Genomic DNA, 52116 nt, shown 5'->3' on the forward strand with positions numbered 1-52116 from the left:
TTTACTGTTTTCGTAATACAACTTTCGGTCCTGTTTCGAACATCTGTCTCAACTTCATTAACCAAGGTATATCTAACCTTTATCTTAAACCATAAGATTCTTTGCAAATTGAAACTGTTTGCAGTTGATGAAAAACCTTGAAATAAAATCATTTTATTGTGTTATTCTTGTCATTTCTAGTTTCTTAAAATCTATCAAGAAAATCAAATGTTTGTACATAAATTTAAAAGTGATATTTTATCTTATACCTATTCTTGGTGATTTCATTTACACTCTTTACATCATTTGTAGTGTGAAATTATTCTGCTAGTCATCCATTCTCACTTTTTGATTAATACATTTTCTATTAGGTTAACTGATTTGTTTTTGATTAACATTATTTATTGTCTTAGACAGAAATAAGTCCTTAACCAGTATGTGAAATATGTACTAGATGTCATTTTTTAAGATGAATAATAATTTTTAATGTGAAGTTGCCTGAATTTTGATTACAGTTTTTACTATGTAATGTAAAAGAAAAATCATAAGCTGTTGTATGTTCAAACAAGGTAAATTTGTAAACATCGTAGTTTCAAAATTTGGTTAGCTGAATGTAAAACTCCTCACAGAACATAATAAATAAGCACTTTCCCATTGAATAAAACGCATTTTGTGCCTTAAAAATGATCCTACTAGTTTTATTATTATTATATGCTTATTTATTATTATTGTTGGTTCCCACTAATTTATAGATGAATATGTTTTTTAAAGGCTTATTGTCGTATTAGTTTATTTACGCTAGTAATTTAGTAGACAAAGTGAACATAATCCATTTTATTTTATTAGAGGTGGTTCTGAGTATTGATATTTAAACTACTTATTTACTCTTTATAAACTGCAATAAGAACATATATATATCGTTCCTGTGAATGAGTAGATGATGATTATGACTACCCATTGATAATATTCAACCATAAATATGTTAGTTCTTCATTTATTTATTTTTTATGATGTATTTTCCAATTAGTGTTTTTGCAGTGATAATTCATACGTAAAATTAATACAATATACCCATATATTCTCTGTTTTTTTCCCGTCCATAAGCACTGGTCTATTTGTAGCTACCTTGGTGAGATTTGAACAGATCTGGAAATTACGACATCATTATATTGTCTTCAGTACTCTTACTTGTTCAGTTCAGCCATTAAGAATAAACTTATTATTTATAGAAAATTTTGTCAAGACTGTCATCACATACAGTGAGCAACTGTGAGTATATTTAGAGAAAACCTCAACAGTTCAGTGTGTCTGTTTCTTCAGTTAAGTATTAAAGTAAAGGTTTGTTTATTTTAAAAAGTATTTTAATCACGAACGGATGCTAGCTGGAGTACCACCAAAAACAAAGGGACATTATAATAAAACAGCTAATCAGCAAAGGTACTGCATAATCATCACCATACCTCTAATTTATTGAAGTTTGGTACTGTTATTGCGGTTAAATATCTTCGTGATCCTGGAGAGAGACCTAGATCTTCTATGACCATGTATGCGACCGTGAATGTGCACATTTGAGTAGTCACAAACGAAGCCAAAATGGTTACTTATTCCTCTTTGGTTTATAATGATTCTTAAGCTGACGTCAACTGTAGTGATAGATGTCCTCAAATGTATTTCCCTTCAAAAATTGCTGTCTTATAACTATAATCATATTTGTTTTTTCCCTTAAAATGAGTTTTAGTGATTCTTTTTTTTAAATTTATAAAGGAAAAATCTCAATATATCTAGCCTCGTTGTTCGCTAATACTGTTTTACGTACAAATGTACCAAATACTCATAGATTTGCTTTCTGAATACATCTATTTGGTCAGAGAAACTAATATTCGATTTTACACTTTCTAGCGTTTACTTCAATCAGTTCAACAAATTATGAAAACTATCAGTCAGAAAATCAAAAGTTTAGTGATTTCTTTAGTTGGAATAATTTTGGCTGATAATGGATACTAACACTGAGTTCATATTTTTGTCTAACATTTCTAAACTAAACAGCTATTAAAATAGTTCTGAAATTTTTTTATCTGTTTCCATGTCCATTAAGAATATATTTCCATTTTATATTTTCTAATCTCTCACTTAAAATGTTCAGTCATTGTTTTATTTCACTCACTAACATGTTGTCAAACTGCTCAATATTAAACTGGTGAATAATGCCACAAATTGAACTATCGAGATGTTTTAACTTCCAATGTGAGGTAGGTTATTAAGATGAATGTGCAATTTACAGATTAATAACTGATTATTTCCAAACATTTGAAATCTGGGTTGGGTTTGAAACTTTGTCGCGTGTCCCAAACTTTGGGATCACCAATTGTAGCGTGGCGTCGAGTTGAGATTAACTATGAACACCGCTACCAAGAAACACGTGCCAAATAGATCAGAAGGCGTAAGAAGCTCGTTCCAAATGACTCCATAAAATCCCCGAGAAGCCAAATACCAGAAGGCAATTAATGGACCAAGTCGATGTTTATTTGCTGGCGATCTCGTGGCATCGAAAGGATACCGAGATCGTGCCAGGATACAAGCTTGGTTACAGAAGGTAACCGAATTCGCGCGAAGTTACAATCGAAGTGTGTGTAAAAAGAACGGAAGCACAAAATAGCTGTCATTAGCACAGTCAAACAAAAGCACGTTAAAACGAACACTGGTACAGTTGGTTATAATAATAATTGTTTTTATTAAACCAGTCGTGTTCTCGTGATAAACGTGAGTCACTACAGGAGCCCCCGCTAGAAAGGGTTTACACTTTCGATAAATAGCGGTTTGAATCGTGGGACTGATCGGCTGACGAGCGATTGTAGGACGGAAGAATTGGCGAACAGGAAAGCGATCGTTAATCGTCGAGTTGCCAACGAAGGTCGTTTTCGGAGAACGGTACCAGGAGCGATGTGTTGTATTTATTGCTTGAGTTGGCATGCTACACCAGAGTGGTTTGTATCCAGAATCTGAAGAGGGCGTTCGTAGGAGTGCGCACCAGAAACGCTGCAGACGTAGGACGAAACCACGTTGAGCCGATGAACCAGAAGCGACCATAACGGCCAAGTTCGAGACCAAGCGTATGCCAAGCATTCGAAACCAATATATCGACTGAGTGCGTTGACAAGAGCGTGGGTGGCCAATCCAGCTTTCGCCAAAGTTGACTGAAGTCGACGGAACCAAACGGAGATGGTCGAGGGCGTGGGCTCAGGAAACAAAAAGAAAATCAAAAAAGAGAAGAGTGTAGCATGCAAGTAGCATAGGAATATTCCTACACCGTATCGGTTGTCGACTGTGCGACTAGTCGAGGAAGCGTACGGGTAAACGTACTCGGCGACCGGAACGTGAGACGGCAGTCTCGTTCGCGTCGCGTGAGCCTGCAATCTCATCCGAAGTCAAGGGCGGCGTGGTCTGCTGATCTGGACGTGAGACTGTCGTCTCGTCCGTAGACGGTGCAGATGACGCGTGCTGTTGACTGGGACGTGAGAGTGAGGTCTCAGGTGTATCTAGCGTGGGACCTGAAGATGGTTTGAGGATCGCGCTAGTAGGTTTGCTTGGTCTAGCATTGAATCTCAGGTTATCAGATAGGGCACTGTCATCGACGTGTGCTGGTTTGAGACGATCAATGCTGACGATCTCGACGCGGCCGTGTCGATCAACCTTGAAGGTCTTTTCGTGACGAGCGATCACGCGAAAAGGGCCTTCGTAAGGTTGTTGCAAAGGTTTGCGTACCGAATCTACTCGTACAAAGACATGTGAACAGGTAGATAACTCTCGAGAGAGAGCGACCTGTCGATGTTGTATTCGAGTTGACACCGGAGACAGCGTTCGCATAAATGCAGACAGTCGATGGACGTAGTCTGATTTACCGAAATTAGGTCTGCTCCGTGGTGTGAATTCTCCGGGCAGACGCAATGTCGTGCCGTATACCAGTTCAGCGGCGGAACATTGTATATCTGCCTTCAAGCTCGTTCGAATACCTAAGGGGACGAGCGATAAGGTTTCATACCAGTTGTCGTTCTCGTGTGCTCGTAGAGCACTTTTAAGTTGGCAATGAAACCGTTCAACTTAACCATTTGATGCTGGGAGGTAGACGTTAATGCGTATGCGAATGCATTCCGTACCAAGCAGCCGGGTCAGCGAGGAGAATAGTTAATGGGGAAAATTTCTCGAATAAAGCGTGGAATTCATCGTCACGCGAATAAAAAGTAACAAGAGTTCGGTACACATAAATGGGAGTCTATTATATTAATACTATTCTTATCGTTATCCGTCATGTCGAGTATATTATATATTAAATATGAAAATATACGACAGACGTGGATAGATAAATCATAGACTCACCGAATTGGCTTCTTTGGAAGATTTGACCAGAAGCAGAGGCGTGTTCCAAAATACGGGTCACCAATTGTCGCGTGTCCCAAACTTTGGGATCACCAATTGTAGCGTGGCGTCGAGTTGAGATTAACTATGAACACCGCTACCAAGAAACACGTGCCAAATAGATCAGAAGGCGTAAGAAGCTCGTTCCAAATGACTCCATAAAATCCCCGAGAAGCCAAATACCAGAAGGCAATTAATGGACCAAGTCGATGTTTATTTGCTGGCGATCTCGTGGCATCGAAAGGATACCGAGATCGTGCCAGGATACAAGCTTGGTTACAGAAGGTAACCGAATTCGCGCGAAGTTACAATCGAAGTGTGTGTAAAAGAACGGAAGCACAAAATAGCTGTCATTAGCACAGTCAAACAAAAGCACGTTAAAACAAACACTGGTACAGTTGGTTATAATAATAATTGTTTTTATTAAACCAGTCGTGTTCTCGTGATAAACGTGAGTCACTACAGGAGCCCCCGCTAGAAAGGGTTTACACTTTCGATAAATAGCGGTTTGAATCGTGGGACTGATCGGCTGACGAGCGATTGTAGGACGGAAGAATTGGCGAACAGGAAAGCGATCGTTAATCGTCGAGTTGCCAACGAAGGTCGTTTTCGGAGAACGGTACCAGGAGCGATGTGTTGTATTTATTGCTTGAGTTGGCATGCTACACCAGAGTGGTTTGTATCCAGAATCTGAAGAGGGCGTTCGTAGGAGTGCGCACCAGAAACGCTGCAGACGTAGGACGAAACCACGTTGAGCCGATGAACCAGAAGCGACCATAACGGCCAAGTTCGAGACCAAGCGTATGCCAAGCATTCGAAACCAATATATCGACTGAGTGCGTTGACAAGAGCGTGGGTGGCCAATCCAGCTTTCGCCAAAGTTGACTGAAGTCGACGGAACCAAACGGAGATGGTCGAGGGCGTGGGCTCAGGAAACAAAAAGAAAATCAAAAAGAGAAGAGTGTAGCATGCAAGTAGCATAGGAATATTCCTACACCGTATCGGTTGTCGACTGTGCGACTAGTCGAGGAAGCGTACGGGTAAACGTACTCGGCGACCGGAACGTGAGACGGCAGTCTCGTTCGCGTCGCGTGAGCCTGCAATCTCATCCGAAGTCAAGGGCGGCGTGGTCTGCTGATCTGGACGTGAGACTGTCGTCTCGTCCGTAGACGGTGCAGATGACGCGTGCTGTTGACTGGGACGTGAGAGTGAGGTCTCAGGTGTATCTAGCGTGGGACCTGAAGATGGTTTGAGGATCGCGCTAGTAGGTTTGCTTGGTCTAGCATTGAATCTCAGGTTATCAGATAGGGCACTGTCATCGACGTGTGCTGGTTTGAGACGATCAATGCTGACGATCTCGACGCGGCCGTGTCGATCAACCTTGAAGGTCTTTTCGTGACGAGCGATCACGCGAAAAGGGCCTTCGTAAGGTTGTTGCAAAGGTTTGCGTACCGAATCTACTCGTACAAAGACATGTGAACAGGTAGATAACTCTCGAGAGAGAGCGACCTGTCGATGTTGTATTCGAGTTGACACCGGAGACAGCGTTCGCATAAATGCAGACAGTCGATGGACGTAGTCTGATTTACCGAAATTAGGTCTGCTCCGTGGTGTGAATTCTCCGGGCAGACGCAATGTCGTGCCGTATACCAGTTCAGCGGCGGAACATTGTATATCTGCCTTCAAGCTCGTTCGAATACCTAAGGGGACGAGCGATAAGGTTTCATACCAGTTGTCGTTCTCGTGTGCTCGTAGAGCACTTTTAAGTTGGCAATGAAACCGTTCAACTTAACCATTTGATGCTGGGAGGTAGACGTTAATGCGTATGCGAATGCATTCCGTACCAAGCAGCCGGGTCAGCGAGGAGAATAGTTAATGGGGAAAATTTCTCGAATAAAGCGTGGAATTCATCGTCACGCGAATAAAAAGTAACAAGAGTTCGGTACACATAAATGGGAGTCTATTATATTAATACTATTCTTATCGTTATCCGTCATGTCGAGTATATTATATATTAAATATGAAAATATACGACAGACGTGGATAGATAAATCATAGACTCACCGAATTGGCTTCTTTGGAAGATTTGACCAGAAGCAGAGGCGTGTTCCAAAATACGGGTCACCAATTGTCGCGTGTCCCAAACTTTGGGATCACCAATTGTAGCGTGGCGTCGAGTTGAGATTAACTATGAACACCGCTACCAAGAAACACGTGCCAAATAGATCAGAAGGCGTAAGAAGCTCGTTCCAAATGACTCCATAAAATCCCCGAGAAGCCAAATACCAGAAGGCAATTAATGGACCAAGTCGATGTTTATTTGCTGGCGATCTCGTGGCATCGAAAGGATACCGAGATCGTGCCAGGATACAAGCTTGGTTACAGAAGGTAACCGAATTCGCGCGAAGTTACAATCGAAGTGTGTGTAAAAAGAACGGAAGCACAAAATAGCTGTCATTAGCACAGTCAAACAAAAGCACGTTAAAACAAACACTGGTACAGTTGGTTATAATAATAATTGTTTTTATTAAACCAGTCGTGTTCTCGTGATAAACGTGAGTCACTACAGGAGCCCCCGCTAGAAAGGGTTTACACTTTCGATAAATAGCGGTTTGAATCGTGGGACTGATCGGCTGACGAGCGATTGTAGGACGGAAGAATTGGCGAACAGGAAAGCGATCGTTAATCGTCGAGTTGCCAACGAAGGTCGTTTTCGGAGAACGGTACCAGGAGCGATGTGTTGTATTTATTGCTTGAGTTGGCATGCTACACCAGAGTGGTTTGTATCCAGAATCTGAAGAGGGCGTTCGTAGGAGTGCGCACCAGAAACGCTGCAGACGTAGGACGAAACCACGTTGAGCCGATGAACCAGAAGCGACCATAACGACCAAGTTCGAGACCAAGCGTATGCCAAGCATTCGAAACCAATATATCGACTGAGTGCGTTGACAAGAGCGTGGGTGGCCAATCCAGCTTTCGCCAAAGTTGACTGAAGTCGACGGAACCAAACGGAGATGGTCGAGGGCGTGGGCTCAGGAAACAAAAAGAAAATCAAAAAAGAGAAGAGTGTAGCATGCAAGTAGCATAGGAATATTCCTACACCGTATCGGTTGTCGACTGTGCGACTAGTCGAGGAAGCGTACGGGTAAACGTACTCGGCGACCGGAACGTGAGACGGCAGTCTCGTTCGCGTCGCGTGAGCCTGCAATCTCATCCGAAGTCAAGGGCGGCGTGGTCTGCTGATCTGGACGTGAGACTGTCGTCTCGTCCGTAGACGGTGCAGATGACGCGTGCTGTTGACTGGGACGTGAGAGTGAGGTCTCAGGTGTATCTAGCGTGGGACCTGAAGATGGTTTGAGGATCGCGCTAGTAGGTTTGCTTGGTCTAGCATTGAATCTCAGGTTATCAGATAGGGCACTGTCATCGACGTGTGCTGGTTTGAGACGATCAATGCTGACGATCTCGACGCGGCCGTGTCGATCAACCTTGAAGGTCTTTTCGTGACGAGCGATCACGCGAAAAGGGCCTTCGTAAGGTTGTTGCAAAGGTTTGCGTACCGAATCTACTCGTACAAAGACATGTGAACAGGTAGATAACTCTCGAGAGAGAGCGACCTGTCGATGTTGTATTCGAGTTGACACCGGAGACAGCGTTCGCATAAATGCAGACAGTCGATGGACGTAGTCTGATTTACCGAAATTAGGTCTGCTCCGTGGTGTGAATTCTCCGGGCAGACGCAATGTCGTGCCGTATACCAGTTCAGCGGCGGAACATTGTATATCTGCCTTCAAGCTCGTTCGAATACCTAAGGGGACGAGCGATAAGGTTTCATACCAGTTGTCGTTCTCGTGTGCTCGTAGAGCACTTTTAAGTTGGCAATGAAACCGTTCAACTTAACCATTTGATGCTGGGAGGTAGACGTTAATGCGTATGCGAATGCATTCCGTACCAAGCAGCCGGGTCAGCGAGGAGAACAGTTAATGGGGGAAAATTTCTCGAATAAAGCGTGGAATTCATCGTCACGCGAATAAAAAGTAACAAGAGTTCGGTACACATAAATGGGAGTCTATTATATTAATACTATTCTTATCGTTATCCGTCATGTCGAGTATATTATATATTAAATATGAAAATATACGACAGACGTGGATAGATAAATCATAGACTCACCGAATTGGCTTCTTTGGAAGATTTGACCAGAGGCAGAGGCGTGTTCCAAAATACGGGTCACCAATTGTCGCGTGTCCCAAACTTTGGGATCACCAATTGTAGCGTGGCGTCGAGTTGAGATTAACTATGAACACCGCTACCAAGAAACACGTGCCAAATAGATCAGAAGGCGTAAGAAGCTCGTTCCAAATGACTCCATAAAATCCCCGAGAAGCCAAATACCAGAAGGCAATTAATGGACCAAGTCGATGTTTATTTGCTGGCGATCTCGTGGCATCGAAAGGATACCGAGATCGTGCCAGGATACAAGCTTGGTTACAGAAGGTAACCGAATTCGCGCGAAGTTACAATCGAAGTGTGTGTAAAAGAACGGAAGCACAAAATAGCTGTCATTAGCACAGTCAAACAAAAGCACGTTAAAACAAACACTGGTACAGTTGGTTATAATAATAATTGTTTTTATTAAACCAGTCGTGTTCTCGTGATAAACGTGAGTCACTACAGGAGCCCCCGCTAGAAAGGGTTTACACTTTCGATAAATAGCGGTTTGAATCGTGGGACTGATCGGCTGACGAGCGATTGTAGGACGGAAGAATTGGCGAACAGGAAAGCGATCGTTAATCGTCGAGTTGCCAACGAAGGTCGTTTTCGGAGAACGGTACCAGGAGCGATGTGTTGTATTTATTGCTTGAGTTGGCATGCTACACCAGAGTGGTTTGTATCCAGAATCTGAAGAGGGCGTTCGTAGGAGTGCGCACCAGAAACGCTGCAGACGTAGGACGAAACCACGTTGAGCCGATGAACCAGAAGCGACCATAACGGCCAAGTTCGAGACCAAGCGTATGCCAAGCATTCGAAACCAATATATCGACTGAGTGCGTTGACAAGAGCGTGGGTGGCCAATCCAGCTTTCGCCAAAGTTGACTGAAGTCGACGGAACCAAACGGAGATGGTCGAGGGCGTGGGCTCAGGAAACAAAAAGAAAATCAAAAAAGAGAAGAGTGTAGCATGCAAGTAGCATAGGAATATTCCTACACCGTATCGGTTGTCGACTGTGCGACTAGTCGAGGAAGCGTACGGGTAAACGTACTCGGCGACCGGAACGTGAGACGGCAGTCTCGTTCGCGTCGCGTGAGCCTGCAATCTCATCCGAAGTCAAGGGCGGCGTGGTCTGCTGATCTGGACGTGAGACTGTCGTCTCGTCCGTAGACGGTGCAGATGACGCGTGCTGTTGACTGGGACGTGAGTGAGGTCTCAGGTGTATCTAGCGTGGGACCTGAAGATGGTTTGAGGATCGCGCTAGTAGGTTTGCTTGGTCTAGCATTGAATCTCAGGTTATCAGATAGGGCACTGTCATCGACGTGTGCTGGTTTGAGACGATCAATGCTGACGATCTCGACGCGGCCGTGTCGATCAACCTTGAAGGTCTTTTCGTGACGAGCGATCACGCGAAAAGGGCCTTCGTAAGGTTGTTGCAAAGGTTTGCGTACCGAATCTACTCGTACAAAGACATGTGAACAGGTAGATAACTCTCGAGAGAGAGCGACCTGTCGATGTTGTATTCGAGTTGACACCGGAGACAGCGTTCGCATAAATGCAGACAGTCGATGGACGTAGTCTGATTTACCGAAATTAGGTCTGCTCCGTGGTGTGAATTCTCCGGGCAGACGCAATGTCGTGCCGTATACCAGTTCAGCGGCGGAACATTGTATATCTGCCTTCAAGCTCGTTCGAATACCTAAGGGGACGAGCGATAAGGTTTCATACCAGTTGTCGTTCTCGTGTGCTCGTAGAGCACTTTTAAGTTGGCAATGAAACCGTTCAACTTAACCATTTGATGCTGGGAGGTAGACGTTAATGCGTATGCGAATGCATTCCGTACCAAGCAGCCGGGTCAGCGAGGAGAATAGTTAATGGGGAAAATTTCTCGAATAAAGCGTGGAATTCATCGTCACGCGAATAAAAAGTAACAAGAGTTCGGTACACATAAATGGGAGTCTATTATATTAATACTATTCTTATCGTTATCCGTCATGTCGAGTATATTATATATTAAATATGAAAATATACGACAGACGTGGATAGATAAATCATAGACTCACCGAATTGGCTTCTTTGGAAGATTTGACCAGAAGCAGAGGCGTGTTCCAAAATACGGGTCACCAATTGTCGCGTGTCCCAAACTTTGGGATCACCAATTGTAGCGTGGCGTCGAGTTGAGATTAACTATGAACACCGCTACCAAGAAACACGTGCCAAATAGATCAGAAGGCGTAAGAAGCTCGTTCCAAATGACTCCATAAAATCCCCGAGAAGCCAAATACCAGAAGGCAATTAATGGACCAAGTCGATGTTTATTTGCTGGCGATCTCGTGGCATCGAAAGGATACCGAGATCGTGCCAGGATACAAGCTTGGTTACAGAAGGTAACCGAATTCGCGCGAAGTTACAATCGAAGTGTGTGTAAAAAGAACGGAAGCACAAAATAGCTGTCATTAGCACAGTCAAACAAAAGCACGTTAAAACAAACACTGGTACAGTTGGTTATAATAATAATTGTTTTTATTAAACCAGTCGTGTTCTCGTGATAAACGTGAGTCACTACAGGAGCCCCCGCTAGAAAGGGTTTACACTTTCGATAAATAGCGGTTTGAATCGTGGGACTGATCGGCTGACGAGCGATTGTAGGACGGAAGAATTGGCGAACAGGAAAGCGATCGTTAATCGTCGAGTTGCCAACGAAGGTCGTTTTCGGAGAACGGTACCAGGAGCGATGTGTTGTATTTATTGCTTGAGTTGGCATGCTACACCAGAGTGGTTTGTATCCAGAATCTGAAGAGGGCGTTCGTAGGAGTGCGCACCAGAAACGCTGCAGACGTAGGACGAAACCACGTTGAGCCGATGAACCAGAAGCGACCATAACGGCCAAGTTCGAGACCAAGCGTATGCCAAGCATTCGAAACCAATATATCGACTGAGTGCGTTGACAAGAGCGTGGGTGGCCAATCCAGCTTTCGCCAAAGTTGACTGAAGTCGACGGAACCAAACGGAGATGGTCGAGGGCGTGGGCTCAGGAAACAAAAAGAAAATCAAAAAAGAGAAGAGTGTAGCATGCAAGTAGCATAGGAATATTCCTACACCGTATCGGTTGTCGACTGTGCGACTAGTCGAGGAAGCGTACGGGTAAACGTACTCGGCGACCGGAACGTGAGACGGCAGTCTCGTTCGCGTCGCGTGAGCCTGCAATCTCATCCGAAGTCAAGGGCGGCGTGGTCTGCTGATCTGGACGTGAGACTGTCGTCTCGTCCGTAGACGGTGCAGATGACGCGTGCTGTTGACTGGGACGTGAGAGTGAGGTCTCAGGTGTATCTAGCGTGGGACCTGAAGATGGTTTGAGGATCGCGCTAGTAGGTTTGCTTGGTCTAGCATTGAATCTCAGGTTATCAGATAGGGCACTGTCATCGACGTGTGCTGGTTTGAGACGATCAATGCTGACGATCTCGACGCGGCCGTGTCGATCAACCTTGAAGGTCTTTTCGTGACGAGCGATCACGCGAAAAGGGCCTTCGTAAGGTTGTTGCAAAGGTTTGCGTACCGAATCTACTCGTACAAAGACATGTGAACAGGTAGATAACTCTCGAGAGAGAGCGACCTGTCGATGTTGTATTCGAGTTGACACCGGAGACAGCGTTCGCATAAATGCAGACAGTCGATGGACGTAGTCTGATTTACCGAAATTAGGTCTGCTCCGTGGTGTGAATTCTCCGGGCAGACGCAATGTCGTGCCGTATACCAGTTCAGCGGCGGAACATTGTATATCTGCCTTCAAGCTCGTTCGAATACCTAAGGGGACGAGCGATAAGGTTTCATACCAGTTGTCGTTCTCGTGTGCTCGTAGAGCACTTTTAAGTTGGCAATGAAACCGTTCAACTTAACCATTTGATGCTGGGAGGTAGACGTTAATGCGTATGCGAATGCATTCCGTACCAAGCAGCCGGGTCAGCGAGGAGAATAGTTAATGGGGAAAATTTCTCGAATAAAGCGTGGAATTCATCGTCACGCGAATAAAAAGTAACAAGAGTTCGGTACACATAAATGGGAGTCTATTATATTAATACTATTCTTATCGTTATCCGTCATGTCGAGTATATTATATATTAAATATGAAAATATACGACAGACGTGGATAGATAAATCATAGACTCACCGAATTGGCTTCTTTGGAAGATTTGACCAGAAGCAGAGGCGTGTTCCAAAATACGGGTCACCAATTGTCGCGTGTCCCAAACTTTGGGATCACCAATTGTAGCGTGGCGTCGAGTTGAGATTAACTATGAACACCGCTACCAAGAAACACGTGCCAAATAGATCAGAAGGCGTAAGAAGCTCGTTCCAAATGACTCCATAAAATCCCCGAGAAGCCAAATACCAGAAGGCAATTAATGGACCAAGTCGATGTTTATTTGCTGGCGATCTCGTGGCATCGAAAGGATACCGAGATCGTGCCAGGATACAAGCTTGGTTACAGAAGGTAACCGAATTCGCGCGAAGTTACAATCGAAGTGTGTGTAAAAAGAACGGAAGCACAAAATAGCTGTCATTAGCACAGTCAAACAAAAGCACGTTAAAACAAACACTGGTACAGTTGGTTATAATAATAATTGTTTTTATTAAACCAGTCGTGTTCTCGTGATAAACGTGAGTCACTACAGGAGCCCCCGCTAGAAAGGGTTTACACTTTCGATAAATAGCGGTTTGAATCGTGGGACTGATCGGCTGACGAGCGATTGTAGGACGGAAGAATTGGCGAACAGGAAAGCGATCGTTAATCGTCGAGTTGCCAACGAAGGTCGTTTTCGGAGAACGGTACCAGGAGCGATGTGTTGTATTTATTGCTTGAGTTGGCATGCTACACCAGAGTGGTTTGTATCCAGAATCTGAAGAGGGCGTTCGTAGGAGTGCGCACCAGAAACGCTGCAGACGTAGGACGAAACCACGTTGAGCCGATGAACCAGAAGCGACCATGACGGCCAAGTTCGAGACCAAGCGTATGCCAAGCATTCGAAACCAATATATCGACTGAGTGCGTTGACAAGAGCGTGGGTGGCCAATTCAGCTTTCGCCAAAGTTGACTGAAGTCGACGGAACCAAACGGAGATGGTCGAGGGCGTGGGCTCAGGAAACAAAAAGAAAATCAAAAAAGAGAAGAGTGTAGCATGCAAGTAGCATAGGAATATTCCTACACCGTATCGGTTGTCGACTGTGCGACTAGTCGAGGAAGCGTACGGGTAAACGTACTCGGCGACCGGAACGTGAGACGGCAGTCTCGTTCGCGTCGCGTGAGCCTGCAATCTCATCCGAAGTCAAGGGCGGCGTGGTCTGCTGATCTGGACGTGAGACTGTCGTCTCGTCCGTAGACGGTGCAGATGACGCGTGCTGTTGACTGGGACGTGAGAGTGAGGTCTCAGGTGTATCTAGCGTGGGACCTGAAGATGGTTTGAGGATCGCGCTAGTAGGTTTGCTTGGTCTAGCATTGAATCTCAGGTTATCAGATAGGGCACTGTCATCGACGTGTGCTGGTTTGAGACGATCAATGCTGACGATCTCGACGCGGCCGTGTCGATCAACCTTGAAGGTCTTTTCGTGACGAGCGATCACGCGAAAAGGGCCTTCGTAAGGTTGTTGCAAAGGTTTGCGTACCGAATCTACTCGTACAAAGACATGTGAACAGGTAGATAACTCTCGAGAGAGAGCGACCTGTCGATGTTGTATTCGAGTTGACACCGGAGACAGCGTTCGCATAAATGCAGACAGTCGACGGACGTAGTCTGATTTACCGAAATTAGGTCTGCTCCGTGGTGTGAATTCTCCGGGCAGACGCAATGTCGTGCCGTATACCAGTTCAGCGGCGGAACATTGTATATCTGCCTTCAAGCTCGTTCGAATACCTAAGGGGACGAGCGATAAGGTTTCATACCAGTTGTCGTTCTCGTGTGCTCGTAGAGCACTTTTAAGTTGGCAATGAAACCGTTCAACTTAACCATTTGATGCTGGGAGGTAGACGTTAATGCGTATGCGAATGCATTCCGTACCAAGCAGCCGGGTCAGCGAGGAGAATAGTTAATAGGGGAAAATTTCTCGAATAAAGCGTGGAATTCATCGTCACGCGAATAAAAAGTAACAAGAGTTCGGTACACATAAATGGGAGTCTATTATATTAATACTATTCTTATCGTTATCCGTCATGTCGAGTATATTATATATTAAATATGAAAATATACGACAGACGTGGATAGATAAATCATAGACTCACCGAATTGGCTTCTTTGGAAGATTTGACCAGAAGCAGAGGCGTGTTCCAAAATACGGGTCACCAATTGTCGCGTGTCCCAAACTTTGGGATCACCAATTGTAGCGTGGCGTCGAGTTGAGATTAACTATGAACACCGCTACCAAGAAACACGTGCCAAATAGATCAGAAGGCGTAAGAAGCTCGTTCCAAATGACTCCATAAAATCCCCGAGAAGCCAAATACCAGAAGGCAATTAATGGACCAAGTCGATGTTTATTTGCTGGCGATCTCGTGGCATCGAAAGGATACCGAGATCGTGCCAGGATACAAGCTTGGTTACAGAAGGTAACCGAATTCGCGCGAAGTTACAATCGAAGTGTGTAAAAGAACGGAAGCACAAAATAGCTGTCATTAGCACAGTCAAACAAAAGCACGTTAAAACAAACACTGGTACAGTTGGTTATAATAATAATTGTTTTTATTAAACCAGTCGTGTTCTCGTGATAAACGTGAGTCACTACAGGAGCCCCCGCTAGAAAGGGTTTACACTTTCGATAAATAGCGGTTTGAATCGTGGGACTGATCGGCTGACGAGCGATTGTAGGACGGAAGAATTGGCGAACAGGAAAGCGATCGTTAATCGTCGAGTTGCCAACGAAGGTCGTTTTCGGAGAACGGTACCAGGAGCGATGTGTTGTATTTATTGCTTGAGTTGGCATGCTACACCAGAGTGGTTTGTATCCAGAATCTGAAGAGGGCGTTCGTAGGAGTGCGCACCAGAAACGCTGCAGACGTAGGACGAAACCACGTTGAGCCGATGAACCAGAAGCGACCATAACGACCAAGTTCGAGACCAAGCGTATGCCAAGCATTCGAAACCAATATATCGACTGAGTGCGTTGACAAGAGCGTGGGTGGCCAATCCAGCTTTCGCCAAAGTTGACTGAAGTCGACGGAACCAAACGGAGATGGTCGAGGGCGTGGGCTCAGGAAACAAAAAGAAAATCAAAAAGAGAAGAGTGTAGCATGCAAGTAGCATAGGAATATTCCTACACCGTATCGGTTGTCGACTGTGCGACTAGTCGAGGAAGCGTACGGGTAAACGTACTCGGCGACCGGAACGTGAGACGGCAGTCTCGTTCGCGTCGCGTGAGCCTGCAATCTCATCCGAAGTCAAGGGCGGCGTGGTCTGCTGATCTGGACGTGAGACTGTCGTCTCGTCCGTAGACGGTGCAGATGACGCGTGCTGTTGACTGGGACGTGAGAGTGAGGTCTCAGGTGTATCTAGCGTGGGACCTGAAGATGGTTTGAGGATCCCGCTAGTAGGTTTGCTTGGTCTAGCATTGAATCTCAGGTTATCAGATAGGGCACTGTCATCGACGTGTGCTGGTTTGAGACGATCAATGCTGACGATCTCGACGCGGCCGTGTCGATCAACCTTGAAGGTCTTTTCGTGACGAGCGATCACGCGAAAAGGGCCTTCGTAAGGTTGTTGCAAAGGTTTGCGTACCGAATCTACTCGTACAAAGACATGTGAACAGGTAGATAACTCTCGAGAGAGAGCGACCTGTCGATGTTGTATTCGAGTTGACACCGGAGACAGCGTTCGCATAAATGCAGACAGTCGATGGACGTAGTCTGATTTACCGAAATTAGGTCTGCTCCGTGGTGTGAATTCTCCGGGCAGACGCAATGTCGTGCCGTATACCAGTTCAGCGGCGGAACATTGTATATCTGCCTTCAAGCTCGTTCGAATACCTAAGGGGACGAGCGATAAGGTTTCATACCAGTTGTCGTTCTCGTGTGCTCGTAGAGCACTTTTAAGTTGGCAATGAAACCGTTCAACTTAACCATTTGATGCTGGGAGGTAGACGTTAATGCGTATGCGAATGCATTCCGTACCAAGCAGCCGGGTCAGCGAGGAGAATAGTTAATGGGGAAAATTTCTCGAATAAAGCGTGGAATTCATCGTCACGCGAATAAAAAGTAACAAGAGTTCGGTACACATAAATGGGAGTCTATTATATTAATACTATTCTTATCGTTATCCGTCATGTCGAGTATATTATATATTAAATATGAAAATATACGACAGACGTGGATAGATAAATCATAGACTCACCGAATTGGCTTCTTTGGAAGATTTGACCAGAAGCAGAGGCGTGTTCCAAAATACGGGTCACCAATTGTCGCGTGTCCCAAACTTTGGGATCACCAATTGTAGCGTGGCGTCGAGTTGAGATTAACTATGAACACCGCTACCAAGAAACACGTGCCAAATAGATCAGAAGGCGTAAGAAGCTCGTTCCAAATGACTCCATAAAATCCCCGAGAAGCCAAATACCAGAAGGCAATTAATGGACCAAGTCGATGTTTATTTGCTGGCGATCTCGTGGCATCGAAAGGATACCGAGATCGTGCCAGGATACAAGCTTGGTTACAGAAGGTAACCGAATTCGCGCGAAGTTACAATCGAAGTGTGTGTAAAAGAACGGAAGCACAAAATAGCTGTCATTAGCACAGTCAAACAAAAGCACGTTAAAACAAACACTGGTACAGTTGGTTATAATAATAATTGTTTTTATTAAACCAGTCGTGTTCTCGTGATAAACGTGAGTCACTACAGGAGCCCCCGCTAGAAAGGGTTTACACTTTCGATAAATAGCGGTTTGAATCGTGGGACTGATCGGCTGACGAGCGATTGTAGGACGGAAGAATTGGCGAACAGGAAAGCGATCGTTAATCGTCGAGTTGCCAACGAAGGTCGTTTTCGGAGAACGGTACCAGGAGCGATGTGTTGTATTTATTGCTTGAGTTGGCATGCTACACCAGAGTGGTTTGTATCCAGAATCTGAAGAGGGCGTTCGTAGGAGTGCGCACCAGAAACGCTGCAGACGTAGGACGAAACCACGTTGAGCCGATGAACCAGAAGCGACCATAACGACCAAGTTCGAGACCAAGCGTATGCCAAGCATTCGAAACCAATATATCGACTGAGTGCGTTGACAAGAGCGTGGGTGGCCAATCCAGCTTTCGCCAAAGTTGACTGAAGTCGACGGAACCAAACGGAGATGGTCGAGGGCGTGGGCTCAGGAAACAAAAAGAAAATCAAAAAAGAGAAGAGTGTAGCATGCAAGTAGCATAGGAATATTCCTACACCGTATCGGTTGTCGACTGTGCGACTAGTCGAGGAAGCGTACGGGTAAACGTACTCGGCGACCGGAACGTGAGACGGCAGTCTCGTTCGCGTCGCGTGAGCCTGCAATCTCATCCGAAGTCAAGGGCGGCGTGGTCTGCTGATCTGGACGTGAGACTGTCGTCTCGTCCGTAGACGGTGCAGATGACGCGTGCTGTTGACTGGGACGTGAGAGTGAGGTCTCAGGTGTATCTAGCGTGGGACCTGAAGATGGTTTGAGGATCGCGCTAGTAGGTTTGCTTGGTCTAGCATTGAATCTCAGGTTATCAGATAGGGCACTGTCATCGACGTGTGCTGGTTTGAGACGATCAATGCTGACGATCTCGACGCGGCCGTGTCGATCAACCTTGAAGGTCTTTTCGTGACGAGCGATCACGCGAAAAGGGCCTTCGTAAGGTTGTTGCAAAGGTTTGCGTACCGAATCTACTCGTACAAAGACATGTGAACAGGTAGATAACTCTCGAGAGAGAGCGACCTGTCGATGTTGTATTCGAGTTGACACCGGAGACAGCGTTCGCATAAATGCAGACAGTCGATGGACGTAGTCTGATTTACCGAAATTAGGTCTGCTCCGTGGTGTGAATTCTCCGGGCAGACGCAATGTCGTGCCGTATACCAGTTCAGCGGCGGAACATTGTATATCTGCCTTCAAGCTCGTTCGAATACCTAAGGGGACGAGCGATAAGGTTTCATACCAGTTGTCGTTCTCGTGTGCTCGTAGAGCACTTTTAAGTTGGCAATGAAACCGTTCAACTTAACCATTTGATGCTGGGAGGTAGACGTTAATGCGTATGCGAATGCATTCCGTACCAAGCAGCCGGGTCAGCGAGGAGAATAGTTAATGGGGAAAATTTCTCGAATAAAGCGTGGAATTCATCGTCACGCGAATAAAAAGTAACAAGAGTTCGGTACACATAAATGGGAGTCTATTATATTAATACTATTCTTATCGTTATCCGTCATGTCGAGTATATTATATATTAAATATGAAAATATACGACAGACGTGGATAGATAAATCATAGACTCACCGAATTGGCTTCTTTGGAAGATTTGACCAGAAGCAGAGGCGTGTTCCAAAATACGGGTCACCAATTGTCGCGTGTCCCAAACTTTGGGATCACCAATTGTAGCGTGGCGTCGAGTTGAGATTAACTATGAACACCGCTACCAAGAAACACGTGCCAAATAGATCAGAAGGCGTAAGAAGCTCGTTCCAAATGACTCCATAAAATCCCCGAGAAGCCAAATACCAGAAGGCAATTAATGGACCAAGTCGATGTTTATTTGCTGGCGATCTCGTGGCATCGAAAGGATACCGAGATCGTGCCAGGATACAAGCTTGGTTACAGAAGGTAACCGAATTCGCGCGAAGTTACAATCGAAGTGTGTGTAAAAGAACGGAAGCACAAAATAGCTGTCATTAGCACAGTCAAACAAAAGCACGTTAAAACAAACACTGGTACAGTTGGTTATAATAATAATTGTTTTTATTAAACCAGTCGTGTTCTCGTGATAAACGTGAGTCACTACAGGAGCCCCCGCTAGAAAGGGTTTACACTTTCGATAAATAGCGGTTTGAATCGTGGGACTGATCGGCTGACGAGCGATTGTAGGACGGAAGAATTGGCGAACAGGAAAGCGATCGTTAATCGTCGAGTTGCCAACGAAGGTCGTTTTCGGAGAACGGTACCAGGAGCGATGTGTTGTATTTATTGCTTGAGTTGGCATGCTACACCAGAGTGGTTTGTATCCAGAATCTGAAGAGGGCGTTCGTAGGAGTGCGCACCAGAAACGCTGCAGACGTAGGACGAAACCACGTTGAGCCGATGAACCAGAAGCGACCATAACGGCCAAGTTCGAGACCAAGCGTATGCCAAGCATTCGAAACCAATATATCGACTGAGTGCGTTGACAAGAGCGTGGGTGGCCAATCCAGCTTTCGCCAAAGTTGACTGAAGTCGACGGAACCAAACGGAGATGGTCGAGGGCGTGGGCTCAGGAAACAAAAAGAAAATCAAAAAGAGAAGAGTGTAGCATGCAAGTAGCATAGGAATATTCCTACACCGTATCGGTTGTCGACTGTGCGACTAGTCGAGGAAGCGTACGGGTAAACGTACTCGGCGACCGGAACGTGAGACGGCAGTCTCGTTCGCGTCGCGTGAGCCTGCAATCTCATCCGAAGTCAAGGGCGGCGTGGTCTGCTGATCTGGACGTGAGACTGTCGTCTCGTCCGTAGACGGTGCAGATGACGCGTGCTGTTGACTGGGACGTGAGAGTGAGGTCTCAGGTGTATCTAGCGTGGGACCTGAAGATGGTTTGAGGATCGCGCTAGTAGGTTTGCTTGGTCTAGCATTGAATCTCAGGTTATCAGATAGGGCACTGTCATCGACGTGTGCTGGTTTGAGACGATCAATGCTGACGATCTCGACGCGGCCGTGTCGATCAACCTTGAAGGTCTTTTCGTGACGAGCGATCACGCGAAAAGGGCCTTCGTAAGGTTGTTGCAAAGGTTTGCGTACCGAATCTACTCGTACAAAGACATGTGAACAGGTAGATAACTCTCGAGAGAGAGCGACCTGTCGATGTTGTATTCGAGTTGACACCGGAGACAGCGTTCGCATAAATGCAGACAGTCGATGGACGTAGTCTGATTTACCGAAATTAGGTCTGCTCCGTGGTGTGAATTCTCCGGGCAGACGCAATGTCGTGCCGTATACCAGTTCAGCGGCGGAACATTGTATATCTGCCTTCAAGCTCGTTCGAATACCTAAGGGGACGAGCGATAAGGTTTCATACCAGTTGTCGTTCTCGTGTGCTCGTAGAGCACTTTTAAGTTGGCAATGAAACCGTTCAACTTAACCATTTGATGCTGGGAGGTAGACGTTAATGCGTATGCGAATGCATTCCGTACCAAGCAGCCGGGTCAGCGAGGAGAATAGTTAATGGGGGAAAATTTCTCGAATAAAGCGTGGAATTCATCGTCACGCGAATAAAAAGTAACAAGAGTTCGGTACACATAAATGGGAGTCTATTATATTAATACTATTCTTATCGTTATCCGTCATGTCGAGTATATTATATATTAAATATGAAAATATACGACAGACGTGGATAGATAAATCATAGACTCACCGAATTGGCTTCTTTGGAAGATTTGACCAGAAGCAGAGGCGTGTTCCAAAATACGGGTCACCAATTGTCGCGTGTCCCAAACTTTGGGATCACCAATTGTAGCGTGGCGTCGAGTTGAGATTAACTATGAACACCGCTACCAAGAAACACGTGCCAAATAGATCAGAAGGCGTAAGAAGCTCGTTCCAAATGACTCCATAAAATCCCCGAGAAGCCAAATACCAGAAGGCAATTAATGGACCAAGTCGATGTTTATTTGCTGGCGATCTCGTGGCATCGAAAGGATACCGAGATCGTGCCAGGATACAAGCTTGGTTACAGAAGGTAACCGAATTCGCGCGAAGTTACAATCGAAGTGTGTGTAAAAAGAACGGAAGCACAAAATAGCTGTCATTAGCACAGTCAAACAAAAGCACGTTAAAACAAACACTGGTACAGTTGGTTATAATAATAATTGTTTTTATTAAACCAGTCGTGTTCTCGTGATAAACGTGAGTCACTACAGGAGCCCCCGCTAGAAAGGGTTTACACTTTCGATAAATAGCGGTTTGAATCGTGGGACTGATCGGCTGACGAGCGATTGTAGGACGGAAGAATTGGCGAACAGGAAAGCGATCGTTAATCGTCGAGTTGCCAACGAAGGTCGTTTTCGGAGAACGGTACCAGGAGCGATGTGTTGTATTTATTGCTTGAGTTGGCATGCTACACCAGAGTGGTTTGTATCCAGAATCTGAAGAGGGCGTTCGTAGGAGTGCGCACCAGAAACGCTGCAGACGTAGGACGAAACCACGTTGAGCCGATGAACCAGAAGCGACCATAACGGCCAAGTTCGAGACCAAGCGTATGCCAAGCATTCGAAACCAATATATCGACTGAGTGCGTTGACAAGAGCGTGGGTGGCCAATCCAGCTTTCGCCAAAGTTGACTGAAGTCGACGGAACCAAACGGAGATGGTCGAGGGCGTGGGCTCAGGAAACAAAAAGAAAATCAAAAAAGAGAAGAGTGTAGCATGCAAGTAGCATAGGAATATTCCTACACCGTATCGGTTGTCGACTGTGCGACTAGTCGAGGAAGCGTACGGGTAAACGTACTCGGCGACCGGAACGTGAGACGGCAGTCTCGTTCGCGTCGCGTGAGCCTGCAATCTCATCCGAAGTCAAGGGCGGCGTGGTCTGCTGATCTGGACGTGAGACTGTCGTCTCGTCCGTAGACGGTGCAGATGACGCGTGCTGTTGACTGGGACGTGAGAGTGAGGTCTCAGGTGTATCTAGCGTGGGACCTGAAGATGGTTTGAGGATCGCGCTAGTAGGTTTGCTTGGTCTAGCATTGAATCTCAGGTTATCAGATAGGGCACTGTCATCGACGTGTGCTGGTTTGAGACGATCAATGCTGACGATCTCGACGCGGCCGTGTCGATCAACCTTGAAGGTCTTTTCGTGACGAGCGATCACGCGAAAAGGGCCTTCGTAAGGTTGTTGCAAAGGTTTGCGTACCGAATCTACTCGTACAAAGACATGTGAACAGGTAGATAACTCTCGAGAGAGAGCGACCTGTCGATGTTGTATTCGAGTTGACACCGGAGACAGCGTTCGCATAAATGCAGACAGTCGATGGACGTAGTCTGATTTACCGAAATTAGGTCTGCTCCGTGGTGTGAATTCTCCGGGCAGACGCAATGTCGTGCCGTATACCAGTTCAGCGGCGGAACATTGTATATCTGCCTTCAAGCTCGTTCGAATACCTAAGGGGACGAGCGATAAGGTTTCATACCAGTTGTCGTTCTCGTGTGCTCGTAGAGCACTTTTAAGTTGGCAATGAAACCGTTCAACTTAACCATTTGATGCTGGGAGGTAGACGTTAATGCGTATGCGAATGCATTCCGTACCAAGCAGCCGGGTCAGCGAGGAGAATAGTTAATGGGGAAAATTTCTCGAATAAAGCGTGGAATTCATCGTCACGCGAATAAAAAGTAACAAGAGTTCGGTACACATAAATGGGAGTCTATTATATTAATACTATTCTTATCGTTATCCGTCATGTCGAGTATATTATATATTAAATATGAAAATATACGACAGACGTGGATAGATAAATCATAGACTCACCGAATTGGCTTCTTTGGAAGATTTGACCAGAAGCAGAGGCGTGTTCCAAAATACGGGTCACCAATTGTCGCGTGTCCCAAACTTTGGGATCACCAATTGTAGCGTGGCGTCGAGTTGAGATTAACTATGAACACCGCTACCAAGAAACACGTGCCAAATAGATCAGAAGGCGTAAGAAGCTCGTTCCAAATGACTCCATAAAATCCCCGAGAAGCCAAATACCAGAAGGCAATTAATGGACCAAGTCGATGTTTATTTGCTGGCGATCTCGTGGCATCGAAAGGATACCGAGATCGTGCCAGGATACAAGCTTGGTTACAGAAGGTAACCGAATTCGCGCGAAGTTACAATCGAAGTGTGTGTAAAAAGAACGGAAGCACAAAATAGCTGTCATTAGCACAGTCAAACAAAAGCACGTTAAAACAAACACTGGTACAGTTGGTTATAATAATAATTGTTTTTATTAAACCAGTCGTGTTCTCGTGATAAACGTGAGTCACTACAGGAGCCCCCGCTAGAAAGGGTTTACACTTTCGATAAATAGCGGTTTGAATCGTGGGACTGATCGGCTGACGAGCGATTGTAGGACGGAAGAATTGGCGAACAGGAAAGCGATCGTTAATCGTCGAGTTGCCAACGAAGGTCGTTTTCGGAGAACGGTACCAGGAGCGATGTGTTGTATTTATTGCTTGAGTTGGCATGCTACACCAGAGTGGTTTGTATCCAGAATCTGAAGAGGGCGTTCGTAGGAGTGCGCACCAGAAACGCTGCAGACGTAGGACGAAACCACGTTGAGCCGATGAACCAGAAGCGACCATAACGGCCAAGTTCGAGACCAAGCGTATGCCAAGCATTCGAAACCAATATATCGACTGAGTGCGTTGACAAGAGCGTGGGTGGCTAATCCAGCTTTCGCCAAAGTTGACTGAAGTCGACGGAACCAAACGGAGATGGTCGAGGGCGTGGGCTCAGGAAACAAAAAGAAAATCAAAAAGAGAAGAGTGTAGCATGCAAGTAGCATAGGAATATTCCTACACCGTATCGGTTGTCGACTGTGCGACTAGTCGAGGAAGCGTACGGGTAAACGTACTCGGCGACCGGAACGTGAGACGGCAGTCTCGTTCGCGTCGCGTGAGCCTGCAATCTCATCCGAAGTCAAGGGCGGCGTGGTCTGCTGATCTGGACGTGAGACTGTCGTCTCGTCCGTAGACGGTGCAGATGACGCGTGCTGTTGACTGGGACGTGAGAGTGAGGTCTCAGGTGTATCTAGCGTGGGACCTGAAGATGGTTTGAGGATCGCGCTAGTAGGTTTGCTTGGTCTAGCATTGAATCTCAGGTTATCAGATAGGGCACTGTCATCGACGTGTGCTGGTTTGAGACGATCAATGCTGACGATCTCGACGCGGCCGTGTCGATCAACCTTGAAGGTCTTTTCGTGACGAGCGATCACGCGAAAAGGGCCTTCGTAAGGTTGTTGCAAAGGTTTGCGTACCGAATCTACTCGTACAAAGACATGTGAACAGGTAGATAACTCTCGAGAGAGAGCGACCTGTCGATGTTGTATTCGAGTTGACACCGGAGACAGCGTTCGCATAAATGCAGACAGTCGATGGACGTAGTCTGATTTACCGAAATTAGGTCTGCTCCGTGGTGTGAATTCTCCGGGCAGACGCAATGTCGTGCCGTATACCAGTTCAGCGGCGGAACATTGTATATCTGCCTTCAAGCTCGTTCGAATACCTAAGGGGACGAGCGATAAGGTTTCATACCAGTTGTCGTTCTCGTGTGCTCGTAGAGCACTTTTAAGTTGGCAATGAAACCGTTCAACTTAACCATTTGATGCTGGGAGGTAGACGTTAATGCGTATGCGAATGCATTCCGTACCAAGCAGCCGGGTCAGCGAGGAGAATAGTTAATGGGGAAAATTTCTCGAATAAAGCGTGGAATTCATCGTCACGCGAATAAAAAGTAACAAGAGTTCGGTACACATAAATGGGAGTCTATTATATTAATACTATTCTTATCGTTATCCGTCATGTCGAGTATATTATATATTAAATATGAAAATATACGACAGACGTGGATAGATAAATCATAGACTCACCGAATTGGCTTCTTTGGAAGATTTGACCAGAAGCAGAGGCGTGTTCCAAAATACGGGTCACCAATTGTCGCGTGTCCCAAACTTTGGGATCACCAATTGTAGCGTGGCGTCGAGTTGAGATTAACTATGAACACCGCTACCAAGAAACACGTGCCAAATAGATCAGAAGGCGTAAGAAGCTCGTTCCAAATGACTCCATAAAATCCCCGAGAAGCCAAATACCAGAAGGCAATTAATGGACCAAGTCGATGTTTATTTGCTGGCGATCTCGTGGCATCGAAAGGATACCGAGATCGTGCCAGGATACAAGCTTGGTTACAGAAGGTAACCGAATTCGCGCGAAGTTACAATCGAAGTGTGTGTAAAAAGAACGGAAGCACAAAATAGCTGTCATTAGCACAGTCAAACAAAAGCACGTTAAAACAAACACTGGTACAGTTGGTTATAATAATAATTGTTTTTATTAAACCAGTCGTGTTCTCGTGATAAACGTGAGTCACTACAGGAGCCCCCGCTAGAAAGGGTTTACACTTTCGATAAATAGCGGTTTGAATCGTGGGACTGATCGGCTGACGAGCGATTGTAGGACGGAAGAATTGGCGAACAGGAAAGCGATCGTTAATCGTCGAGTTGCCAACGAAGGTCGTTTTCGGAGAACGGTACCAGGAGCGATGTGTTGTATTTATTGCTTGAGTTGGCATGCTACACCAGAGTGGTTTGTATCCAGAATCTGAAGAGGGCGTTCGTAGGAGTGCGCACCAGAAACGCTGCAGACGTAGGACGAAACCACGTTGAGCCGATGAACCAGAAGCGACCATAACGGCCAAGTTCGAGACCAAGCGTATGCCAAGCATTCGAAACCAATATATCGACTGAGTGCGTTGACAAGAGCGTGGGTGGCTAATCCAGCTTTCGCCAAAGTTGACTGAAGTCGACGGAACCAAACGGAGATGGTCGAGGGCGTGGGCTCAGGAAACAAAAAGAAAATCAAAAAAGAGAAGAGTGTAGCATGCAAGTAGCATAGGAATATTCCTACACCGTATCGGTTGTCGACTGTGCGACTAGTCGAGGAAGCGTACGGGTAAACGTACTCGGCGACCGGAACGTGAGACGGCAGTCTCGTTCGCGTCGCGTGAGCCTGCAATCTCATCCGAAGTCAAGGGCGGCGTGGTCTGCTGATCTGGACGTGAGACTGTCGTCTCGTCCGTAGACGGTGCAGATGACGCGTGCTGTTGACTATGACGTGAGAGTGAGGTCTCAGGTGTATCTAGCGTGGGACCTGAAGATGGTTTGAGGATCGCGCTAGTAGGTTTGCTTGGTCTAGCATTGAATCTCAGGTTATCAGATAGGGCACTGTCATCGACGTGTGCTGGTTTGAGACGATCAATGCTGACGATCTCGACGCGGCCGTGTCGATCAACCTTGAAGGTCTTTTCGTGACGAGCGATCACGCGAAAAGGGCCTTCGTAAGGTTGTTGCAAAGGTTTGCGTACCGAATCTACTCGTACAAAGACATGTGAACAGGTAGATAACTCTCGAGAGAGAGCGACCTGTCGATGTTGTATTCGAGTTGACACCGGAGACAGCGTTCGCATAAATGCAGACAGTCGATGGACGTAGTCTGATTTACCGAAATTAGGTCTGCTCCGTGGTGTGAATTCTCCGGGCAGACGCAATGTCGTGCCGTATACCAGTTCAGCGGCGGAACATTGTATATCTGCCTTCAAGCTCGTTCGAATACCTAAGGGGACGAGCGATAAGGTTTCATACCAGTTGTCGTTCTCGTGTGCTCGTAGAGCACTTTTAAGTTGGCAATGAAACCGTTCAACTTAACCATTTGATGCTGGGAGGTAGACGTTAATGCGTATGCGAATGCATTCCGTACCAAGCAGCCGGGTCAGCGAGGAGAATAGTTAATGGGGGAAAATTTCTCGAATAAAGCGTGGAATTCATCGTCACGCGAATAAAAAGTAACAAGAGTTCGGTACACATAAATGGGAGTCTATTATATTAATACTATTCTTATCGTTATCCGTCATGTCGAATATATTATATATTAAATATGAAAATATACGACAGACGTGGATAGATAAATCATAGACTCACCGAATTGGCTTCTTTGGAAGATTTGACCAGAAGCAGAGGCGTGTTCCAAAATACGGGTCACCAATTGTCGCGTGTCCCAAACTTTGGGATCACCAATTGTAGCGTGGCGTCGAGTTGAGATTAACTATGAACACCGCTACCAAGAAACACGTGCCAAATAGATCAGAAGGCGTAAGAAGCTCGTTCCAAATGACTCCATAAAATCCCCGAGAAGCCAAATACCAGAAGGCAATTAATGGACCAAGTCGATGTTTATTTGCTGGCGATCTCGTGGCATCGAAAGGATACCGAGATCGTGCCAGGATACAAGCTTGGTTACAGAAGGTAACCGAATTCGCGCGAAGTTACAATCGAAGTGTGTGTAAAAAGAACGGAAGCACAAAATAGCTGTCATTAGCACAGTCAAACAAAAGCACGTTAAAACAAACACTGGTACAGTTGGTTATAATAATAATTGTTTTTATTAAACCAGTCGTGTTCTCGTGATAAACGTGAGTCACTACACCTTTTAGGCAATTCACACTAAGTTTGCCTTCAGTTACAGTCCTCACTTCTGCCAATCAAAGATAATCACCAAAAAGTTGTGAATGTAATTTACAGCGCCTCTTGGAATTTTACGTGAAATCCATTCATCAGTATGGCTAAATAAAACTTTGTCGTTACTGCTCATGCCACTTCATGATGAAAACCCTGCCCCTCACCCATAACTAATAACGACAACTCCTATTCTAATTCCTTATAATACTAGACAAGTTTATTTTTTTACCTGATAATTCGTTCAAGTTTCTTAAGGTCACACGAGAACCTCTTAGATATTGTGCATAGACTATAGCATCGCTATCATTGCTTGTAAGAACACTAGTTTATCTCTACATTTGTCATACATTTTGTTCCCTAATTGTAGCCAACTTAACTACTTACTGATGTATAAAAGCTTCACTCTTTTAGTGATATCTATATTTACCAGTCAATTTTATAGAATTTTGCCTTCGTGTGTCATTTCTCTTAATTGTCTGCTTCTTCTTTTAAAATTGTTCACTCTACCAACCCAATACCTTTTCTTCTGTATATCAACTACCTTCACAATAACTTGAAGTGAATTTCACACTGTATTTAGTGAATTGAGTCAGCTGTTGATAAAATATTAGTTCACATTATTGTATTTTAGAGAACGCAGCACTAATGATATGGCCTTAACAACTTCAAAATCCATAACTATTCATGATTTGAAAGTTCAGTAAATTTTTGTGCTTGATCATAAACCGTCACCAATTATGTTAATTTTTCTCATTTGTACTTTATCTTCAAGACAAAAATGGAACTACTCTGAACATTTGATTGTTTAAAGACTTAGCTTATTTAAATATGCTCCAACCAACATTTGCAAGTTTGAATTCGAATGATGATGCACAAGAGAAGCAATAGTACGTAAACATTACTTTGAAAAGCTGAGCATAAAAATACTTAGTGGAAGGATTTTAATATTATCATCTTTAACGGGTCTGAATCGTTTCATCATTAGATTATCTCTTAACCGCGTTCTAAAAACTATATTTACCTTGGATTAATAGTTTGTAATATAGTACTCAAGTGTGAAATTGAGTTGTTTTAGTTAGAAACTGTAGAGAAAGCGTTTGTACCTTGTATGATGAACAGTGAGTAGCAACTTTCTATTTTTGTATTTTAAAAAACGAGAAAGATAACCTAACAGACTGATAACGAAGATACTGGCTTATAATTCACTCTTTTCTTAAAGATAACATGATTTACATTGTGCGAAACAAAATGTGATAAAGCATCTGTAATACATAGAATCAGTCGGATTCAGTATACCAACTAATGTAGCCCAGAACTGTCCAAATCATACTCTACTTATCAGGAATAGACCACTATTCAAGTCAGCGAGAAAGCTATGAGCACACTTGAAGTTATTATATTTGAAACTTTAATTAGGCGAAGATCGACGTACAAACAAATTATTAGTTAGCACAAGTCTAATTAGAGAACTTCATACAACCAACAATTTCAAACCAAAGGTCGTGTTGCTGATGATGCAATAGTAAACACATGTGAAAACTATGGAGTGGCAATGTTAACTAAAAAAATGCAGCAACTAGTAAAATGGTCAATGGTATCGCGGAGTTAGTCACAATTCCAAACAACATCAATTAAAATGTAACGACAAAATAATTTAGCTGGGAATATTAAAGAACCAGATCATTTAGGTATATACAGCTTTCTGTACGTTACCTTATGACCAGTGTACTCCTCTAACAGACATTCTGTCTGTAGCTGTTGTTTGTAACTGCTTCTGAAACTTTATTTCGTTCACGCATTTGTGTGATGCTTAAGATTCGAAAATAGTCTTCTGCTTTCAATTAATCCCAGTTCCATCCATCAATCTTCACTGTATGCCTTTTCCAAATCTGTTAACTTCAACTGTCTTATCACTTAATTTACCACACCTGAAAAGGAAATCACGGGAAGTTTAGTCTCTGGAAATTATCGCTTTGGTTGTTGACATAAGTTTTGGAGTTAACAGCGTTTACAATAATTGTGTACGTATTTATGGACCTGCTGAAAAAGAAACTATTAATGACTTGAATGCAACTCATGTATATTATATATTGTCGGAATATGTAACAAATACCTTTATGTATGTTTTTTCTTATGGGTGATCTGTGTTTTATGTTAGGTGCTGTTTATTTCGTTGTTACCTGTATTTTCGTTTATCTGGTCTCAAGTTCAAGGTTGACTGCAACTACTATTTCTATGTTGTTTAAACATACTGTACTCAAACTAATTTCCTGATGCTGTCAAGCCTTTTAATAGCTGTTTTATCTTCGCTTTACGTAAAATCGTTAATAGCGGTCAGCTCACTAGAATGCTATATTCTGGTTCATATTGCGTTGAATGTTCATCTTTTTAGTGGTTGATTTTGAAGTAAGTTTCTTGTTTTATGGATATTTTTTCTATCACTGGCCGTAAATTGTCCATCATTGGAACAAACTAAACTGACACGCCCGTTTTCCTTAGGTGAATTATTGTCCTTTGGATGCGAAGAATGTTTTCCCTACTGTGAAAATTGAGTTGTTCTTATTGAACAAACCAGTCTGAAAAGTACTATTCGGTACCTTCTCGTATATCTTCTGCATCATTTTGAACGTCTATTATGTTATTATGAGATAGTTGTTGGATATTGGTGTCTCATGAATAGTTAAACTCGAAAAAGCGTCACTGCCAAAATATCGAACATTTGTGCATGCATTATATGAACTAACTTTCATTCGTTTTCTGCTTAATAACATTGGTATTATTTAAACATCGCTTGTCAGATAATGGACGAGTACATCTGAGGAGCCCTTTACTAGGAGGTAATGACCATCTAGTGCTTCCCGGTATTTAATGATGCTCTAGCCCAGATGGACTTCTAAACTCCCATTTTGGCTCATAGTGGACTTATGGTGTTGTTTTATTCACCACTCGATTACTCAAGATACGATATGAAACTAGCATCAGTCAAACGTATAGAACTCTCCACAATCGTAAAACACAAGACCGAGAATGCAAGAGAGGTGATTGTTTGGTAAGAATCAAATATTTACAGAAAAATATGTGTATTCATTGTTAATAACGTCGGATCTTACATTAATATACTTCAGCCAATCCAAAAAGAGGTAAGTTATCTTGCCGTCCAATCGTATCAAACTACGTTGTTATACTAAACAGTTCCGTTAGCTTCTGATTCGGTGAAAACTCTTCGAGTCCTTTAGGGCCTCTGGAGGCCCCGCCGTGCTTCCCGAAAGTCATCTCAATAGTTATATTTAACACCAGTTGGTTTATATACTATATCTAATCACCAAGCCTAATTTTATATCGCTAACTCATAATTTTACAATATAATCCTTATAACCCTACGTTGATACCACTTTATTCTTTACCCTAGACTGTCTTGTGGTGTCTATTAAGGTGCACTTCGTTATAATAGCTTTTGAAGGAAACTGCAATCGCATCGAGAAAAAATTCATTTGATAAAAAGAGTGAATATCCTGGATAACCGGATCGTGCTTGATTGATTGTGTTGCTGCATGTTTGTCAACTGTCCATCAGTATCCTTTACACACCACTCAACTTCCAGCAGAAAATATTTTAAGGTGATGCATTATGAATATCAAAGATAATTTCTAAACGTTTCACCATTTAAATCAGGGTAGTTACAGGTTTATTCTATTTTCGTGTATTCAAGAGCTTCCTGGAGTCAGCCTTTGGTTTTCATGGAGTCATCCTCGAACTAAACGACAGTTTTGATGACGTTTTAAATTATTACATTCTTACTGATACTCGTCTGACGACTCCAGTATTTCAAAGTGTTCTGGGCAGAAAAGAAGCTTTCGCACAACGCGATACCGCATCTCGTATATTTGGTACATTTAGTGGTAAAAAGAGAAAATATTAGTAAGTTATAGGAAATACTGCTCTAATTTTTAGAGTGATCAAGTTTTCTCTTGAATGAATCTGGGGTGTTTGAATGAACTAATGTTTCCATTGTACTTGTTGAATGCTTGATTTCGAATTCTAAATACAGTGCATTCGTTTGTGGTTATCTAGTACTTCTTGATCCGATCAAGTTATTTCTAGGATTCTTAGTTCGTACTATAGTTCAAATACTTATAAATGTTACAGAATCCTAAGGAGTCGATGGGACCAAATTAGCAGGCAATGAACGTCAATAACGGACTGGATTATTATGATAATTTTCGACTACGGTCTCAGTCGGTCGAAGCGCAACTACCTATGCCACTAAAATTATAGACCTGCTTCACAGTTATAGATTCTCCGTGAAGTCATATCTTTACCTATAATAACTCGTCCTACTGTGATAGTCGATGGTTGCGACTAAAGGCGACTTGAGGAAAAATTTAGGCTGCGAAGAAAATAATCTACTTATTACGAAAGGCAAGAAGTCTCATCTGGGTTAGGCATTAGCTCATTCACTGTTTTTGACCTCTACGTGTTTAGTTTTGGATGCAAGCATTCTCAAGTATTATATTCTGTAGTGGCTAAAAACGAATACCGTTATGGTCTATATGATATAAAATTGAATAAAAGAATTCATAAATTCAATATGTTTAGTTCTCAATCTGTCTTACTTTCCAACTTGGTTGATGATACACAACAAAGTTTTTCGTAGATATCATTGCCAAAATCGAAATTAAAAATTTCAAATAAATTGAGCATTGAGTGGAAAGCTGGCAGTAAGTATGTTTTTCGCTGTCTTAGTGGACATGATATTGTTTTTCCCAAGATTATTACTCAAAACACATCAAAACAAAATTATCCTTGTTTAAATAACAATTCTAGTATAAGACAATGGATTGATGTCGTAGTTTTGCCTCTCCGCTAAGGTACTACAAAAGAGTTAGAAATTTACTTAGACAAAAATGACTTTACAATAATATGTAAAGACTGATTAGGCTTCTGAGTTCAATAAAAAATACCATTCATTGTTCTTTTTGAACTATTGAAGTATGTGTTGGTTTTATTTCTGTCATTTATTTACTCTGAAGAAGTGGCTTAAGTCAGATCATGAATCGTGAGTAACATAATCCTCTACTCACCGGCATATAACAAAAAGTATATTTGTGGTTGAAGGTTCTCGTGCTGACATCTAAACATAGTGACTCAGATAGTGTTCCATTAGTCTGTGACTGACATATCTATTATATTCCACATGAGTAACGATGCTTTGCAACCAAGCTCGCTTGAATACTAGCAAAGATGTATTGGAGTGTTTTTAGGAAAACCTAATGGTCTAATGGTTAAGTGCTCGCGCGCGAAGCCAGTATGTCCTGGGTTCGAGCCCCGCGTGGTGCGGGATCGTGGATGCGCACTGCTGAGGAGTCCCATACTAGGACGAAACGGCCGTCCAGTGCTTCCAGGTTTTCCATGGTGGTCTAGCTTCACTCGACTCATGATTTCAACCTGTGAATTGTAAATATTTATGTACTCAAGGAAACTTCGAAAACCACGGTTAATTAATCCATTACTAGTACTTAACCAGTTATACATGTTAAAGTGTGATTTATATTAACGTCCATTCCTCGAAAGTACTTTCGCATATGTTCAAAGTTATTTACTTGTGTGAAAGGTTTTTGGTTGGACGGACTGAGTCATGATAAAAATCAGTAGATGTAAAGCCTTAGACGAAGTTGGTATCGGAACACTTATCCATGTTACTAAAATGATAGATCTAATCCAACTTCATGTCCCTAAACTTTCGATTGCATCAAGTAACGCGATTCTGTACACTTTAATGTAATGGTATTAGTAGATTTGAAAAACCCTGAACGCCAGTCTTCTTCAAGCGTAAACTGATAGGTAGTTTGCAAATAGTTTGCCAATTGTTATTTTACCTCCAAGAAGTTGTTTTTGTTCACAAGTGTTTAGAAGTATTGATATGGAAACAAATCGTATTTCCGACAGCATTAGAAGGAAAAGTTACAGAGCAGTGCGAATCTGAGACACTGCGTTTGATGGAAGATGGTAAGTCGATAAAAACAAGGACGGATATTAGGTCATGTTGATTTAACGAACAGCATCAATCAGTTCCAGAAGAGCCTACTGATTACTGAAGGGTATTTACCAGTTCTTCAGTATTTTGCTATTTTTTTTACAATATAGAGAGGTTTACGATGACGAAGATATATTTTTCACAACCGGGAGCAATATCTCTAACAATCAGGGCTTTCCATCGATCTTTATGTTTTCTTAATGGTAAAGACAGTTTTAAAGGAACCAAATTTATTGTGTTGAAAAAAGATTTTAAGCTGTTTGTATTAAGAAAAAATAGTAATTGCATTACCAAACTGACTGCTCTTAATTTTGTGACTTCATATTTGTTCGTCTTCTTTTTTTTCCTTTTGCCATTTGATGGCGGGTGACTCAGCCGATCAAGGTCAGGGCGATGCACAGCTGATCCAGGAGGTTGAGTGTCTGAAAAGAAAGCTTGAGGACGAGCGCAATAAGCTTTCTGATGAAGACCGTTAGTTTTTTAAAAGTCTTATTCTGTAGTTGTCACAGCTAGTCAGCACCTAGATGCAGTGCCATCTTTAAACATTCGGTTACGACGGGTACTTAAAGGTCATCAGGGTAAAGTATTGAGTCTCTCGTGGTCTTTAGATAAACGGCACATAGTAAGCTCTTCACAGGTAATGTTTGGATTCTTTTTTTAATTGCTTAGGATGGAAAAATTCTAGTTTGGGATGGTTTCACTACATCCAAAGTATCGGTCATATCGAGATTTTTACTCAACCAAATTTGTAGGAATACTCAATATCAATGCCTACCACCTGGTTAATGTCATGTGCATACAGTCCTTCCGGAGGCTTCATCGCCTGTGGGTTAGTTAAAGTTGTTATCATAGCCAGTTACTAATCTGTATTTATTTTTAGTGGCCTTGACAATAAATGCACAGTTTACCCACTTCTTTCGGAGGAGGACCCCATCCTCAAGAAAAGGCTTGTAGCAACGCATACTTCATACTTATCCTGCTGTTTATTCAACATATCTGATCACCAGCTCCTTACAGGTAGTGGAGACAGTTCATGTGTCTTATGGGATGTTGAATATGCACAAATAATACAAAGTTTCTATGGTCATTCTGCGGACGTGCTAAGCATTGCACTATCACCATCAGAATTCGGAAAAACATTTGTTTCTGGGGTAGGCGGTTGTTTCTTCTTGTTCATAATTCTCTAGGGATGTGACAGATGTGCTAACGTCTGGGATATGCGCACTGGACAGTGTGTTCAGGTATTCCAAGGTCATGACTCTGATGTCAACAGTGTCAGGTTTTTCCCTAGCGGTGATGCGTTTGCCACAGGCTCAGATGATGCAACCATCAGATTATTTGATCTGCGCGCTGATCGTGAAGTTTGTGTATACAAAAAGGATAGTGTCATTTTCCCATGCAATGCAGTTGACTTCTCTCTAAGTGGTGAGTTCAGATGTGCATAAAATTTTGTGCAAACACCTTCAATCACTATTTTGTAAATAAAAACAATTGGGGTGAATGATGTTATCTGATATATATATATATATATATATATATATATATATATATATATATATATATATATATATATATATATAATGCACGGTGGTTGGTATCGGAAAAAATATTTGCTCAAAGTATGACTGTTAGACCTTAATGATTTTTAGCAACGTATTGTATTTTATAATTGCCCTTTTAACCAGATCAGGATAAACTTTTGAGATAGATTGGTTCAACATTTACATGAAGCAATATTTGTGTAGTAAGTTCTAAGCACTAATCCAAAAGGACGTAAATTTTAATCAATGCCGTGCCACCAATAAGAAATGAATTTCCTTCTACAACCAAATACAATCCAGGATTCTAACCCGTATTACTTCGTATGCAGCTTTTAAAAAGTACCACTTTGTTAGTCTAGAATTGATTGTCTTAGTCCCAATTGATTCTCAGAATTTCAACGTTTCATTTCTACATGTTACCCCTCCTTTCCTCGTGCTTCCATTTTTTAGATTATTTTCCGATTAAAATGGAGTTGATAACTCTGTTATCATAAGTAGTGACCATACGTAAGAAGCCAGATATATACAGAAAAGACATGCCCATATTTTACTCATGACGCTGGCTAGTTTGTTATCGAGCTTTGTCATCTATTTCCCTCACCCCCTAAGTCCTGATTTAAAATTAAGTTAACCATATGAGTCGATCAGTCATTATGAACATACAAAGTGGCATAATTGTGTCTTGGTTCACGTCGCTGTAAAAAGTTACTGTACTATAGACTATAAGTTCTATAAAACAGTTTGAAACACCAGCTATTGAAATCAGACTTCCCACATTACTCCTAAGCTGAGCAATTTAAAAACACCCTGCATTTTACGCTTTATACGTTTTTAAAACGTATTTTTCAGTCAATAAGAAAAGACCAACATTTCTCGAATATCAGCAAGAAAAGGACTAAAACTTTCAAGTTGGCAGGTAAATGGAACTTCTAATTAGCTAAATAGTGTTTGTTTCAGATCACTTCCGACCGTAGATTTGCTAGTCCGATCCTTGCTGTACTTCGTTCTTCACCGCCAGCATTCTTAACACATACAAAATATCAAATTTCTAGAAGCAGCATTCATTAATCTCTCGTCGTGCTTCAGGTACAAAAATTTAAGTTCACTTAGTGTCCAGTCACTTTGAAATATTTATGTATTATGTTGATTTGGTAGCTGTATTAGGCAAAGCTCTAATGATTAGATGAATAGCGACTTTAAATATTTGTTCATGTAATGTAACTGAAAAAGAGTAATCATTCATTAGTGCAATAACAACATTTATTTTGTGTATCGGAATTACTTGGTTATGAACACTATCACTTAACTGCGATGTACCATAGAAAAATTCATATCAGGTTTCTGAACTCTATCACAGTATGTCTAGGATACTTGGCACTCACTTTACTTATTATAATACTCAATATTTTTTCGAGAAAGCTTAAGGAAAGAGAATTATCTGAGGTCTTTTGAATGCTAGTTATTGTGGACCTCTAAGAATGTCAAGAAATCTCGATCCATACTCTATATGGTTAAATACCGATCAAAATATCTCAGTTACATGGTCTTGCTATATGGCCCTCGAAAAATTTGGACTCATCTTCCTCCTTTTTGATGTTTTTCATACATGTTTATGACTTGGTTTCTGTGGTTGACATCTTTATGTTCTGCATGTCATAATCTCGTATACCTACCTTCCCATTTCGTTAATATCTAAAAATGTTTTACATCCTAGTTAAAAATCTAAAATGCTTAGGTGTTTCATGCCCAAACTCATGCACTTGTGCCCCCTTACGTAGTTTGACTATAAGTGGTGATAGTTAACATGTAGATTACTTAAAGTACATGTATGATTGCACTAGTCTTACTTATGGTAAATACAAATCAGTAACGGAATTATTTCGATGTGTTAGCTGAGCGAAAAAGTTAAACTACTTCAGTGTGTGGAAATTCGCGCTTTTAAAGATGTAGTTGGGCTATTTTCTTACCCGAAGTAGGAAGAATTTATGGTTTATGGCAACTTCATCATCAATATGAAGCAATCCAACTTCTCACAGTATGGTTTCTAGAAGGAAAGAATTGAGCTAAAAAATATCTAGATAAGTTTTTTTATAACCTCCGAAATGAACTTGCTAACTCAATAAAAGTTGTATGTATATAAGTCTGGTAGAGTTTTTTAAACAGTGTTTGATAAGTCCTGCTACCGATACGCCTAACGAATTCTGGTCGAAAACCAATTTTTTTTAGTTTATGGTATTCGGCTGAGTCTAACACGGAATCACAGTTTTATCGTTCACAATAATATCGTCAACTACTTTCGTACTGAAAGCATTCAAATACTTTCAAACTTTTAACAATTATTTTTTCTTTAATTTTCCATCTAGTAATTTCATCTTGGTTTAAAATATTCTAAGTCTCCTATATCTATTTTTGATATACATTTAAACCGTTATGCTAATCTACACACCTCGTTAACTATATTGACATGAATTCGTACACTGTGACTGATTTTTAAACTTGACTGACGCTTTCGACTGATGTTTTACGTCAAACGTGCCTGAGGCACTTGTTATGACACTTATAGCCTTTTTCTCTTAGTTGTATAATTTTCAGCTATAGTATTTGGCTTTGCTTTATGGTTCATACTTTATGAGTTAGGTTCGTGCGCACGCCTATTCTTATAGCGTGTTCTTTCCATATAATTGTAACGCTTATAAATAATGAAATGTCTTGCTAATTACCAAAAATAAACGCTGAAAACCTTTAGAAATTCGAGAATAACATGCTATCCCTAGCTATTTGAATACCATTTCAATGAACTCGTGCAACTAGTCAATCACTTTGATTTTTGTTTCAGGTCGCCTATTGTTTGGTGGTTATAGTGATCATGCTGTGAATATCTGGGATGTACTCAAAGGTCAACGTATTAGTATTCTCTATTGTCATGAAAATCGTATTTCAGCCTTACGTGTCAGCCCAGATGGAACAGCTATATGTACTGGGAGTTGGGACACAACTTTACGGGTGATTACTTTTTAAAATTTTCTTTTACGGATACTATTGTTTAAAATAGCTGAAAAATGAGTTTTCGAGGGACTTCTGCTTTGTAACTCATGTCTTCTACCTTCAAATCCTAATCCGTAGATTCAGTGTGCTACAATTTTATTTAGGAAGCAGATGTTCTAATCAAAAATGCTACAACTCGCTAGCTAATATTCCGGCTGAACCACTGTCACTTGCGTTTGTTTCCTCTGATCTAATGTTTAATTACAGAATATGACTTGTAGATGGGCTCCGTCTAGAAAGTCTACTCCTACAGAAGTGACTCATATTAGCTTCGCATCATAGTTCTTGATTTAGTGTTGACATTGGATGTTGCCGAAATACAACTGGTCGAGTGGGAACAAACGTTTTACACCTATCACTCATAAGTGATACGATTCACAATCACAACAAGAATAATGATCATTCCTGTACTTGTGCGTTTCGTGGAGTAATTGATGTATGTTGTTTATCATCTCGTAAGCATCGAAGAATAATAATGAATAGTATTATCCTTGTACATCTTGCAGTTGACTAGTTTATACATTAAATCCTCTTTGAGCACAGTCATATTACGACAAGTTATACCTAAGTGTAATTATCCCCCCAAAATTATGTATGCGAACTAAGGGGTCGCTATTAGGTTTATAAATATTAACGATATGTTTGTCAGTTACCAATTGAAATATAATGTTAATAATAAGGAAATGGGACTTTAGATTTATGGCAATAGTTTGTTTTTAAATATGTTACTTGATACCGCGTGTTGAAATACAACTAAGTTGACTTCTTTAAATAGCACTCAGTGTTATTTGTTTTGTGCCATTTTGGTAGAACAGATATTTTATAGAGTTATTGTTCCGTAGAGTTAAAATAATATACATACAGGGTATTTAGTTGGTCCATAAGAATAGCTTCGTGTCTAATTCAATAATGGACTGTTAAAACTAGAATAAGCAACATCAAAATTGAATGTAAATATTGGTTTAAAAGCTACAGTTCAAAGTATATTCTTGATAATGAGGTACCGAATAAGTCTTACAACTCTTCGAAAATGCAATCCTAAAATACATTAATATTCACCTAGAAGATAAAGAACGGGCCACTTCAGATTTCTTAACCATATATCATAAGTTTGAGTCTTTTATTGTGGCTAGCTGTTTGGATCATCCTTTTGCGCTTTTTGTTCATAACAAATACTTTAAAAATGATTAGTTATTAGCAATCGAAAATTCAAACAAACTGTATTAATGGATTTTTGAAGAGACAAATTACGAAGATGAAGTAAGACTGTATTTCACTCAGTGTTATATTCCTTATTTTGTAATGTTTGCTTTCGTTCTGTCTGATGAATTCGTCCACACTTACTATTATTGGAATAATATATTAATGTTGGCGCATAATTGTCGATTCACATTGTATTAACCTCATTTTTCTATGTAAGTTAATATTTAAAAAAATCGAATTTTCCATCCACAATATTCACATATGATTTAGGCTATGAACCACACCTACTATAGGCTATAAGGGAGTTAACAATAATCTTTGAATAAACTGTGCGTAAGCTTAAAATAATTTAACTATTCGCCTCTTTTTACTAATTGTCATACTAATACATCCCTAACATTTAACTATTAATTCATATTTTACAGATTTGGGCGTAAAAATTTCTTTGTTTATTTTACGGGAAAAATAAATTTCATGAATATATGAACTCGTTTTATAATATACATTCGTATTACCTGACATTTTAAAATATTGACTTACTTTATTCTTGCATTTATTAGAGTAAACACGAATCTTTATTTATTTCAAGTATTTTCCTTTTATTATTTGTTCACATTTTTAAAAGCTCTCTACGTGTGATAATTTACTTGTTTTATGCGTGTTATTTCTTCTGTGTATATATTTTATTTAACTTTCTTTTTCTTCTTCTTCTTCTTCTTATTATTATTATTATCATTATTATTATTATTATTATTATTATTATTATTATTATTATTATTATTATTATTATTACTAGTTCTCTGTGTTTATTAGATAAACTTACCATATTATGTAATGCATAAATTTGTTAAAAAGCAGCATGTTTTTTGTTTTGTGGAGATATACAATAATTATGAATAGTTGAAATTTGCTTTTTTGGAATGGGACATTCAATAGTTTGGGCGTCTATGTGTTAATTCACATGAAATTTTTTATTTTCACTTTTATTATTGTTTTTCTTGGTATCACTGTGATCAAGCACGTTATTGTTTTAATGTATTTAATACTAATAATTGACGAACCATGTTTTAGACATACTTTTGTTTAATTCATTATTTGTGATTTTACTGTTTCAATGTTGAGTTTTAATTCTTGTTCTAAAATACGGTAACAGGCATTGATAAATATATATCAATTACGACTATCAAAGATAGATTATTGAAACTATATTGTGATCTCCTGTGGGAATGAATAGTGTAATAAATAAATGATTTCCGAGTACTGTGTTAATATAAAAATATGGTATGAGAATATATGAACTCCCTTAAGAACTTATATTGATTAGTGTTATTTATTGAATGATGTTTAAAAAAATCGTTATTTGTAATTTTACCAAGTTAGTAATTCAACTACCAGTCGTACGATTCATTGTTATTTTATTTCCACCAAATTAAACTTCTAGTATCCTCTGATTGCAATTTCACTGAATGTTGACTTAACAGTCGACATATACTTTGGACAACCAACAATTTGTTTTTCCTACTGCTTACGACATTATATATATAGGAAGAGATCAATTCTCTGTAATGTTTTTCTATTCCTCTAGTTTTATGTACCAAGTTTACTTACTGTAGTGATATAACTGATTCTATGCACCTAGTCTGTGTAATTTACATGACCTAATTGTAGTCACATGAAATTTCAATGATTCAAATACTTTTTCCGTGTTAACATAATTATACTTACCCTGGTAATTGTTCACATGAATTTCCAGTAACTGGTCAGTCGTACTCACTGCCTTTTCGCGGCAGTGATGCTGTTGACGAAATTGAGGGGATGAAAAGCGAATATCGGGCGCTTTAAGCGGGTTTGTGGATACGATGAATTCACCTAGGGGAGTTGGAAGACCCTAATCCCAGACCAATGGTGCACATGGGCTCCAGGGTCGTGAAGGAACAATGGGACTGCATCTCCTTACGTTGCTCCATTGTCCTGTGAATTAGCCCTTTGGGTCAAAGGCTCGCGGAGCGACCTAAGGAAACCTGGTTCGGTTTGGGCGCCCGGACTGTATCCCAGCCCTCACAGTAATCCAGTGACATGTTTGACGCATATGTAGTTGGTGCCTCTTCGTACCGATGTTAATTTGTTTAAATATGTAAATGGCTTTAATTCCGCTTGGCTTGTTATACTGGACTTCATTACTGTGACTTGATATATATATATATATATATATATACCAATATCGATTTTTCTGCCAGTTATTTAGATAAAAATGTTTGTTTTCTAAGATTTGACATATTAAAAAGCAGATGTCAATGAACAACTTGTTGATCATTAAAGTCTGTTTTAAGACTATATTAAGGTTAGATTTGTCATAAACTGTTCTTAAATCCATCAAAGTAGTTATCAATTTTCGAAAATGGGTTTTGGTGCTGATCATCCCAAAAGGTCCATCGTGTTGGAAGAATTTTGGGAGCTGGTCGTCTGTAGAATTAATTATCTGTAGCAATCTGCTATTTCGCAAATCGTGTGGACACAAAAATTTTCGCAATATTCTGTAGATAGTAAAAGACATTCTAGATGATCATTCATTCTTGCTAAGTCGGAATCACGTAACATAGGTTACTCCTTCATATCTAGTTATTTTGGCTATTTCAATGACTGTATGGGACGAAAATAATCAATGTATTAGTAAGAATAGCTACAAGAAACAGACTGTGACAACTGTCGCGCGGGCTGGTCTGTGGTATGTGACAGGTTCATGTGTGTTGGTTGTCCCTGACGCGGACGAAGGTCATTGGGCTATCCGATTAAAAATGATTTGGCCGCCATGGGTGACTTGATGGGCCGTGACACTTTGCTGCCCCTACAAATGTAAGTCAGAAACGTTATTAGTGACTTACTTAATGGAGTGATCCGGAAGAAATCAGAATACTGATTAGCGTATTTTTCTCGGACAAAGAGCTCAGTATTTGTTGAATTTTAATCCTGTATTTTTACTCAGATACCTGAAAAGCTGCAGATAATTTTGGTGTATTAGAATTCGTATAAAAATCTCATCATGAAAACTGGTTTGATAGGTTTATAGACTGCAAAAGTTTGGAGGATCTTTATACACAGACCGTTGGTTTACTATTATCCTACTTATTAAGTTTCCCCTCCACTCGATATCAATTTTATGAAACTTTTAGTTGTGATCAGGTGTTCTGAAGTGATTTCGCACTTAACGTGAGCATTTCAGTTGTAAAAAGTTGTTCTGTCCTTAAAGCTCAAGAACGATTACTATGTGCTTCACTCTAAATCCTTAAACCTATTCTTATTCGGGTCAATCTATGTCCAACCTCATTCAGCACCTTGGCTATAACTTTTATATTAATGGCCGGGTGATTTTTTACAATGAAGTGTAGTGAGATGAGTGAAAAGACTGAATATAAAACAGATCATCGATCCCTGTCAAAATCAAAGACAACCAACGCGCATCAGTTAATCGTATATTATGGACGGGCCCATGCGTTGGTGGTCCCACTATCTTCTCTGTACTCACTCTTACATGTACATTACGTTGGCCCATTATACTTATTTTCATGAACTTTCAACATGAACACATTACTTCACAGTGTCTTCCTTCCCTTTTGCCATCATTTTGTGTAATCTTGTACCGACGGTTAAAATAATTCATGTACATTGGTATTTGCTTTCACCATATCTGTTGGCAAAAGTTTTCGATTTTTGCAATATGTAATTAGTGCTCTTTGGAATAATACTACGTGACAACTCACTAAGTATTTAACTTTAATTCGCCATTCAACGTATGACTAACCGAATGCCCATATGTATTGATGAAGAGTAACCCGACAAGTAGTAAAGAAGAAATTATTGATTACGACTGGAGCAAACAGTACGGTGATCAACAGTCTAAGAGTATACTGTAAAATCCATTTTCACTTTACTGTGAATATATGTGTAACAATACATTTATTCATGTTTTTCCTTATGATCATCACATTGTTCTTTCTTAAAATGTATTGTTTCCTGTATGTATACATATTTCGTCTCGTTTCTGTTATATCTGAGCGAAAATAAATTAACTATAATCATTAGGGGTTGCTTATGGACTGATGTTACACGTATATCCTTATTGTATGATTTAAGTGACCATACAATTCGTATATTTATATTCCTTTCATTATAAGCTATTATCTGACGTGATAGTTACTGTTATAATTTACTATTCTCAAGTTATTCTCAAAATATTGGTCACAGTTTCTCGTAAACACAGCCACTTTTTGCTTGATTTTACCTATATGTTTTCTTTTTCATGGTGTGGTGTGGTTTGATCTTACTTATATATAAATGAAGTGTCTAGAATATGTACTTCGTATCGCGAAGGCTGAGATCGGCATTCTGGACTTAACTGGCAGGGCTGGTCGTACTGGTGTATGCGTCGTTAGCTTGGTCGTATATATAACTTAATTGACAATCGTATTTGGCGCTAATCGCATAAGTAAAAGGACATAACAGCTTCACATCTGTTCCACAAAGAATTCTGAACTATGGACGTTGCCAAACGAAATTTTTTAAACTGATTTTGTTCGATTTATTCATGATGTGATTCAATGACAAGAAGGAATAATGTTTCGAATAGTAATGATCGAACTGGGAGCTATTTACTTAGTGATATTTCAGCGATTTTTGGGTGAATAAACTGGCAATGTGATGTAATTAGCTTAATCTTATCACTTGTCAAGTTCTTATTGTGTTCCTAATGTTTAGTCTCTAGTTTATACCTCAATGTTTGTTGGTCTAAGCGTGGTAGCTCCTGCTGGAGGAAAAAGTTTTCAAATGCTTTCTGTCTCGTTTGAAATTATACTCATCCATCCATAACCACTAGTTCATACTCCCTTGTGTAGGTTTGGATTTTAATTGTTACTTTTCACCACGCTCATCTAAGACGCATTTTAGACAATTCTCTGGTCCAGATCCGGCTGCGTTACCACTATTTAGGACTTTACGGTTGCCGATTCTGCGACAATATAAGATGATAAACAGAGTATACTCTTATTAAACGTGGCTCACGAACAATCTATTCTATATCTTCTCATTCTGCTGAAGTAAGTGCATCAACTGAAGACAAACAGACATTAAACATTATCAATAAGCGATCAATGATGATAAAATCGTGAATTCATTGACAAGCTCTGAAAGCGCCCTTATTTCTGATGTGCCTTTCAAGATCATGGTTCATATGACTATAGAATTGTCATACTGTTATGTACGGCAGAATATCTTTCGTAGAGACATTTTCAAAGTGTTTATTGAATGAGTCAGCTGAATTCGACATGCTTTACTAAGGCATGGCCTAAATAGATCTCATAAGCTTCGAAGAGAGTTTTTACGATAGCTGCCTATAACTGACTGTCAAGAGCATAAAAATCTACCGCAATGGCGTAGGTTAGAGGAGAAGGAAACATAATGTAGCGGTAAATAAATCCCCAAAATAAATAGCCCTGTGAGTTTTCGACATTGGATGCTGACCATATGTTTTAGTGGACTCATCTAGCTGAAGGCGCTCGGTCAGGCATCCGTACCAGATCACGTGTGGTAACGCCGTGCTCAACTGCTACTGCAACCGCTAGCCAGATTAGATCAGAGAATTCCGATATATTGGTTATCGCCAAATATACTCTTCCGATCTCCTCGACTCTGTCTTTTGATTTCTCTCGGTGGGTACAAATTATATTGGAAGGCGTTGCTGGTGAAAGCGTTGTCAAACACTGAATACCTGTGTCATCTTCATTGGTGAGACCAACGTGATCTGGTACACCTAATTGCAACTGCGAGTCTGTTCCATTTTGGGATTTTTATATATAATTGATTTATTTTTTATTTTTTAAAAATTGTGATTTTTTTCGTGTTTTTTCTTGGATATATATATATTTTCTCCCCGTTCATTATCGTACTTCATATTTCATCATGACCGAACAGACACCTAAAGTACTCAAGCTTAAGACTTTGTCCCCGCCTTCGTTTCAACTCATGCCTTTCTGGCCCGACAACATCGAAGCCTGGTTTTGCTACGCAGAAGCCGACTTCTCCGAGCACGGCATGATCGACACACGTGCACAATTCCTCGCAGTAGTCAAGGCACTACCGCGCGAATTCAACAGGTACGTAACACCTAGTATGTTTACTAGTGATGTTTCCGATCCTTACGAAATCTTAAAACGCTCGATTCTTAAACGAGGAGACCTAACCGATCGACAAAGGTTAGATCAACTCTTCAATAACATCGACCTGCAACACGGTTCTGCGACGGACATGTTGCAACGGATGAGAGAGGTAATAGGCCCAAGAACTTTCGACGAAGGTCTATTCAAACAACTCTTCTTGTCTAAACTTCCCCAACAGGTGCAAGCAGTTCTGGTCTCGTTTCAGAACAACGCCTTAGACGAACTGGCTGCATCTGCCAATCGTATTTTAGAAATTACGAAACCTACTGCCGAGGTATTTTTAGTCAAAGAAAAGCCTCACACGACTCAGAATGACATAACTGATTTATGTCATACACTCACGCGTTATCTTAATCTTCGTAACGACCGTAATCGCTTGCACACCCCACGTAGATGCATTTCACGTAAGCGACCCGTCTCTACAACACGAGAGACAGATAACCCCGACTGGTGCTGGTATCATAACCAGTATGGAAAGTCTTCCAGAAATTGCAGAAAACCCTGCAATTTTCCCAACACGAAACCGATTGACTCAAAAAACACCTCGGGAAACTTCCAAGCCGGCACGCGTCAATGGGAACCGTAGCCGGCAAACATAGCCGTCTGTTATACGTCACAGATGTGACAACGAGAGTTCGCTACCTCGTCGACACTGGCGCAGAAGTTAGCGTTCACCCAGCAAATCCTAACGACCGACTTCACGAATCGACCCTAAACTTACAGGCGGCAAACGGAAAACCGATCGCTGCGTATGGCAAAAGGTACGTTTACCCTAACGTGGGCTTACGCAAATCCATTCACTGGATCTTCGTTGTTGCAGATGTTTCTATGCCAATCATTGGTATGGATCTTCCACAACACCATAATCTGATGATCGATACGCGCAAACGGAGGCTAGTAGACGGAAACACTAATTTGTCCGTTTGCGTAACTTCTTTTTCTGGTTGCAGATTATCCCCAGTCACAATCAAGCATACGATAGACCCACTTTATCAACCACTACTCGATAAGTATCCTGGCATTCATCAAACGCAACCGAAATTACCGTGTGTAACCAGCAACGTTACACATCACATCACGACTACACGACCACCTGTATTTTCTAAAGCACGACGACCAGCTCCCGAAAAGCTAAGGTTGGCAAAAAACGAGTTCGACCATATGATAGACTTAGGAATCATACCACCGTCAAGTAGCCTATATGCATCACCGTCGCACATGGTCCCTAAAAACGACAGCAACGATTGGCGTCCAACTAGTGACAATCGGTGATTGAATGCGAAAACCATTCCTGATCGTTACCCGTTGCCTCGCATTCACGATTTGACAGCCACCTTGAAAAGTACAACTGTCTTTTCGAAAAGCCACTTGGTTAAAGCACATAACCAAATCACTATGGCTGCTGACGATATTCCGAAAATAACTTTCATAACTCCCTTCGGACTCTACGAATTTTTGCGAATGCTTTTCGGTTTAAGAAATGCTCCTCAAACATTCCAAAGATTCATAGACGACGTTCATGCGTATGTTGACGACTGCCTGATCGCAAGTTCGGACAGAGAATCACATCTCAAGCATCTGGATCTTGTTTTCGAACGACTACAAAAACATAGCATTACTGTAAACGTTTAGAAATGCCAATTCGTGACCGACTCATTAAACTTCCTAGGACACACTAAAGATGCTCAAGTCATTCGACCCCTTGGAATCAAAGTGGCGGCCATTCTGGATCACCCAGAACTAACCACCATCAAGCAATTACGCACATTGAACGGCGTCGTAAGTTTCTGTAGGCGCTTCATACCGAAATGTGCGTTTACTCATGAAACCTCTTACCGACCAACTTCGTGGAAATACGAAATTGATCCATTTGGACGACACCACACGAAAAGCATTCTCCACAGTTAAGGAACTCATCGCTAAAGCAACAATGCTTGCACATCCGGACACCGAAGCACTCATTAGTATCGCAGTAGACGCAATCGGTGGCGTCTTACAACAATGGGTTAACAACTCCTGGCAACCCTTGGCATTTTTCTATAGAAGGTTGCTAGACACTGAATCAAGGTACAGCACATTCGGTAGGGAACTCCTAGCTATGTCTTTTGCTGTACGGCATTTCCAACACTATATCGAAGGCCGTGATTTCACTCTTTTCACGGACCATAAACCGCTCACCTCTCTAAGCCCTCCTTCTGGCAAGTACTGACCTCGTGGGTCTCGACAACTGGACTACATTTCTCAGTTTACTTCAGATATTCAACATATTTCTGGAGCAAACAATGCAGTTGCAGACGCCTTATCCCGCATAACTTCCTTGAACAGTTTCCAAGGAATCGACCTTCTGAAACTCGCCGAGCTTCAAAAAGAAGGCAGTGATCTTCAGCACGAGTTATCACCTGCAACCCTCAAGCTACGCGTCAAACAGATGGGAACAGGTAAGGAAACCTTACTGTGTGACACATCTACAGGTAGGGATCGCCCAATCGTGCCTAAACATTATCGACGCAACGTCTTCAACACGTTGCACAAACTTTCTCATCCAGGTGTCCGTGCAACCATCAAGCTTATAGCAGAACGGTTTTGCTGGTCTGGAATGAATAAAGATGTGAGGGAGTGGGCACGCTCCTGTGTAAGTTGCTAAAAATCTAAGGTTATCAGACACAATAAATGTCTCTTAGGCTCGTTTAAAACTCCCGATGCTCGTTTCGACCATGTTCATCTGGATTTGGTAGGACCTTTACAAGATTCAAATGGATACTCCTACCTAGACCGTTTCACTCGATGGCCAGAAGCAGTACCTATCAAGGACATCACTGCTGAAACAGTGGCCCGCACCTTCGTCGAACGATGGGTAGCAAACTTCGATTGCCCTTCAACCATCACCACAGACCGCGGACGTCAGTTTGAGTCTGAACTTTTCCGTCGTCTGACCACACTTCTAGGAAGCACTCACTTCCGAACGACCGCCTACCACCCACAAGCAAACGGGTTGGTAGAACGTTTTCACCGACAACTAAAAGCTTCACTATCAGCTGCAAACGTCTCACAGTGGACCGACGCTCTTCCACTCGTCTTACTGGGTATCCGCAATGCAGTGAAAGCCGACATTGGATACACTGTGGCTCAGCTCGTTTATGGAACGACACTTCGACTTCCAGGAGAATTCGTGGATCCTTCATCCTCGTCAATGAACATGGATCTAACCTCCTACACGAACAGGCTTACAAACGCAATGCGTTCAATTAAACCTGCTTCCACTCGACCTCAATCAACTGATGTTTTCGTTCAACCTGACTTACGACATAGTACACACGTTTTCGTTCGTCGAGACTCGCATCGACGACCATTGGAATCAGCGTACGATGGACTTTTCAAAGTTCTTCAACGTGAATCTAAGTACTACATAATCGATAAGAACGGAACAAACGATAGCATCAGCATCGATCGTTTAAAAGCAGCGTATTTAGAAGGAAATCCTATCTACGTCGATTTTCCTTCGGTACAATCGAACGACACGACTCCACTCATAATTCCTCAATCGACAACCAACACACGCGATGTTACTCCGAATGTATCTGAAAATAAACTTGAAACGACGCGTTCTGGAAGAAGAGTTAGATTTCCAGAACATTTAAACGACTATTGCACGTAAGGGACTACTAGACATTTAATATTATCTCGATCTTTCTTTTTACGATATATAATATATTTTAAAAAAAAACAATTTTAATATACTTATATATTTTCATTTTTATTCCAAAAAAGAAATTATAAATTTTTTTAACGATATTACGTGTAAATTAGTTTATATTCCAATTTTTTCGCCGACATTGTGTTTTTACGCACATACGAGTGTATTTCGACATGCACTTACATTTTCTTTTTTCTTTTCCAGGACGGCTGGAAAAGAACGATGACGTTTATGAGGAACTGAAACTTTCATTGTACATTTTCCTTTTTTAATATGTTGTACCTCGGTCCCATTTAGTAAGGAAAGACGACCAGACGCTGCTACACTTAGTAAGCTATCAGAAGAGTGTTTACCAACGACAAACTCGCTGGGTTTAAACTTCTGGCTGGCCACGTCTTAGGGTCATCACTAACCCTCTAGGGGGGAGTGGTCTGTATCAGTAAATAAATCCCCAAAATAAATAGCCCTGTGAGTTTTCGACATTGGATGATGACCATATGTTTTAGTGGACTCATCTAGCTGAAGGCGCTCGGTCAGGCATCCGTACCAGATCACGTGTGGTAACGCCGTGCTCAACTGCTACTGCAACCGCTAGCCAGATTAGATCAGAGAATTCCGATATATTGGTTATCGCCAAATATACTCTTCCGATCTCCTCGACTCTGTCTTTTGATTTCTCTCGGTGGGTACAAATTATATTGGAAGGCGTTGCTGGTGAAAGCGTTGTCAAACACTGAATACCTGTGTCATCTTTAATAACTTTGATATGGTGACGTTAGCGACGGGTTTTACGATAATCCATGTCTCCAACGTCTAATACAAAACACAGAAAAGATAAAAGCGTTCAGTGATAGTGATTTACGAATTGTCATCAAAGTGTATGGAATTGTTAGTTGTACTTATGTGTGCACAGAGTTCGTTTGGGCTTTACAAAAACTATAATGATAACAATTCATAGTTAATAACGCTTGTAAACAATTTACACTTATTCAATGCACTTTCGACTACAATGTACATCCTATCCGATTGTAATTTCAAGTTTCAAGCCATCATTCGACCCAATTCCTCACCTTGTTACACGTCACAATTGATTGTACTTTATCACGGTATTCTCTCATATAAAGATTTTAACTGTAGTGCATTTCAGATCTAGGGGCTAATATGGGTTTTTAAAACTAATTTATCATGGATTTGTCTGTTCGGTTATAAATCATTAAAGTTTGTTGACGGTTTATATCCAAATACATCGCTGCTACTTTATTTCTCCTTTTTTTCATCATAACATGCACTGCACATAGCTATGACGCCTTTTCTTACGCCTGTAAGAAACCTGAAGCAATCTTACTTACGCGGTTTGAAAGGTCACAGCCCTTTTGAACAGTTATTTTATAACAACATAAATAAAACTAGTGCACTGGATTTGCACTTATCTACAGCTTGAAACGAATCGCATGAGTTACGGTCATCAACTCTACGACTGGCTGATATCATTAAAAACAAAGTAATAGAACAAAATGTCGCCTGCTACCATATAATTTTGTAAAAGTAGGGTAGAAACACTAGCAGTTTGGTGGTGAATAATGACTCATGCCACCAACCGTCATGCTGGTATCTTTTAACCCTGACAAACACAGAAGAGGACTCTGGTTATGAGGAAAATAGCATATATATATCTATACAGCTATCACAACCGTTAAAATATCTAGGCACCATTTACACTATTCTAATTGAAAGTGAAGGGATAATAGTGAGCTGTCTAACGCCGCGCGATTTCTAGTAAGGGTGACTTACAGAAAGTGTCGTGCCACATACAACACTTGTCTTGCTGTTATCAACAAACTCCACTCATAGAGTTGACAGTCGTTAAGTGTTAGCTCCGATAGATTATGGTAAACTTACACGGAAATTCGGCGATTGTAAGTAACCAAAGTCCTTCGTAGTCATGATATATTTACTTCTTCAGTAGCTACAAAACTTCACCTGATAACCCTCCTGTTATTTGATCCTGGAAGTGATTATGCTAATCTGGGGTTTTGATCAATCTTCACCCTAGTTCTTTAAGATATGAGTTCGTCAAATCTTTCAGAATCGCGTTTCAAGCCAATCGAAAGGAATTTCTGTCAACATGCATCTATGAATATTTTGTAATTAAAAGCTTGTATATACTCTCTCTCTCTATATATATATATACTCTATATTTTTTGTGGCGAAATTTTACATAGAATAAAAATTTGGGAATGACCCTGACCTGGCTCAATTTACAGAGGTTGACTATTGTTAATCTGATGTTCTGAAATTACTCATTTTGTTATTAATCTTTATTCATTAGAGTGGAACAGGAATGTGGTTGCTTG

At 41.5% G+C, this 52116-nt stretch overlaps 2 protein-coding genes across 2 annotated transcripts; one reads left to right on the forward strand and one right to left on the reverse strand.

Moving 5' to 3' along the window:
• Positions 1–12865: 12865 nt before the first annotated feature.
• On the reverse strand, positions 12866–17972 carry MS3_00005175 (uncharacterized protein). The gene has a single exon (XM_051213201.1). It carries the CDS (start codon positions 17827–17829, stop codon positions 17209–17211), a length of 621 nt encoding a protein of 206 aa, XP_051069156.1. The 5' UTR covers positions 17830–17972; the 3' UTR covers positions 12866–17208.
• Positions 17973–34429: 16457 nt separating this feature from the next.
• Positions 34430–41832, forward strand: GNB5 (guanine nucleotide binding protein (G protein), beta 5; the record flags this gene model as incomplete). Its single annotated transcript, XM_051213202.1, has 8 exons — positions 34430–34541; positions 34571–34707; positions 34740–34781; positions 34823–34899; positions 34951–35221; positions 35258–35495; positions 38448–38614; positions 40285–41832. The coding sequence occupies 8 exons, from the start codon at positions 34430–34432 to the stop codon at positions 40294–40296; spliced, it is 1056 nt and encodes a 351-aa protein (XP_051069157.1). The 3' UTR covers positions 40297–41832.
• Between the last annotated feature and the right edge of the window lie 10284 nt (positions 41833–52116).

Source organism: Schistosoma haematobium, chromosome 3 (genome assembly GCF_000699445.3).
Source record: "Schistosoma haematobium chromosome 3, whole genome shotgun sequence".
Classification (NCBI taxonomy): domain Eukaryota; kingdom Metazoa; phylum Platyhelminthes; class Trematoda; order Strigeidida; family Schistosomatidae; genus Schistosoma; species Schistosoma haematobium.

What these genes read in the sequence shown, in the direction of transcription:
- MS3_00005175 (XM_051213201.1), bottom strand. Translation starts at nt 17,829, where the DNA reads ATGCTTGGCATACGCTTGGTCTCGAACTTGGTCGTTATGGTCGCTTCT.